This window comes from Anabrus simplex, chromosome 9 (genome assembly GCF_040414725.1).
Source record: "Anabrus simplex isolate iqAnaSimp1 chromosome 9, ASM4041472v1, whole genome shotgun sequence".
Classification (NCBI taxonomy): domain Eukaryota; kingdom Metazoa; phylum Arthropoda; class Insecta; order Orthoptera; family Tettigoniidae; genus Anabrus; species Anabrus simplex.
Window position 1 is genome coordinate 55,274,029 of NC_090273.1, and position 72,089 is coordinate 55,346,117.

Here is a 72,089-nt window from a genome sequence, read left to right on the forward strand (position 1 = left end):
TCACTCAGGAGATATAAATAGGCGTTCTTTTATTTATTTCTACAATCTGCTTTACGTCATACCGATACACGGCGATGGGATAGGAAACGGCTAGGGGTGGGAAGCAAGTGACCGTGACCGTAATTAAGGTACAACCCCAGAATTCGCTTGGTTTTAAATTCAGGAGGAATTTGAATATTAGTCAGAAGTAAGGAGCTACGAAAAAGTTGGTATGTCTTATTTGGGAAATAACATGAAAGCGTTTTACTTTAAATTATCAATTTTATTCTCAGATAAATTAAAGATATGCGTCGTGCATATGCACGACACCATTAATAATAAATACAATACAAAAACAATGAGATCAATAAAGCAATTACACTGTAACAGGAAGCTTACATTAAATACAATTTAATTTTATGACCTTCACAAATGTATCCATATTGGTACAGTGTCTAGGCTTGCTACTTCAGGACTTATTGTAAATGAAAATATTTAAGTAACTTTATCTGTGTCATTCACTTACAAACTTTCAAATCAAAAATATTTGAACAGCGTATTCTTTTTATGCTATGTATGTTCTTTACCAGTGATTACATGAGGAAGTAAATAGAATACAGGCTCTCATCTGAATAAACATTTAGAATGATAAATCAACCACACTGAAAGAGTGTATCACAAACGAAGTGGAATAAGGAAATACCTCTCTAAATTCAACATAACCTCCTCATATGGTATTGTAATCTCATTGTTCGTCGTAAGTGTACTCTTTTGTTTTCTTACACCTGACATGTGTTGAATAAGGTAATAATCAGTCAATAAGTATGTATGTAACCTTGTACTGTACGCCTCAGTGTGTAACATTGATCGTTTGGTGAAAGATTTATTGCATATATTTCAATCAAAATCAAAATCTCAAAATAAAATATTTTCACTGCACTTAAGTTGGTGAACTGTCAAACTTTACCTCGAAATTCACTCAGCTTACCATTTTGTAGAGTTTTTCCAGTTCTTATACCCTCGCCCTACATGCGTTATATCCCACAAACCCTGGTACTTTTCTTGTCTGTACATTATTTTACCCCATCACTTCTAATTACCAATCGCCGCTACGATAAAAATAATACAAAGAGGAAATATATAAATAACAATATATAAAAGAAAACCCATCAACACAACATATACACGATGACTCACACACCTCAGTTATATATGCCTAGGAACGGCGAGCAGATTTAAATGTATGAGAGGAAGTAAAGTTCCGAATATCCGTTGGGAGTGTATTCCAGAGTCTCGATGCAGTAACCTTAAAAGAATGATTGTAGTTAATGTTCGATTTTATAGAATTTCAAATAGTGAAACAGAGTATTGTTTTGTTAGTATTTTAAATATTCAATAAGAATACAAGTCCAAAGTTAATAGTAGTCCAAAATTTATTTCCTTGACTAAAGGAGCAATATAACGTCAATTGAGTCCTGAATTCCTTCGGAAGAGTGGAAGGTAAAGGCTTCCGCAACTTCTAATCTCAATAGCACTATTAAGTACCTAGGTGTTAATATAAGAAAATAGCTTAATTTGAGTAATCACATTAACAAAGGTTAGACATCACTTCATATTGATATGAGGGTGTTTAGTGCTTGTAGTAAAGACGTGAAGGAGACGTGAAGGATGGGTCTGGAAAATCGCTGGTAGGAGTATGATTCCATAACTGGAAAGTATCCAAAAGGAAGGAGCGCGAGTTGTTTTGGGTGATTTCCGACAAAAGAGTAGTGGTATGAAAAGGTTGCAAACTTATGGCTGAGAAGGCTTGGGAGTTAGGAGACGAGCTGCTCGACTAAGCGTTATGTTCCGAGCTGGCAGCGGAGAGATGGCGAGGAATGTCCTTACCAGACGAACACGTCTTAAAAAGTAGGAAATTGAAAATGAAGATAAAGTTGGTATTCAAATAGACAAACTGGGGCAAATATCTTTTAATGCAGAGGATTCAGGGACTAGAGGAATTTGTCAAGGAAGATGTTCGATAAATTTCCAAATTCTTTGAAATCATTTAAAAGTTACTAGGCAAATAACGGATAGGTATTGATTAAGAGATTGATTGATTGTTTGAATGAATGCCTAATTGATTGATTGATTGATAGATAGATAGATGGATAGATAGGTTGATTGATTGATTGATTGATTGATTGATTGATCGATCGATTGATTGATTGACGATTGATTGATTGATTGATTAATTGATTGATTGATTGATTGATTGATTAATTGATTGATTGATCGATTGATTGATTGACTGTTTGAAGTTGCACCCAGAAAATAACCTACAACTCATTTCTGGTGCAGGCTGAGTAAACACCACCTGTCACTCCAGAAGTGAAGACTCATTTCTAATCTGTTCGACTTCCTGACAAGTAATCGAACCCATGACCTTCCGCTGAACAAAGCACTCCTTTATCACCCTGGCCGCCAATCTCCGCACCCCACACTTCCACTCATCTCGTCTAATTAATGGTGGATATCATGAGGAAATTTCAATTCCACGAAAACAATATTGTCGAGGTGGTGATAAGAGGGACATTCTACCTTCTGAGAATCCTTCCTTCTTGATAAGCAATAGTCAATACTTGTTAATTACAATGTGTTTAATAGCACATCCTTTGAGTGTCAGTTTCCTTGACAGCCTTTTCATACTCAACGACCTCATGCGTACGTTAATTCCAAATTTAAATTGAAAAACAATCATTTTGTCACGATAACTGAAAAGTCATAATTACGAGGCTACTGATGGTTGTGTGAATGTATGTAATTGTGTAGGTTCTACTGCTGGCCTCATTTTTGTTTTCTTCTCAGAAAGATATTTCGGCCAAGTCAGGAGGCACAGATGCAAATAATTTACAATAATATTTACATACCATTTGTTCGGAATCAACAGGACCGAGCTCGATAAGTGCAGTCGCTTAAGTGCGGCCAGTATCCAGTATTCGGGAGATAGTGGGTTCGAACCCCACTGTCGGCAGCCCTGAAGATGGTTTTCCGTGTTTCACATTTTCTCACCAGGAAAATGCTGGGGCTGTACCTTAATTAAGACCATGGCTGCTTTCTTCTCATTCCTAACCCTTTCTTGTCCTAACGTCGCCATAAGATCTATCTGTGTCGGAGCGACGTAAAGCAACTTGCAAAAAAGAGAAACACCAGGAACAGGGAATATAAACGTTACGGTGTTGGTCGTACTGATAAATAATATGAAAAATACAATTCGATATCTCGCACGTTTGTCATCATATCAGATGCTGAATTTAACCAATCAACTCTCTTCTTGAGTGAATTCAAATGAACTTTTAGAGGCGGTGTTGCCAAATCTACCATTGGTTTTAAAACCGCATTTAGAGCACGAACTGAAGAACCTCTCTCTAGGGGGGGGGGGGGAATCGGAAGATCGGCCTGCGAGCTGACAATATCGCACCGTAGCAACATAACCGTGACACCAGCTGAAACCCACGTTGCGTTTGACTTTCCTGCTAATTTCTCGGCATCGGCAGCTGAAAGCCAAACGGTCACTTTCGGAAATATTAGTCAAGCAGACGTGCAGTATGCGAACAGTGGACTTCGACTCGAACTGCAGTACCGGTGCCTATTCTGCGACTGGTACCCACAAACCGGTTTTAAGCCACGTGCAGAATAAGCAACTCGCCAGACCCCATGGCACTAGAGCACTGAAGGGCCTTGGTCTACCAAGTGACCGCTGCTCAGCCGGAAGGCCTGCAGATTACGAGGTGTCGTGTGGTCAGCACGACGAAACCTCATGACCCTTATTCTTGGCTTCCTAGACCGGGGCAGATTAAGCAACACCAACTGGCAAATCTCATTTGAATAAATCTTCGAAAGGATGTGATTGACTTACTACAACAGGTAACAATATGTCGGTTTTTTTTCAAATTATTTACCGGTATGACCAATACTCTGCAACTCGAATACCCCGTTGATGTTGTTTACGACACCACCCTGTATGTTATACAATACTTATTAATATTATTGCAAGTATGTAGTTATTAAATAGTAATAGGCATGCGTGCACGCATACTGCATATAAATTCCCCTCGGAAGCTAACGAAGCATTTCAGCTCGCAATTATTGCTTAGAGATCTGTGAAATCACGCCTCGCCACTGAGCTAAATTTTGCACATCTATTTCAATATTTGGACGTATATTTTCGTGAACGGTTGGAAATGGAGTTCATGATTCATTTCAGGGGAAATATGAACATGACGAGTTTTGTAACTGGAAGACTTAGTTCCAAGAAACAGTTATTCATAAATAAAAAGAAATAGTGGTTCCTAGTTCTATTCGTTTATTTCTAGTAATCAATTTCAGTCAACTCGTGTCATTAACACACAAATTTTGTAGGCTTTCTGCAGTAATTGACTCTGAAGCCACAGAATGATATACAGCGTCCTCACGCCGATTAATTCCAAGATATTTTTGGAGAAACAAACAACCAGATATGAAACCCACCACTACACCCACAATGAATCCCAAACTTAGCATCAACATTACGGCAGAAGCAACACTTTGACCACTGGAGTATTGTTTCTCACTTTTAGAATCACCAATGGCGGGCTGCGTGGCTGTGGCGTCCGTTGTTGTGGAAATGTCTTCTGTTCCTTCAGGTGGAGTAACATCCTCCAAAACAATCCATGATCCCTTCTCTGGACCACAAGAGGCAGAGCAGTTTATATTTCTGTCCAGACACAACAACCAAAGCGGACGGAGTTGATAATCACAGGTGAAGGGATTATTGGACATATTCAAAGATTGAAGTGTCTTCATCTTGGAGAACACTTTAACATCGATGAACTGAAGCTTATTATTTGAAATGTCCAAAGTATTTAAGTGAAGGGAGTGAGAAAATACTTTTAGAGGAAGCCGTGTGAATCCACACGCCACTAGAGCTAATGTTTTTAACGAAGGGGCAGACAACAGAGGAACATCACTAGGTATAACTAAGGGGTTTCCAGATAAGTTCAATGTTGTTAATTTTATGTTGTGAAGGAATGAGTCCCTCTCTATCGTGACTATTTCATTATTTTGAAGCAGCAATGTTGTGAGTTCCTGAAGTCCAATGAAGGCATCACGACTGATTAGTTTAATGTTATTATAGCTAAGATCTATATAATTAAGGCTTTTCATTTCTTGAAATGAATCATTTCCAATGTGGGAGATAAAACATGACTTCATTTCCAGTTCCTGTAAGACTGGCGCTTTAAGGAACGGGCCTGAATCCGGAAAGTCTATGGGGTTTCCACTGAGGACCAATTTCCATATATAAGTCTCGTCAAAGGTGTTTATTTCAATAGAGCTAATGGAGTTATTTTTCAGTTGAAGTCGACGTAAATCACGGAAGATATTTATTGTTGCAGTATCGAAGTGTGTAATATTATTGTTGTTAAGTTGAAGCTCTTCTAGGTTAGTTAATCTTTCCAATATCCTCTTTGGAAGTTCAGTTAAATTGCAGCCATTCAAATTTAACATTTCCAAGCTATTACGGTGCGGAAATGATATTTTCTTGAGATCGAAGACTGTTCCGCTGAAGTCTAGCTTCTCTAGTGCTGACGGAAAGCTTCCTTCTATGGATAAAACTTGAGAGTTGTTTCTTATAACAAATACTTTGATAAATTCTTTATCGTCGAGTATAGTTAAATTAAAATCTTGTAAATTGTTTGAGCTCAAGTCTAATGTCAACAGATTTGGAACTCGGGAAAATGTTATCTCTGAAACATGTTGTAAATTACATGCAGCTAGTCGTATAATTAATGGACTGTCACTGATAAGAAAAGCGTTATCTGTGGGGACGCTCAGCATATTATAACTCAAATCTAGGAAAAGTAACTTATCATTGTTTATAAATGTTTCAGGATGCAGGTAAGTAATCTTATTTTTGCTCATATCTAAAGCGGTCAACCATATCAATCTTGCAAAAGCACCAGATTCAACTTCACTTATTTGATTCTGTTCTAAATCGATGGCGACCAAATTGTCCATATTGTAGAAACTAAGATTAGTGATGACTGATATATTATTGGAAACTAACTGCATTACGGATATCCTATCATTTTCCCACATGTCATCTTCTGAAGGAACTTCGCTGAGTCCCAAATTGCTGCAAGTAGCACGTATCCTGTAGCTATATACTAGTGCCGTCTGACTGCAGATACATCCACTTGGACAGCCCTGAACGAGCGTGGTGGAAATAGCAATTGCGGCGACCCACAGCACGAGTCTTCCCACCTCCATGATGCCTGAAACAGATTAAATACGGAATGTATACAACAAGCTGTACTGGAGGATTATGTGACTGTTGGTAGGTCATTACAGACAATCCAAGGCATTTATATTAGTACTCTGTCAGTAGCTACAATGTATGTCAGAATTAGTTCTTGGCTCAGATTAGTTACAGGGGTTGTATAAGGCTCTATTCTTTCACCTTTGTTGTTCATAGTACCATTACCTCGGTGATGTTCACGCCGTACTGTAGCTCTGATGACGTAACGCACAGAGGCTAACAGTTTCCATCCGACGAACACAATGCAAGCATATGATTCATAAGTGCCTTTTAAGAAATATTTACGAATTTTGCCCATGAAATTCCCTGAGCATAAAGAAAGTTTCCATAAACAATCTAAAAATTAACATAGGTCTACTATTTATGTAACTTGGAGAAATCATCACAGAGAAATTAAACTAGAAAGAAACATACACAAATAGAACTAACAAAATGAAAATAATATAAATTTCTAAACTGTTCAATGTACAATAAGATATGCCTGTCAATAGATACTAAGATCCAATACTATAGAACCATAACCCTCCCGTAAGCCACTTACGCGTGTGAAACCCTGTTCCACAATTATAGGGGAAAATGAGTGGGTAGGATATTTTACAGGTTTTTTTGGGTGGGAGGGGAGACTGTCACGGGGATATGGGCAAGACTTATATTGTAAGAGGATTACAAGTAGGAGAACAGTTACTAGATGAAGAGATAACAAGACAGGAAGCAATTACTGTGTTAAGTAAAGCAAAAACTAAAAGAGCGGGTGGGGCGAACGATATTACTAACAGGTTATGGGAGGAAGTAGGGGCAAATGAATCGATGTTGAAGGTGATGGTTAAATTTTTTAACAAGATATGGGAAACGGCGAAATTTCCTAGCGAGCGGAGAAGAGAGTATTATGTCCTATATACAAGAATAAAGGGAGTCGAAGTGATCCAAATAATTATAGAGGAATAACACTCCTTGACTCGTTGTCGAAGATACATACAGGAATTCTAGCCAATATGATTAAAAATTGGGCAGAGAAGTATGGAAGGATATCGGAGTATCTAAATGGGTTTAGAAAAGAGAGAAGTACGATGGATAATGTATGGATTATGCATACTTTAATTACGAAGCATGTGAAGATAGCAGGGATGAGATTATATGTAGCAGCAATAGATTTAGAGAAAGCCTTCGTTGCAATGAATAGGGAGGCGCTATTTACTAGATTAAGGGATATTGGGTTATCGAAGAAAATGAGGATGACAATAGAAGGAATATATGAGAAAGTAATGGTGATGATTAAATTATAGAGGGGTGGGCTGAGTAAGTGTATTGAATGTACGAGGGGTGTGAGACAAGGTTGTAAGCTGTCACCGATATTATTTTTATTGTTTATAAATAATATGTTAGACAGACATGGAGGTGAGGGATGGCTATGTCCTTGGATACGGAAACGGGAGATATCGGGACTGGTATTTGCTCCACCCACATCCCCCACTCGAACGACCATGGAGTACCTACCGGGAGAAATACTTGTCCGGCCTCCGCATTGTCCAGCAGAAAAGCAGACACTGTGCGTAATTTATATTGTTGTGTTCGATGATTTCATATAATATTTCTGTGCGTTCACTGTAAATAAGTAATTTAGATCATTGTATATTTAAATACAGTAAGTTTTTTGGTGACATAGTGAATTTATGCCCTTCAAATGGAAATTTAAGTACCAAGCAAGTTGGCCGTGCGGCTGCGAGCTTGCATTCGGGAGATAATGTGTTCGAAACTCATCGTCAGCAATCCTGAAGATGGTTTTCCATGTTTTCTCATTTTCACACCAGGCAAATGCTGGGGCTGTACCTTAATTACGGCCGCTACCTTCTCAATCCTAACCCTTTCACAACTTTCTGTCGCCCGAAACCTTTGATGTGTTAGTGAAAATTTAAAACAGTAGCAAAAAAAGAAGTAGAGTTTATAAGTGCCAAAAAGTACCAAATGCATCCGTTTTCTTGAACATTTCTTAGCCTATAAACATTTTAACAGAAATACTTTGCATTTACTCTATCGAATCATAGAATTAATATTAATTTGAAATTTACATTCTGAGTGTTTTTTTCCAGGTCCTGTAAAATTTTTATTTTATATTTGGTACCCTTTGGAAAATAAGCTTCTCATATGGACTTGAACTACTTTCACGGCCGGATGTCCTTCATGACACCAACTCTATGTGGAGGGATGTATTCACGATGCAACCTTCCCCGTACAGACTGGCATTCGGATAAACTTACGTATTCATTTATTTACTTTTCTGGCCAAGTCTGTGGGCCCCAAAAACTCCGGGTCCACCTGCATTGCAGGCCCTATTGTTACGCCATTACCTCGAAGAGAGTCATTTAACCAAATGCACTATAGAGAATACGTGCCACTTTGCGAGATATCGCAAGACTTGGATTGCCAGCGCACCTAGCGGGACGGCCTTGAAAGCGAGTGTAGTAGTACACAATACATTATAGATCATGCCTAAAGTGTCAGGTTCCAAGTCGTCTTTAATTAAAAAGTGGTTACAGGACATTTTCCGTTTCAAATCGGATAGTAAAATTATATTCTGTGATGTTTGCCGAGAAGAGGTGAGTAAAACTTCTTTTAGATTTCCCCATAAGGAGTTATTATCACTTTAGTAAAATAAATTGGTATTTTAATTAATGTATATTAAACTACGTAAAATTGAATTGAAGCTGCATAAAAATATTTTATAATCTATTCGAGAGTCTATTTTAGGCAGCTAAAATAACATTTAAGTATCTGAAAATCCGAGGTCTAGTAATCAGTATCGCATGTTTCTGTGGTGGATGGATGTGTAGTGCGTCGTATGAATATGAAGAGAAACGTGTTGGAACAAACACCCAGTCCCTGAGCCTAATTAGACTAATTTTACGCGATTAAAATCCCCGATCCGGCCGGGAATCGAATTCCGAATCTTCTGAACTGAAGGCCTCAACGGTGACTATTAAGCCAAGGATTCGGACAAAATGAAAACATGATTAAATTTCATTATTTCTATCAGTATTAACAACGAACTTTCGTAGTAGAACAAAGCAATAATCATTATTTAGTTTCAATATTTGTGTACCGGAGGTACACCTCCGTTCATTTGAACTGTGCGCCTTCCAGAAGGCCATCTGTGTTGGGAAACGTAAACTGCGTATATGAAGAAGTTTTGGCCCTTTAATCCTTAGATGTCTCTATTATCAACCTATGTGCCCCCTCTGGCGGGAGGATGGACAATTATTTTTAAGGGAATGTTCTATTTTCAAGATTTGTGGACCTGAAGTGTTTGTAGATTGCTTTATGTGAGCGAAGGTTACTAGCACTTCAATCACTTTCTTCGTCATTAAGTTATTAACCAATCAGAAATTTCTGTAAATATTTTTGCAGCCAATTAAAATTAGGGGTGTATACAGGTATTCAGCCTAGAAGTGCGGGAACTTTACCATCTGCTATAAGGTGGCGCTATTGGGCCATTTTGTCATCTTCGTCGCTCCAGTCTCAGAGTGCATACGGTGTAAGTGGAGGCACGGGAAGCCTTGTCCGTCGTTGGAAGGCCCACCAGCTCAAGGTATTGGCAAACATGTGATACCTCCAGGAAGTTAACTTGAGGGGAAAGTTTCAAACTTCTTTCGTAATGTATCTCCTTTTAAATATAAATTTTCAGGCAAGTCTAATGGCTCTATTCAAATTTCTGCTGGGAAATACCTAACTTAGGGAATAAAAAGCGTTCACCCTCTATTAATTCCCATTCAACTTGGTATGGGGGTGACTACGATTTTCTAAAACTCTTAATTCTTCAAACCATTTTGGAACTTAGTATTTCGCCATCTAGTCACCCTCTGTAGTATGGGCTTAGCCTCTGTAACTTCGAGCCATAAGCCCACATAGGGTTTTAAGTGTACTTCAAAAGGAGAGCAAGTGTTTTGCCTCCTAGCATTTTGTTCATGACCGATTATATTAAACATTTTTTTGTACATTTAGGCCATTTAGAATGGACAATTATTGCCCCTGTTTAAATTCTAGTTATTTATACACAAGTGTGGATCAGACTGTCATGCAGAAAGGCAGTAAACACTGTTTTCGAAGTTAGCTGGTGTAAATTTGGATAAGAAATTGGTGCCTCGGAGAGGCTGTATTGTATTAATGTTTGAAACTCAAATTACTACACAATGTGAGTGAGTGGAGCGAAAGTGCTCTTTGAAATAGTATAACTTTGGAGCTACAAGCTCGTTCTTTGCGAATTATTGTGTACCTGAATTTTGACTTTAAGTCATTCTTGTTATATAAGCTAACAAGATCAGCATTATTCTATTTAACTGTTATTTGTTGTTGTTCATTCATATTATTTATCAATATTAAATTCAGAATAAAAGAAAGAAAAGAAATAAAATTTCAACTTTTTTTAAATATTATGTTTTCATCTTTTCTCTGTCCACCCATTCAAGCTTGCACCTTCTTACACCATTGGAAACCACGATATTTGCGTAACAATTTCTATCAATTTTAAATTTCAATTTTTATAGTTTAAGGTCGGACCGCCAGGTCTGCTACTGTCAACAGGTTTCTAAGTTTAGTACGGGAGAATACGGAAGTATCCAATATTATCTATAGTATATTTAATTTAACACAAGTATGCCAATTTATTACCGCTATATTGTGAACGATCAACATGAAGATGCGTGTCGGTGATGTCATTTATAAACAATCGCTGATCAGACCCGTGCGAAGTTCTCGATCGAAATGCAGAGTCCATAGGCTCGTATCCAGTTCGAACCAGCTTAGTTACAGTAAGATATATATCACTAACTTAGAACTAGGTCTTGGCGGAAGCCAACAAGAGTCGTATACCGCAGACATTATCTCCACGACTATTAAAGCCCACCTCTTCACTTCACCTCCGATTTCACCGGCCTAACAACAGTTCAGAAAATCATTCATTTTCTACCATGTGCAAATTTAATAGAAACTCTACTGGAATTTAAAAACAAAATTCATCTGTTTACCCTTCAGGGTTGGTCTTTCCTTCTGACTCAGCGAGGGATCCCACCTCTACCGCCTCAATGGCAGTGTCCCGCGGGATGAGACATTTGGTGGGGTACAACTAGGTAGGAGGACCAGAACTTCGCCCAGGCGGCTTCACCTGCTTTGCTGAAGAGGATCCTTGTGGGGGATGAGAAGATTGGAAGGGATAGAGAAGGAAAAGGGAAGAAAGCAGCCACGGCTTTCAGTTAGGAGAAGAAGTGGGATACTACGGAAATCCTCCCCTGCGAACCATGTGATCTTGCCGCGCTGGGGAGGCTTGCGTGTCCCAATGAGGCAGACAGCCGAGCCGCAGGTACAACCTTATCCGAAGGGTATCTGTCGAGAAACCAGACTAACGAATGGTTCATCGAAAGGGGCGGGGAGTGGCAACTTTTTGGAAGATGCAAGAGTGACAGTCTGGATGAATGACTGATATGGCCTTGTAATAATACTCAACATAGCTTAGTTGTATTGATACTGCTACACGGCTGAAAGCAGCGGAAAACTACAGCCGTAAATAACTCCCGAGGACATGCAGTCTTTTTTGTGAATGATGTACTGATGATGGTTTCCTCAAGGATAAAATATTCCGGTGGGAAAATAGTCCCCATTTCGGACCTCCGGGTGGGGACTACACGAGAGGGGGCAATCATCAGGAAGATGGATACTGATATTCTGCGAGTCGGAGCGTGGAATGTTAGAAGTTTGAGTCGTTGTGGTAGGTTAGAGAATCTGAAAAGGGAGATGGATAGATAAAGTTAGATGTAGTTGGTATAAGTGAATTACGCTGGCAGGAAGAGCAGGATTTTTGGTCAGGTGACTACAGAATTGAAAATCCACAGCCTGTTTCCAGTCATTCGACAGTGTCAGGAATGGAATGAATGAAGCCCTCATCTAGTGGCGAGGATAGGAATTGTGCCGGATGCCGAAGTCTGTCGCACTCCCCTGGGGCAATGATAAATGACTGACAGATGAAACGAAATGTTAATGGAGAGTGTTGCTGGAATGAAAGATGACAGGGAAAACCGGAGTACCCGGAGAAAGACCTGTCCCGCCTTCGTTTTGTCCAGCACAAATCTCACATGGAGTGACCGGGATTTGAACCAGGTATCCAGCGGTGAGAGGCCGGTGCGCTGCCGCCTAATCCAGGGATGCGACTACCGAATTATCAACACAAAATCAAACATGGGAAATGCAGTAGTTGGTCTAATAATTAATAAAAAAATAGGGCAGCGGGTAAGCTACTATGACTAGCATAGTGAAAGGATTATTGTTGTCAAAATAGACACCAAACCAATGCCCATCACAATAGTGCAGTTCTACTGTATATGCCTACTAGTTCAGCAGATGATGAGGAAATTGAAAGAATGTATGAGGATATAGAAGTTATAATACAATATGTAAAAGAATCTTATTGTGATGGGAGCCTGGAATGGAATGGTAGGGCAAGGAGGAGAAGGTAATACAGTAGGAAAATTCGGATTGGGACAAAGGAATGAAAGAGGAAGCCGGCTGGTTGAATTATGCACTGGTCATAATTTAGTCCTAGCGGGTGAGTTGGCCGTGCGGTCAGGGGTGCGTAGCTGTGAGCTTGCATCCGGCAGATAGTGGGTTCGAGCCCCACTGTCGGCGGTCCTGAAGATGGCTTTCCGTGGTTTCCCATTTTCACACTAGGCTAATGCTGGGACTGTAGCTTAATATAGGCCACGGTGGCTTCCTTCCCACTTCTAGGCCTTTCCTATCCCATCGTCGTCATAACACCTATCTGTGCCAGTGCGACGTAAACAAATTGAAAAAAATACAATATATTCCTTGCTAATACTTGGTTCAAACACTACAAACGACGGCTGTTTACGTGGACGAGACCTGGAGACGCTGGAAGGTATCAAATAGACTGCATAATGATTAGGCAGAGAATTAGAAATCAGGTGTTGCACCGAAAAACTTTCTCAGAAGCAGACGTGGACTCTGACCACAACTTGTTGGTCATGATATGCCATCTGAAGTTGAACAAATTGAAGAAAGGCAGGAATACAAGGATATGGGATTTAGGCAAGTTGAAAGAACAGTGTGTGAGGGACTCTTTAAAGGAACATAAGCACAAGGACTAAATGAAAAGGCTGAACACAATAGAGAAAGATTGGACAGTCGTGAAGAATGAGGTTTCTAGGGTTGCTGAAGAAATGTTAGGATGAAAGGAAATATCAACTAAAATTCAATGAATAACTCAGGAGATACTAGACATGATCGATGAACGATAAAAGTACAAGAATTAAGAAGGCAGAAAGGAATACAGGCGATTAAAGAATGAAGTGGATAGAAAGAGAAAGACAGCTAAGGAATAATGGTTGAAGGAGAAGTGCAAGTATGTGAAAGTAGTATGGTCCCAGGAAAGGCAGATGCTGCATACAAAAAATCAAGGAAACCTTTGGGGGAAAGAAAACTAGGTGTATGAATATTACGAGCTCAGATGGAAGATTACTTAGAGGGAAAGAAGTCAAGGCATAAAGATGACAGTAACGTATCCAACAGGTGTATCAAGGTAAAGGCGTAGATGATATGGTTATAGAATCAGAAGAGGCTGCTGATGCTGATGAAATGGGAGACCCAATTTCGAGGTCAGAATCTGAAGAGCTTTGAGAGTCCTAAACAGAAATAAGGTACCTAGAATTGATGACATTTCCTCTGAATTACTGACTGCCTTAGGAGAAACTAGCATGGCGAGGTTATTCCACTTAGTGTGGATGAGACAGGAGAAGTGCAATCCGATTTTCGGCAGAATGTTGTTATACCTATTACCAAGAAAGCCCCGCACCATTAGTTTAGTATCTCTGGCCTGCAAAATTTTAACACGTATTATTTACAGAAGAATAGAGAGACAAGTTGAAAATGAGTTGGGAGAAGATCAATTAGGCTTCGGAAGAACTGTAGGAACACGTGAAACAATCATGACTTTACGTCTGATCTTAAAGGATCGAATTAAGAAGGCCATGCCCACATACATGGTTTTCTTAGACCTTGAAAAGGCATTTTATGTTGTTTGAGATTCTGAAGGCGATCGGGATCACATACCGAGAACGAAGAATTATCTACAATCTGTATAAAATCAGTCTGCAGTGATAAGAATCTAGGGTTTTGAAAAAGAAGCAGCAATCTGGAAAGGAGGGAGGCAAAGTTGAAGTTGTTTCTCCTCCTTTCAATGATTATATGTAACAGGCATTAAGGAAAATCAAAGAGGAATTTGGGAGGGGAATCTCAATCCAATGAGAGGACATCAAAACCCTGAGATTTGCTGATGATATTGTTATTTTATCTGAGACTGCAAGAAGATCTGGAGAAAATGTTGAATGGCATGGACAAAGTCTTGGGTAAGGAGTACAACATGAAACGAAATAAGTCCAAAACAAAAGTAATGGTGTGCAGTCGAACAAAGTAAGGCGATGGAGGAAATATTATATTAGGAAATTAAGCATTGAAGGAAGTAGACGAATATTGTTACTTGTGAATGAAAATAACAAACGATGGCAGAAGTAAGAAGGATGTAAAGTTCAGATTAGCACAAGGAAGTAAGAGCTTTCTTAAGAAGAGAAATTTGCTCACTTCGAACATTGATAGGAATTAGAAAGATGTTTTTGAAGACTTTTGTCTGGAACGTGGCGTTGTATGGAAGTGAAACATGAACGATAACTCGCTTAGAAACAAGGAGAGTAGAAGCTTTTGAAATGTGGTGTTAGAGAAGAATGCTGAAAATAAGATGGATAGATCAATACACGAATTAAGTCATCCTGAATCGAATCGGTGAGAGGAGATCGATTTGGCTAAATTTGACCAGAAGCAGAGATAGAATGAGGGGACACATCTTAAGACACCCAGAAATTGTTCAGTTGGTTTTTGAGGGAAATATGGGCGGTAAAAGCGGTAGGGGTAGACCAAGGTAAGAATATGACAAGCAGATTAGAGCAGATGTAGGGTGCAGCTGTCACGTAGAAATGATAATGTTAGCACAGGATAGGGTGGCGTGGAGGGCTGCATCAAATCAGTTTATGGACAACACCGCGTAAATCTACTTAGAGCATCACTGCGGCGTGAATCGAATCCCCTGTACTCAGCTGACTTCTTGAAGCTGAATGACACCGCTCCAGTCCTCGTGTCTCTTTCTAAACTTCGTGGCAGAGCCAAAAATCGAACTCGGGCCTCCAGGGGTGGCAACTAATCACACTAACCACCTCATCACAGAGGTGGACTACTATATTTTGGAAACATCTGAACCAACATCATGTTTATATTCCCCCTTTTATTTTGCAGGTGAGCCTTTTGCACAATCACTTTCACTATGTCTGCTCTTCTTGGTGGTTTTGAAATCGACATTCCAGGAGATATTTAACTTCAAAACAGCATACATTACCTACGAACAGCATTGAATAACAGAACGAGTCCACTGTTGAGAGCTCTTTAAAGCTAAGCAAAGTGCTATTTTGTGGATATTTGATGTAATCTAATATCAGAAGCAAGGTTCCATCTGTATTCGTCTTTATCATAAGCGACCTCTTTTCCCTGTGTTTAATCTACACTTTCCGCTTTAAGACTGAAGATCAGTCCAGGTGATTCTATGAGTATTGATGCCCGCCATTTTGATGGAGCCGGGAAACAGGGCCGATCTCTTCGAGGGATCTTATTTATTTATTTATTTATTTATTTATTTATTTATTTATTTATTTATTTATTTATTTATTTATTTATTTAATTACTTATTTAGCGTATGGCTTTTAGTGCCGGGAGTGTTCAGTTTACTAAAGGACAGGATTTCGGACCTCGTAATATCTATAATACACGGCACAGCGGGGATAGTGCTATCTCACAACTACAACCTGTGAATGTCATTTATAATCCAAATTTTTGTGTGTTTTAGCCTGCCTTCAATCATCCTACTCATAACTTAATGCATGAGAGTTCTCATCTTTGTCGCTACACATTTTTCATTTGCCTTTTGCTAACATTGTCTGTTGTTCGCAGCCCATACATATGGGAAGTTTATGGTTTAATAAATCATAAATCATATTTCTCATTCCTTCAGATCGAGTTGTCGTCAGTAAGAGTATCCGACCGAAAAACAAGATCAACTTCACCTGTAGATCTTCTGCATGTCAAAAGACACCAGACTGCTCACTTTCATGTTCCTTTTGCAGCCTGTTTTGGTCAACTCTTATTCTTCTTCCGACCCCGGTGGTATTTGTTTAGTGAGACCTGGCGAGTCCTTCGTGGACCTTAAATTTCTTTTGCGTATATATTGTATTTATTCTTCGAAGCGACAGAGATCTTTCATTTTCTCCTATCAATAATGGAAAGATAGGATGATTGCCTAGTTCTTTTTCGCCGTGAGCAGTAATCATAATTTCATTTAGGTGATGCTATTATTATTATTATTATTATTATTATTATTATTATTATTATTATTATTATTATTATTATTATTAGGGGCTACCTGACCGAGGCCGTAAAGGCGTGCTCGGTTCACCCGGAAGGACGTGGGTTTGATTCCCCGTTAAGAAGCCATGCAATTTAAGAAACGAGATTTCCACTTCCGGAGGTGCACATGGCACTGAGGTTCACTCAGCTTACACCAAAAATGAGTACCAGGTTAATTCCTGGGGGCAAACGCGGCCTGGCGTAGAGCTAACCACTCTACCCCACCAAGTGCCAAGGTTACGGATAGTGGAAGCCTTTACCTTCCACCTCTCCAGGGTCCTTCATTGCCTGTTCGGAGATGACATTATTATTATTATTATTATTATTATTATTATTATTATTATTATTATTATTATTTTCTTAATCCGTTTACACTCCAGGGTGGGTTTCTCCCTTGGACTCAGTGAAGGATCGTACCTCTACCATCTCAAGGGCAGTGTCCTGGAGCGAGAGACATTTGTTCGGTGATACAACTGAAGAGGAAGACCAGTTCCTCGTCCAGGGGACCTCATCTGCTATGCTGAACAGGAGCCTTGTTGGGGGATGGGAAGATCAGAAGGGATAGACAAGGAGGAAGGAACTGGCCGTGACCTTGAATTAGGTATAATCCCGGCATTTGCCTGGAGAAGTGGGAAAACACGGAAAACGACTTCGAGAATGGCCGAAGTGGATATCGAAGCCCCTGTACTCAGTTGACTTCCCGAGGTTGAGTGGACCGCGTTCCAATCCTTGTGGCAGAGCTGGGAGTCGAAGCCGGCCTCCGGGTGTGGCAGCTAATCGTGTTAACCGCTATACCACAGAAGCGGACTTCTTTTATTATTGCCGTGCTGAATGGCTCAGACGGTTGAGGCGCTGGCCTTCTCCCGCCAGCTTGGCAGGTTCTACCCTGGCTCAGTACGGCGATATTTGAAGGTGCTCAAATACAGTACGTCAGCCTGACATATAAAAGAACTCCTGCGGGACGAAATTCCGGCACCTCGGCGTCTCCGAATGACGTAAAAATATTATTATTATTATTATTATTATTATTATTATTATTATTATTATTATTATTATTATTATTATTATACTCTTCATGGGTGATCCTAAAACACATTTACAACAAAAGTATCACGTTAATATGGATATGGATAACACTGGGGAGTTATTTAGTTATAAAATGAAGGACGGAGATACTGTCTCTACTGTTTCGAAGGCCATTACGCCAATCAATAAACCAAAGAGCCACACATAAATTACAAAAAGCCCTTGTTGGAGAATATTGTATGCCGTAGAAGTGCAAAAATATTGCAAAAATAGACTGAAAAACTGTGAATAAAATAGCGTTAACACTCAACTCTGATATCAAGGTGTACAATGTTATATTTTCTTTATATGTTTTCAGTCACGTTACAGCTAAACTAAAATAAATCCCATAAAATTTGGACCATTTTATTTTTACAAAAATATAGGAAAAACACGTCCTCGATCATTTCTCTGCTATGCCAACTTTGCGTATAAAGAATTTAAAATCAGTAAACGAAGAAAATGTACATCAAAACTTAAAACATAAATTTCCATTTTGATGTACAAAATCCATGTTGGTTAGAGACATTTTTGCTTATCACAGGGTAAGCCACAATTTTTTCTAATTAAATAACTAAACATTTAGTAAGGCCACGTAAGGAGATGACGATGGAGGTGGTGATTATTCTTTTAAGAGGAAGTACAACTACTACACCATCCTCTATTAACATTAATCAGAGAGAAAAAAGGGAAGGGGTCCGACACTTCGAAACACGAAGGTACTGGCCAAAGAAAGACGAGGGCCACAAAGGGCGTGGAAATTAAGACCCCCCTCCCCACACCGTAGGCCTCGCAACCAAACAACATAGGGGTCGGAAATGAAGAAGAGTTGACCAGGGGAGGACGGATAGGACAGATGAAAGTAAGGAGCCTGGTACAAGTATGTGAAAGCAATGCCAGGACTCAGGGGAGGTTTGGCAGTCGTCTTACAGACGTATGATACCAGTTAAGGATAAATTGGGAAGTGATGAGATATTTATAGGGCGACTTTGAACTGGAGACCCATTTCTTTATGAATACATTTCTTGACAGTATTAGCGAATAATGTTTTTACGTGTGCGTAAATGGATTACATATTTTCATGAATATTTTTTAAAACACTTTCGTATAAACATATAAAATCGAATTGACACTGGGTTATTCAGTCATAACTTAACTGCTGTAAATAAGTTCACAGCAATACATTTTAACATGAAAATGAGGAATTATTTACACCTAGTTCAGATTCCTTTTTCCGCATTTCCTGCTAATTTGTGATTAGGTCTATTATTTTTTGTAAAAAAATCAGATTTTTTTTTTACTAATTTCGAGTTCAGTACAAACCTGAGCTTATCGATACTAAAACCTGTAGCCTACTGAGTTCCCAATATAGGTAATTTTAACGGAGGAATTGGATTATAAGGTAGGTATTAAGTGGTAGATGCATCAGCTGGGTGACTACAATATACCGATTATGAGGCGCCTGGAAATAGATTCCTTTGATGGGAATGCCACGTCTAATTAACAATATTTGTGTTATAGTTGATAGATATGTAAAGTACCTGCCGGGCTCAGTGGATCAAACGGTTGAGGCGCTGGCCTTCTGACCCCAACTTGGCGGGTTCAATCCTGGATCAGCCCGATGGTATTTGAAGGTGCTCAAATACGTTAGCCTCGTGTCGGTAGATTTACTGGCACGTAAAATAACTCCTGCGGCACGAAATTCTGGCACCTCGGCGTCTCCGAAAACCGTAAATGTAGGTAGTGGGTGTAAAGCCAATAATAATAATAATAATAATAATAATAATAATAATAATAATAATAATAATAATAATAATAATAATAATAATAATAATAATATATAATATATTATATATATTATATATATATTATATAATTCATTATTATTATTATTATTATTATTATTATTATTATTATTATTATTATTATTATTATTATTATTAAAGGTCGCTGAGTCAGACGTTGGACAAAATAATTTGTTTTATATGTTTTAATTTCATAAGTTCAGGTTTATATTAATATGACATAGCCATAGGGATTATAAACGGTGTTACCATCTCTAGCAACAAGTCGCTAGATTTGGAGTCTTATAAAATTTATTTAGCTACAGAATTTCAAAGATAGAGACTAGCGACTTTTATAGTGATTTCAGGAGCCATTTAGAGACAATTCTGCTGAATTTTAATTTATGACTTAAAAAATTTGGTGAGTCAAGTAGGCTAGTAAAACTAGCAATACGTTTCACATAATATCAGGGGCACATGATCCAATATATTAATCTATGCATTGCTAACTAATGGCGGCTGAATGCATGACTTTTTGCACTGTGAAGCATGAGTTCATAATATTTTTGTAAAGATTTTCAGAGACCGATCGTTCCAATCACACTTTTTGTAAGGGAATGGAGATAGATAATTATTTTTAATTTCCTTGTGAGGAGCTTGATGGCAACATTTGGATGTTCTGACCAGATGAGATTCAGCACTAAGCACGCATTCAATATTATTAGCCTTGCGGGAGATTATTTCAGTACATGGAATTACACATAGAATCGAATATATCGTAAACTAACTGGTAGAATGTGAATACCGCCCAGTTGACTGCTCTACTTGAAGATGGATTATGTATAGCGTTATCCGTTAGTCACATCAACAGCCAATCTCTCACATCAAATCTCAACACGGTAAGTCGAGGAACTCGGGTGAAGTTAGTACTTAGTAGCCTTCTAGCCTCGTAAAGTAACAGTCGGGATTTGAGACAATAAGTGCTATAATTCCCTTTCTATGTCCTAGAAATATCTTCTTTCTTTAAAAGGATAAGTCTGATATTCATAACAACTCCCCAATTAACAAACAAATGAGACTTTACAATAATTTTGCGTTGATATTTTTAATATGACAGGAATTACATTCACTTCTTCATGTAACACTGTGCTACGGAACGTAATTTAATAGATATGAAGAAATTTATAAAAGGAAAATGAGTATAAACATTGTAAACCATATTACTAAATGTATTAGATCCAAAGTGAAATATCCTGTTCCAATAATTGTTTCAAGTATTATATTCAATTATAAAAATTATTTAAATATATTTAATCAATATAATTGCTCACAAAGACAACAATGTAGGACATATAATCGATCCAACGGTCCACTTCGAATGCTTCGCGAGTCAACCTGACGTTGTTGATCGTGAGAAGAAGAACATATACGAGCCCACAGTTCCTTTATAAAGGAAAACACAAGCTAAAAACATCGAATTTATGGGCTTGCTAATCGGGAGTTGAGGAACGATACCTAGAAAATTCGTTGAGATTTTCAAGGCATTCCAGCTGCCAAAATCCTCGAGTATTGATATTAGAATTTCTGCCTTGAAATCATCAATAAGTATTTTTAGAAACCACCATCGCTTATTTGTTTTAACATTCAATAGACTTCTCTGTGTTTTTTCTCTGTTACACAGTATCAGTTGGTATTAAGTATATTTTATCTTTTAGGTAACCTCTAAATTGAGGAAGTGTTGCTATATAATAAATATATAATAGCTAATGTTTCTTTTCTTTTAACGTCTAAATGGCAATTGTAGTGAACATTGTAAGTGGGACTCAAGATCTGTTCTGTTCACAATAAATAAATAAATAAATAAATAAATAAATAAATAAATAAATAAATAAATAAATGAATAAATAAATAAATAAATAAATAAATAAAAATAAATAAATAAATAAATAAATAAATAAATAAATAAAATACCGCAGTACCCCTGTATTGTTTGTAGTTCTACGAATAAATTGTAACTGAATTATATTGGTTAGTACGATTTAGCGACTTTTAATTTCGAATTTGATGACTTTTGGCTAACACTAGTTGGCAACACTAATCATAAACATACTCTTCAGTGAAACCCATGGACGTTTTTAGTGCCGGGCTCGAAACATCGGAGATGGATTGTTTCTTCATGCTTATCATGAAGGGTTCTACAACTTCGGTCCCGGGAATTTTAGTCGTATCATGATCCCTTATGCCTTGGATAGAACTCCATTTTTCAGATTTAACGTCAATTTTTTACATTTTCCGTAATTAATTTACTGTTTTACACACTTATAAGACCGATAGAATCATGAAATTAGGCAGGCTCATTGGAACGTTTGTGGGCCACAAGTGACCAAATGCATGATTCTAGCACCCTGTAAACATGGAAAAACGAAAGTAATACGTAAACCCTGTCCTCCTAATCCAAGGTTCTAAACCAATCTACGGTCAACTCGAACAGATACGACAAAACATCAAATAACGGAAATATAGTGCCTTTCAACCACAATAAACCTGCCAAGTTTCAAGTATATAGCTCCCCATTACGTTAGGAAAATAATTTCTTATCTTGTGAGAATTCTCGTACCGTACATTCACGATTAATAGACGAGGTAGCGTTAAACGTTTCGACGTGGTGAAAATTACGTACGATTCTCACAAGATAAGAAATTATTTTCCTAACGTAATGGGGAGCTATATACTTGAAACTTGGCAGGTTTATTGTGGTTGAAAGGCACTATATTTCCGTTATTTGATGTTTTGTCGTATCTGTTCGAGTTGACCGTAGATTGGTTTAGAACCTTGGATTAGGAGGACGGGGTTTACGTATTACTTTCGTTTTTCCATGTTTACAGGGTGCTAGAATCATGCATTTGGTCACTTGTGGCCCACAAACGTTCCAATGAGCCTGCCTAACTTTATGATTCTATCGGTCTTATAAGTGTGTAAAACAGTAAATTAATTACGGAAAATGTAAAAAATTGACGTTAAATCTGAAAAATGGAGTTCTATCCAAGGCATAAGGGATCATGATACGACTAAAATTCCCGGGACCGAAGTTGTAGAACCCTTCATGATAGGATCCGAACGTCTTGTCCATTTGGCGGTACGACTTACAGTTTAGCCACCAAAATTCTCGAAACGTTACTTAGCACCATAATGAAATTTGCTTCCAGATTTTGTTAACTTCTGGAGATGAAAACGTTAAACAATTCAACTCCTTCGTATTTCTCCGTCGGTTGCAGGCCAAAGATGTAACTGCGGCAAATTTTAATTCTTTGGCGCACTGCAACATATCGTCCAAAATTTAGTTTAAGGCAAGGGAAGTAAAAATAACACAAAATCAACATATGGAACTTTTCCACAATACAGCCTATTTGCTATCATATTGTCAAATTTTAAGTTTCTAGCTCATGCCGAAGTGGGTAAACATTTATGCCAGCCAGTGAGCCAAACAGTTTTATATATATAGTATAGAGCCAGGCAATGTGCACGCTAAATAGTGCAGACTTTGGTTAGGAAATTTATTGTGGAAAATCGGTACGTCGTATCAAAGTATGGATTGCGCCATCAGACGACCCCTTTAGTCTTCTACATTACTGTCTTAGGCCTTTTCTAGTATCTTGCGTATTTATACCAAGGAAGGAGGTGAACATATCGATCCATGTCAAATTTCGACCGCTTTAAACAAGTTGAAAAAAGATTTTGCCAACTTAGCAGACACCTACACTCTTGAAACTTGGCACGCTGGACGACAATATAACGACCTACAATTTTGTATATATCATAAAATTTTACAATGTTTTTAGAAGAATGGAAGGGGCTTAATCCGTCTGAGCCTGCATCTGCCTACACCACTGACATTGATGAAAGAAGTTCGTGGAATTGTAAAGCGTCCATGTTTGGTATTACTAGAAGTATCAGCGACGTGCTTTATTCACACCCATCACCACGTAACATATGGGTGAATGGGAAGAATACTGTGTAAATATTTTGTGTAAAATTCGATAGGAATAACATGGAACTTCAAGATGAATCGAAAAGAACACTTCAATGACTTCACGAGAATTAACTTAAGAATAATCCAGAAAATTACCTTGCCAACGAAGACACACAGGCACGCACGCACACACTTTCCACAAACGAATGTTCTCTCTTCATTGACTCTTGTTGCACTGAGTGTTATCTCAAATAGAAACCTTAACACTGGTACTCGTATCCTACTGATAACAGCTGACGCCAAGAAGCCTGTTACAGATACAGTGCCAGTTAATTCCACAAATTATTATCTCAACAGCATTCTTCACTTTAGTCGGAAGCACATTGAGAAGCAGTTGGCCACAGAGCCCTGGAGAGTGTAGCGCTGACGAAACTGCGAGGTCCATGCGATCGCACGTTGACACTCAGAGTTTCGTCGGATTTAGGAAAGAATTAATGTTTTTTTCCTCCTTTTCCAAGCCTTCGTTCCTTCAGACGGTTCAGGCGCTAACCTTCTGACTCCAACTAGACAGGCTCGATCCCGGCTCAACCCGGTAGTATTTGAAGGTGCTCAAATATGTCAGCATCGTGTCAGTAGATTTTCTGGCACGTAAACGTACTTCTGTGGGACTAAATTCCTGCACCTCGGCGTCTCCGAAAACCGTAAACGTAGTTAGTGGGACGTAAAGTTAATAACATTATTATTATAATCACAGGCTGATGATCGCGTGGTTTTTCACCTTAAGTCAGTCAAGACAAAAACCATCACTATGGCCGGTTAACATGACTGAACATTACTTCCAATGCTGATAAATACCATGCGGGCCCGTATTTTTGTTTTATTCATTATGCCCACCTAAGGAGCACATTTGAACTTATTAGCACATTTTTTTTGCTTTTTCCTTCATCTCTTCCCTTTATCTCTTACCCCTCTCGCTGTGTTCCTTTTTACGCTGTTCAGCAGATCCTTTATTTAGTCCAGTGGGTTTTATAGAAAATTTGTGTTTATGAATTAAGGTTATGATTTTTAATATCTTGAATGGTGTCTTCATTAATGCCAATTTCATTTAGGTCTTCACTGATTTTTGTGATTTTTCATTGATAAGGCTAAATTTAACATTTTCTTTGTGAGCCTGTTACTATCCTTTCTATATAAGTGACCATAAAATTGTAATCGCCGTTTCCTGATGGTGTCTGCTATTTTTTATGTAACTTGATAGATTTCATCTGATTTCTTTTTCATCCAAATTCCAGTTTTTTCATTTTGGTCCTAAGATTTTTCCGAGGATTTCCCTTTCTTGTTTTTCGATCATCTTTATTCCAGATTTTCCACCAAATAGAATAGTTTTAGATACATGTTAATCCGTATTGATTTTGAACAGAAAAAATGCAGACAAATTCTAAATATGTATTTATACCTTTTTAAGTATTGAATGGTGGAAAATACAATATTCCGTTTAAAGGAATAATTATTTCCAAGTTAGCGATATTCGTCGTTGATTAGAAATAATCAACAAAAGTTTAAGCAAGACGTTTTAAATTGAAAGCTGAATAAATTCTGTAGTTAAATAGTTCTTTAGAAGGGTTAGATTTTACCACAAATGTTCTTATGGACAACACTGGTAAGTTCTTTCATCCTCTAGCAATTGTACAGCGATTTTTTAAATAATCGAACTGCTACAGTGGAACTCGTAAGCGTGATCTAGCCACTTAGAAGTCAAAGCGAAAAATTATCACTTTAACTACTAGGCTACGTCTTACCAGAATCAGATTGAGAAAGTCCAGATAAGTTCTCTACGTTATGTGCATTACAAACAACATCAGAGGTATGTCCCCCGTAGAACCGCCCATTACAATGAATTTCTGAGTGAGTTCAACTGAATGAAATGAGATGTATGGCTTTTAGTGCCGGGATATCCCAGGACGGGTTCGGCTCGCCAGGTGCAGGTCTTTCCATTTGACGCCTGTAGGCGACCTGCGCGTCGTGATGAGGATGAAATGACGATGAAGACGACACATACACCCAGCACCCGAGCCATTGGAATCAACCAATTAAGGTTGAAATCCCCGACCCGTCAGGGAATCGAACCCGGGACCCTCTGAACCGAAGGCCAGTACGCTGACCGTTCAGCCAACGAGTCGGACAGTGAGTTCAACTACACATCATTATTGAAAAAGACGAGAGAGTTCTTCATAAACTTGTTAATCATTCAATAGACAGCTCCTGGTTTCTTAAGAAGTAGCTTCCAATGCCAGGAAAGGAAATTTAAGATCCAGGCAGCTCTTTATAATACCAAATTTCTAAAACACTATTTTCAAACTTTCACCACTAATCAGGATATGCGCAACGTATAATCACTTTCTACGTAACTTTGATTTTAAATTCGTTCATGGTATGTCAAATATTACTAAAGGAAGTTTACTGTAGAAGTAATTACTACAGATTAATAGGACAGCCTTGCAATGCAATGTAAATCATTATATGTGATTTTTTGTTTACTTTTTAATTAGTTAGTAACCTAGTTAGTTTCCTTTTGTAGATAGTTTATTCTATTATTTGCCAGCCCCGTGGTGTATGGGTAGCCTGCCTGCCTCTTAGCCGGAGGCCCCGGGTTCGAATCCCGCACAGATCAGGGATTTTTACCTGGACCTGAGGGCTGGTTCGAGGTCTACTCAGCCTACGTGATTAGAATTGAGGAGATATCTGACGGTGAGATAGCTGCCCCGGTCTACAAAGCCAAGAATAACAGCCGAGAGGATTCGTCGTACTGACCACACGACACCTCGTAATCTGCAGGCCTTCGGGCTGGTAGGCCAAGGCCCTTCAAGGGCTGTAGTGACATGGGGAAGGAGCCTTTACTCTATTGCCAACAGAATAATTTAAAGGTATTATTGGTAACTTACCACACCTCATTAGGTTTCTGCGTACTATTTAAATTTATTTAATAAACAGTTTTGTAAACAGTAGTCTATTTTGTTTAATCACCTGTAATTTAATGTTAGGTGGCGTATTTTGTTGTTTTATACAACATGGAGCTTAGAATAGCAAGCCATATCTATGCTACAATATAACGTTATATTCTCTGGAAAATTAACCTCCTTTCATTAATGAGTATCAAATGATCGCTTACAGGTTTTGTATTTTGCTCTAGGATACAACATAGCAATTTATAGTCTGGAATTAGTATTGAGTGATTGTTTTCAGAAGTATTTTCTTTGACTCTGTTTTTTTCCAATTATTTATTATTCAATCTTACCGCAACAGTTGCAGGTTCCCCAAGGGCAAAGAGTACCCGAACAACAATAATAGAATGAGATGAATGGATTAGCTCCACACGAGGTAGTATGAAGTTACGTAGTCATAAATTGGATTAATGTACTTGATTCAAACTTATGTACCATATGTACCATATCTACGTTTCGTAATCTCAATTCAGTACATGAGTATCAAATGATTGTTTTTAGGAGGCAGATTTTCGTCTATGATACAACATAGCAATTTCTTGTCTGAAATGAGTATTAGGTGATTATTACCAGACGTCATGAAATGACAATGTGAAAACATTCATTCTCTTCATCTTTCCTGGCCGTACATGGCATTCCCGAACTCACTCGGAGTCGGCTCGTCAAGACTCGGAGAGAGTACATTCAACGTTCTTGTACCAGATATAATGGCACTTCACTTTTCCTGGCAGCCTCAGCAGCTCGGTTCCATGTTGCCTTAGAACGCCCTCTTCCTATCTTCGGATCTTCGATGGCAAGTGAAGCTTTCTGTAATAAATAACATTTATTCCCTCATTCTAGAAGAATTACCAGGTCAGGCTACTACATGTAAATCCATCGAAAGCACTTTAGATACAGAACAAGCAGTCAATTATCCTATAGAATTAATGAACTCATTACATCCACCGGGAACGTCTCCTCGTCTTCTTAACCCTAAAACTACTGTAGATCATCCATGATTTTACTCCGAATTTTGGACCCACCTAGACTTTGCAACCGAACGAGGCTAATGGTTAAAAAGTTATTTTGCAGTGTCATCGGGGCTAGGATATTGACTGGTGCTGCGAAAGGAGAAGACATACTCATCCCACGGACACCAAGGATCCCCTTTGACCTGACTTTTGAATTCAAATGACTGCAGTTTCCAATACGTCTGGCTTTCGCGATGATTATAAACAAGGAAGTAGCAGGAATTAATTTATAAACCACTATTAGACTCATGGTCACTTGTACGGCTTGCCATCCCCGGAGGCCCGGGTTCGATTACCAGCTCTGCTACGAAATTTGAAAAGTGGTATGAGAGTTAGAACGGGGTTCACTCGGTATCGGAAGGTCAACTAAGTAGAGGGGGTTCGATTCCCGCCTCAGCCATCCTGGAAGTGGTTTTCCGTGGTTTCCCACTTCTCCTCCAGGTGAATGTCGGGATGGTTCCTAACTAAAGGCCACGGCCGCTTCCTTTCCTCTTCCCCGTCTATCCCTTCCCATCTTCCCACCCCCTCACAAGGCCCCTGTTCAGCATAGCAGCTGAGGCCGCCTGGGAGAGGTTCTGGTCCTCCTCCCCCGTAGTATACCCAGACTCAAAGTCTCACACTTCAGGACACTACCCTTGAGGTGGTTGAGGTGAAATCCCCCGCTGATCCCGAGGGAAATACCAACCCTGGAGATAATAATAATAATAATAATAATAATAATAAGAAGAAGAAGAAGAAGAAGAAGAAGAAGAATAGAAAAGGTAAAGAAATTCAAATATTTGGGTGAGACAATTCAAGAAAATGGTTTAGAAAAATCTGCTATAGAGGAGAGGATACAAAAGATGGAAAGAGCATACGGTATAACTAAGAATACTTACAACAAAAAGTGCTTATCAAGGAAACTTAAAATAAAGCACTACAACACAGTAGTGAAACCAGAATGCCTTTATGCCAGCGAATGTCTAGCACTGAACTACAAGCTTGATAAATTAGAAATATTAGAAAGAAGAATTATAAGGAAAATATTAGGTCCTCCAAGAATTGCAGAGTTTTGGAAATTAAGAAGTAACAATGAAATTTACCAGAACGTAGAAAACATATCAGAAACAATAAGAAAAAGGAGATTGCTATTTCTTGGACACATTTACAGAATGGATGACAATAGACTAACTAAACGAATCTTCAAGTACCTTTGGGAAAATAAATCAACTACCACCTGGATTCAAGAAGTCAAGAAAGACCTGGAAAGGAACAACATACGAGAAGAAGAATTATTGGAAAGAAAGATTTTTAGGAAGAAAGTCTTACAAATGGAAGGATTCCAAGGGAGGAAGGAAAAGAAAACAGGCACAAAGTGGACTGAAGACAGGAAAAAGAAACACAGTGAAACAATGAAAGAATACTGGAAGAAAAGGAAAGAACCAAGGAGGAACAATTGAAATTGTAACGTGGTCCTTAGAAGGCCGGAACGCAAGAAGAAGAAGAAGAAGAAATAAGAATAATATGATGATGATGATGATGATGATGGTATTGTAAGTATTGAACTAAGAGTAGACTAGCTAAGGAAGCACGGAACTGTCCACTATCGAGTATGCTGAAATATGATAATAATAATTATTATGTAGTATAATGGGTGTGATTGTGCATCTCCTTGGCTGAGTGGCCAGTGTACCGGCCTTCGATTCCCGATCGGGTCGAAGATTTTTACTTTTTATTTTTAATTCATTTAACTCGGAGACTGGGTGATAGCGTTCATTTCAATACACTTCTCTTCATTGTACACAACACACCAAACTATAAACTACTGTCACGTAATTGTAAATTCTTCTTCTTCTTTATCTATTTACCCTACAGGGGCGGGCTTTCCCTCGGACTCAGCGAGGGATCCCACCTCTACCGCCTCAAGGGCAGTGTCATGGAGCTTCAAACTCTTGGTCGGGGGATACAACTGGGGAGGATGCGCAATACCTCGCCCAGGCGGCCTTAGCTGCTATGCTGAACAGGGGCCTTGCGGGGGGTTGGGAAGATTGGAAGGGACAGAAAAAGAAGAGGGAAGTAAGCGGCCGTGGCCTTAAGTTAAGTACCAACCCGACATTCAGCTGGAGGAGAAGTGGGAAACCACGGGAAAACACTTCTAGGATGGCTGAGGTGGGAATCGCACCCATCTCTACTCAGTTGATCTCCCGAGGCTGAGTGGACCCCGTTCCAGGCCTGGTACCACTTTTCAAATTTCGTGGCAGAGCCGGTAATCGAACCCGGTCCTCTGGAGATGGCAGCTAATCACGCTAACCACTACACCACAGAGGCAGACAATTGTGAATACATCCCTTCACATTGGGTTGCCGTCTGGAAAGGCGTCCGACCGTAAAACTAAGCTTAATCCACACATAATTTCCACCCGAATTAGTTCGGAATAGGCCAGAAAGATGGAGAAGGAGGATGGAGCAATTTCATTTATCGTATGGTGTTTAGTGCCCGGATTGTCAGAGGACATTCTCGGAACGCCTGGTGCAAGTCTTTCTATTCGACGTCCACGGGCGCCCTGAACGTTTTGCTGTAGGATGATTGATGGTCATGAGGTATGTGTCAGCACATAGCTACACAAAGTGGTCTCATCAAGGCTTAACGTTTCCATCCGACGGACGAATCATTATCAACAGCGTCATATACCCTCACTCCATATAAGCACTGCGGAGAGGTTTGGAATTAAATCCAGGCTTTTGGCACTCAATCTGGTGCTGATGAGAAATAGTATAACACCATATAACACCATCTCTCCTACCAGCCAGTATTAAAAATCCGCAGCCTGTTTCCAGTCATTCTACATGGTCAGAAATGGAAAGAATGAAGCTCCATCTAGCGGCGAGAATAGGAATTTTGTCGGCTGCCAAAGTCTGTCGTACTTCTCTGGGGAAATGATTAATGATTAACAGATGAAATGATATTGGAGAGTGTTACTGGAATGAAAGATGACAGGGAAAACCGGAGTACCCGGAGAAAACCTGTCCTGCCTTCGCTTTGTCCAGCACAAATCTCACATGGAATGACCGGAATTTGAACCACGGAACCCAGCGGTGTGAGGCCGGCACGCTGCCACCTGAACCACGGCGGCTCATCGTCCAATATTCTGATGGGGAAATTATTTTTCACGGACGGAACTCGAACCTGCTAATCACGGTGACAGACCATATACTAAAGATCGTGGCCACCAGGTGGGATAATAGTGTAATGAATGTATTTATAAAATTTTGTGCTGTAAAATTTAACTTTGTAAAGTATTTTACAAACGATCTTTGTTACATTTCCGTTCTACTAGCAGCCTTAGACGCAAATTGCTTTTGCAGGCATAGTCTGCTAAACCACTGTCCACTCTGCTACCCTTCAAACTCAACTGGCTTGTGGGTTGCATATCCGAAATTAAATCGTGGTCGGAGGATATTGGAGCCCGTCTTCTGTCTTATTTCATCATCTAGGAGTCACGCACATTTGCACACCCCTGATATTTATTGCCGGTTCCGTGACACTGATCGTCTCTCTTTGTGATAGTTTTACGACCGTAATCTACAGGAAGTTTGCATAGGGCGCGCTGTGCATGATGCCATTCAGTCTCTTCCGCAGTCTGATTCATCATCGCTTCATTTGTACGTTGCTACGGCACTCAGGCGTTTTCCTAGACTACGAAGAAGCACATGTCACTATAAATCTTGTTGTTTCTCTCAGATTTACTTTCTCTGAAGGATAATGGCGACATGCAATAGCTGTGGTTTCTGATGAACTCGTGATCGGCAATGCCTAATAACTTCCTCCCAGCAATTTTCCTACACTCTAAGAGTCATATGTGTTTAATCTTGCGAATTGTGACAGTTGGGTCGAAGTCTAGCGTAGACACCCCAGAAGACGAGTTCCCCAGTGCTTTGCTTTTTCACACTGCGGAAATATCTAAGTTGAGGTGAGTCTGTTCAAAATGCACTATTTCTATGGACGAAATACTAATTTTCAATTTGAAGTGGAAATAGTACCGTTTGAACAGACACTCCTCAGTTGTACCTTAATAAATCGCCGGTTTCCATTCCTTTATGGATGCAATCCGTGGTTTGTTATCCCTCTGGCATCTAGCGGTAGGAGATTCCATTCACTGCTAGCCGCAACTGTGAAGGAGATGTTGTCGGTTGAGGATTTGTACTTAAGAGTAGGGACCAGTATCATATTCGGCGCTCTGGTAGTGCTATCATGGTGTTCAGAAAAGCTGTTGTATGGTAGTCTGGCTTTGCGAGGCAAGGGTTCGGTACTATGTTATAGAGGTATGTAGCGTGCGTCCGTCTTAAACTTCTGGTGTATCGAATGTTTTTCCTACCGGTCTTCAAATGTGCTGAAATATTTTCCATCCTTGAATCCATGATCTTTTCCCTACTTCGTGTTCTCGTATCAAGGATGCCGAATAAATGAAAATACATAGCCTGTTTCCAGTCATTCGACCGAGTCAGGAATTGCGGCGAGGATAGGAATTGTGCCGGCTGCCGAAGCCTTTCGCACTCTTCTGGGGCAATGATTAATGCATGGCAGATGAAATGAAATGATATTGGAGAGTGTTGCTGGAATGAAATATGACAGGGGAAACCGGAGTATCCGGAGAAAAACCTGTCCCGTTTCCGTTTTGTCCAGCACAAATCTCACATGTAGTGACCGGAATTTGAACCATGGAACCCAGCGGTGAGAGGCCAGCGCACTTCCCCCTGAGCCACTGAGGCTAATCAAAGATGCCGTATAGCGGATGTCGAAACCACTGTAGGAGGATTCGTTCTCAGGTAACATCTCAACCCATGCCTTCTATGATCAGTTGTATCAGGTTGAAATTCCCATTTCTGAAGATATGGCCTAATCGGCTGCTTTATTTTGTGAGGGTCCTGACTTCATACGATTTCCCATACGACAGAGTACTTCCTTCTTGGTGACTGTAGTCTATCTAAGGAATCTTCAACATTCTGCGATCCATCTACATTTCAAAGTCTTGGAGTCCATTCAGTGACGAAGCCTTCAGTTTCCAAACTTCGACACCGTAAAGGAGCACCGGCAGCACCGAACTATGGTTGTAATATTGGAAAATGCATTATTATAGTTCTTAGAGGAGGTCCGCTTACTGACTGCCTGGCTGGGGAGAAGGGGGTAGAGGTTATGATTGCCCTGGAAACGTGGGAGGGCCACTTCCGTTGCCATGGAGATAAACCTGATGCCCGGCTCATGTTGCTTGGAGTTGTCAAACCTCTCATTTAGGAGTTCCGTATAACAGAACATAACGGTCAGACGAATGAGGAAGTGAGATGGAAGCGAAGGGAAATGCTTCTTCTTCTTCTTCTTCTTCTTCTTCTTCTTCTTCTTCTTCTTCTTCTTCTTCTTCGAATAACCCTTTATAGGTTACGAAAAATCGTCTTTGATTATTTTTCTTTGCATTTGACTTTCTTCGTTTCCAAACTTCCTATATTTCCTGAGAATGTCGTTCCTTTTCTTCTTGAGTCCATTTTATTCCAGTTATTATTTTCTTTCTTCCCTGAAGTCCTGCCCTTCGTGTTACTTCTCTGAAACGTGTTCTGTTTTCTATCGTATCTATTTTAATTCCAGCCTCTTTCATATCCTTTTCAATTCCAATGAACTAGGTTGGCTTGGATTTGTAACTGTTCAATAAGTTGAAGTTTTGTTTAGTTAGACTATTATTGTTCATTCTTTAATTATGTCGAAAAAACTGGAGTCTTATTTTCCTCATTACAATTGTCAGTTTTCAACTTTTAAATATAGCTCTCTGTTTGATCGTATTTTCAATTCGGCATTGTTGTTTCTTATAGGTCCAAGTATTTTTCTCAAAATTCTTCTTTCAACTTTATCTAATTTTTCAAGATCCCCAATTTTTGTAAGTTTGAGAGAGTTTCTGCTGCATATATAATTTCTGGCCGGGCCACTGTTTGATAATGTCTCAATTTCAAATTCCAGGATAGAGAATTCTTATTGTATATAATTTTTATCTTATGAAACATCCTGTCCATTTTTTTTACTCTTGTATCTATAGCTACCTTTTCTTTTGTGTTGTTTGTTATCCATTCTTTTATTATTACGGGTATAGAGCACAGATGCATAAGGATTAATAGGTCAGAATGCAAATTTACTGAAGCGAATAACAAGTATATGCTAGCCTGTACAACGATTGTGCTATGAGTATTGCATAGACATTAGGGGTACTGTCCATCAGAACCCCTAGAATTTATGTTACTCTCGCTGCATTACGAATTAAGGGGCTGGTTCACATTAACCCATTACTGACTAAATAACCGGGATCTACACATAACACTTTACAACGTGAAAAAGCTTCTAATCGAAGGTCACGTTTGCGGACAACAGAAACACACTTTTAGCGATACCATTCTGGTTTTAATTTCTACAGTGGGATCCCATTTTTGTGTTAAAGTACATCCTAGGTACTAGAAATCGGACACCTTTTCACGTTCATCCAAGATAACAAGAGCGTTGATGATTTTCTGCTTGGTGATTAACATATTGCTGACCGAATTCTCCTCACACTGCACATGCTCGGCCATTTCTTGAACAACTTAGTGCGAAAGCGCACGCATAGAATCAAATGAGCCTGGCTTCACTAACCATGTACTGATTGTGATACCATTTACTGGGAACCTTGTAAAGGAGTCCTAATAATGTTTTCTGGAGTGATAAGTTGTGTAGCCTAGCAATTACCTCGGTGAAGCAGAGTATGGCAACTTATATAAATTCGACGTTGTCTTGAAGGATGTAAATCTTTACTATCATCACTGACACTTTCATCAGAAGAGCTCTCAATATCGAAATCGCGTTTGTCAACGTTACATGGGCTTTCTGAATAATTATCCACATTCAATTCCTTAAATATTTCGTCCTGATCTAAACATGCGGTCAATCTCCGAAGTGTCATCATACCTACCACATGGCTCTTTGAATGACTTAAACATTAGGTCGTAACGGGTCGGAAAACTTAAGAAATTGAAGAATAAAACAGAAGAAGAACGAAAATTAAAGGTAGTATGGAATTTAAAAAACCTGCAACAACAAGATTATATAAACCAAAATCGCTAACTAGTTTCACAAGTTCTAACAGATGTCACCGAATGAACAAGTTTCGCGAACACGAGTTAACTCAGGACCTATTGGAAATGTGTTAACAGAAGTTTTGCTTTTTGAATGTTCATTTCAAGCGAAAACTCTTTGCTTACTTCGTTGATGTCGTTCGAAACGAAATGAAGGTCTTATAAACTGTCAGCAAGTACTGAGAAGGGACTAGCATAAGGGCGAGTTGGCCGTGCGGTTAGAGCTTCGCTGCTGTGAGCTTGCATTTGAATATAGTGGGTTCGAACTCCACTGGGCAGCCCTGAAGATGGTTTTCCGTGATTTCCCATTTTCACACCAGGCACCTTAATTAAGGCCACAGCCTCTTCCTTCCCACTCCTAGGCCTTTCCTGTCCCATTGTCACCAAAAGACCTATCTACGTCGGTGCGACGTAAAGCCAATTGTAAAAAAAGCAGAACTGGAAAAAATAGCGGAGGTGGAATCGAAAGTATGGTACAATCATAAGGCAGTTTATTTACATAAACTTAGCAAGAGAGAGTTACAAGGAGGAAGCGTAGTTACAGAACAATTTCAACTGCTGAACCAAATGTTAGCAATAACACTAATGTAACTCCATTGAGTTCGGAAGGCTAGTATGTCTCACAAATGTAAACATGTTTTGTGATGTTCCATGAGAAAATTCTCCAACTTTCAACATAATGTTCTTCCCACTTTCCTAACACCATACTGAAGATTAACAGAGCAAAAAGGGCATACTACTGATTCAACCGAGAAAATAATTAAAATATTAAAACAATACTTTCGATCTGTACGAAGGAGCATGCTGGGGTTCGAGTCCGGTACACACACACACACAGTTCACACAGATATCACAATCACCTACCCATTCACACGCCCATTCGCTGCCACAATCATCAATCTTTCACTCAACATACACTCAAGACTTACACTCCGATACTCGCAGCCCAGTAGCCTGGGGTTCGAAAAGAACCCCTAACGAGACAAGTTGATTCTCTGGCAAATAAAGCGAAAATGAGAACTAGCCATTGGACGCAGCCAGTCACTAAGACTACGTTTGAGAAGGAAAGGGGAAGGAACAGAACGGGGAACAACCAACACGGAAACAGAAATATAACAAACCAATAATATTACAGTACACAATCTCAAGTGACAAACTGACTTATCTGGTTGAAGGGACTTTTATTAACAATATTCAGAGTATTAACAAGATAACTCCAGTTATCGGGTTCTTACCGTTGACTGTGCTGTATTGTTGAATTATGGGTTCAATATTTCGGAGGTTTGAATAAAATACTTACTGATGAAATATCCTGAAATGATTTTTGAATTTAACCCTTATAGGACTACGTAACGATATATCACCAATGGTCTCACTAGTTAGAAATACCAGTTTAAAAAAAATGACTCGCCGACTCGGATAAATGTTATTGCGACGATGGGATAGGAAAGGTCTACGAGTGGGAAGAAAGTGACCGTGGTCTTAATTATGGTACAGCCCCAGCATTTGCCTGGTGTGAAGATGGGAAACCACGGAAAACCTTCTTCATGGCTGCCGACATGGCGCACGGTCAACTCGCCCGGTAAAAATACTAGCTGGCGATAATTCACTCATCCCAGGGAATAACAAAGTAAGTCAGAATAGTTGAAATTCCCAGGGGAAGCATTCTTTGTTTTTAATCAATACGATATCACTGACTCACCAAATCTTTTTCAGACCACTCTGCGTTAAATGAAATTGTTTTTTAAATAATTGTTTTGGTTTGATTTTGTTTAAAACAAAACATTAATTAATTATCTCCTTCGGATCTTAAATGAAAGTGACTTGTTCTATAATGACCAGGCATTATTTTTTGACCAATCAAGATCAAAGTGGACCTGGCGAGTTGGCCGTGCGCGTAGAGGCGCGCGGCTGTGAGCTTGCATCCGGGAGATAGTAGGTTCGAATCCCACTATCGGCAGCCCTGAAGATGGTTTTCCGTGGTTTCCCATTTTCACACCAGGCAAATGCTGGGGCTGTACCTTAATTAAGGCCACGGCCGCTTCCTTCCAACTCCTAGGCCTTTCCTATCCCATCGTCGCCATAAGACCTATCTGTGTCGGTGCGACGTAAAGCCCCTAGCAAAAAAAAAAAAAAAAAAAAAAAAAAAAAGATCAAAGTGGTGTAAGTTACATGTGTCTATTGATAGCACGTAACAAAGGCAGGTGTGTAAATTTACTACCAATAATTCATTTACGATCATATAATATCCACGTCCGCAATACCAGCAGAAAATTTACTACACACAAGACAAACTGACTTATCTGGTTGAAGGGACTTTTATTAACAATATTCAGAGTATTAACAAGATAACTCAAGTTATCGGGTTCTTACCGTTGACTGTGCTGTATTCTTGAAGAATATGCAAGTAAAATTTGCTTATTTTTTCAGTATTAGAAAAGCCTCCGTGGCTCAGGTGTCAGCGCGCGGGCCTCTCGCCGCCGGGTCCCATGGTTCAAATCCCGGTCACTCCATGTGAGATTTATTCTGGACAAGACGCGGGCGGGACAGGTTTTTCTCCGGGTACTCCGGTTTTTCCAGTCATACTTCATTCCAGCAACACTTTCCAATATAATTTCATTTCATCATTCATTCATTAATCATTGCCTCAGAGGAGTCCGACAGGCTTCGGCAGCCGGCACAGTTCCTATCCTCTCCGCTAGATGGGGCTTCATTCATTCCAGTCCTGACCCGTTCGCATGACCGGAGAAAGGCTGTATATTTTCATTTTTCATTCAGTATTATGACGAAATGACTTATGTTGTTAGTGTAGAAAGATAGAGAGCATTGACGTAAGTATAGATATAGACATGATTTATTTAATATTGAGTAAATGAAAAAAGAGACTGGATCAAATTACTTTGCTACTATGCTATCCCACTGTACATAAAATATATATTATCATACACAATATAAATTAATATTTTGCTTCCAAAGTACAGTAATATAGTACCTACGAAGAAATTAAAAGACAACGAATTACAATAATAATGAAGATAAACCTACTAATATTTACAATTAATATGTCCAATTCCAGAAATTTCTCACATTGGCGAATGTTACAGTTTTCATGTTCTTACTCTCGGCGACAAACATTACAAAACGGGGATCGGTATAAAGATAACCATACAGAAAAACACAGCTGAGTACTCTCTAACACTAGTAATGAATGGTGTAATAATAATAATAATAATAATATTAATAATAATAATAATAATAATAATAATAATAATAATAATAATGAGAAGACCAGGAGAAGAGGAAGAAGAAGAAGACCGTCGCACTACGGGCTCATCTCATGAAGATACACTGACTGACAGAGCAAATGCAACACCAAGAAGGAGTGGTCAGAACTTTATGCCAATTGCAGGGTAGACTGACGTCACTGAGGTATGCTCATGATGTGAAATGCGCTGCTGTGCTGCGCACGTAGCGAACGATAAATGGGACACGGCGTTGGCGAATGGCCCACTTCGTACCGTGATTTCTCAGCCGACAGTCATTATAGAACGTGTTGTCGTGTGCCACAGGACACGTGTATAGCTAAGAATGCCAGGCCGCCGTCAACGGAGGCATTTCCAGCAGACAGACGACTTTACGAGGGGTATGGTGATCGGGCTGAGAAGGGCAGGTTGGTCGCTTCGTCAAATCGCAGCCGATACCCATAGCGATGTGTCCACGGTGCAGCGCCTGTGGCGAAGATGGTTGGCGCAGGGACATGTGGCACGTGCGAGGGGTCCAGGCGCAGCCCGAGTGACGTCAGCACGCGAGGATCGGCGCATCCGCCGCCAAGCGGTGGCAGCCCCGCACGCCACGTCAACCGCCATTTTTCAGCATGTGCAAGACACCCTGGCTGTTCCAATATCGACCAGAACAATTTCCCGTCGATTGGTTGAAGGAGGCCTGCACTCTCGGCGTCCGCTCAGAAGACTACCATTGACTCCACAGCATAGACGTGCACGCCTGGTATGGTGCCGGGCTAGAGCGACTTGGATGAGGGAATGGCGGAACGTCGTGTTCTCCGATGAGTCACGCTTCTGTTCTGTCAGTGATAGTCACCGCAGACTAGTGTGGCGTCGGCGTGGAGAAAGGTCAAATCCGGCAGTAACTGTGGAGCGCCCTACCGCTAGACAACGCGGCATCATGGTTTGGGGCGCTATTGCGTATGATTCCACGTCACCTCTAGTGCGTATTCAAGGCACGTTAAATGCCCACCGCTACGTGCAGCATGTGCTGCGGCCGGTGGCACTCCCGTACCTTCAGGGGCTGCCCAATGCTCTGTTTCAGCAGTATAATGCCCGCCCACACACTGCTCGCATCTCCCAACAGGTTCTACGAGGTGTACAGATGCTTCCGTGGCCAGCGTACTCTCCGGATCTCTCACCAATCGAACACGTGTGGGATCTCATTGGACGCCGTTTGCAAACTCTGCCCCAGCCTCGTACGGACGACCAACTGTGGCAAATGGTTGACAGAGAATGGAGAACCATCCCTCAGGACACCATCCGCACTCTTATTGACTCTGTACCTCGACGTGTTTCTGCGTGCATCGCCGCTCGCGGTGGTCCTACATCCTACTGAGTCGATGCCGTGCGCATTGTGTAATCTGCATATCGGTTTGAAATAAACATCAATTATTCGTCCGTGCCGTCTCTGTTTTTTTCCCAACTTTCATCACTTTCGAACCACTCCTTCTTGGTGTTGCATTTGCTCTGTCAGTCAGTGTATTTTGAGCACCTAATTTTAAATCTTCCGTGGTTTGATATCCCTCTGACCTCCTGCGGAAGGAATTGAAGGAAATGATGTAGGCTGAAAATTTATGTTTAGGAATAGCGAGCAATGTCGAATTCAGCGCTGTGGTGTTTTTTTATCATGCTGTTCAGAAAGGCCATGAAATCGTCCATACAGGTACGTTGGGGATTGTAAGATAAGGGTTCGGTGCAATGAAGTCAGAATATGCAACTTGCGTCTGTCTTCAAGGCGTATCCATCCGAGGTCGGCGTAAGACTAGGCGATATGATCTGAAACTTTCAAATTACATATAAATCTTAGACAGTAGTTTACTTCAAAAATGTGTTTAAAAAAGACTTATCTGTTTCTTCTCCTCGATGCGGTGGAATAAAGTTGAAAGGTATTTTAAATACTGTAGATCAATTATTCAAAATAACTTTTATTTCTGCTTTTCCTGTAAAAAAGGAGAGTTTTGAAAAAAAATCATATCGACATCTTCATTACAGTGTATGTTTTGTATATTTATGAAGGGAGAAACTAACCCTTGGTCTTTTTTCACCTGACTATTTGGCAAAGCAGCTCGTCTTTACAGAGTCAATACCCTATCCCAAAAGGGTTAACTGAATGATTCAGAACGATTGACACTCTGAAGAGTATCGATACTTCGTGACATGAACATTTCACGCTATGTAAAAGGTCGAATGGCATCCTGATATTTTACACCCCAATTGCTTCCTAAGAGTTTCATTAAGGAAGAAAGCCTTTGATAATTTAAGAGGAGCTTTGCTGTAAAACATCCCTATTTCTTCTTCTAGGGGAGTTTATGTCCTGTTATAAGTCATAAAAAGGCTCATAGTCAGTCTTAAAACTTGTAAAGAAAGCTACGATTTAATCACATCTTTATTACAGCCATCCAAAGGAAGGTTTGGATTGATAACATAATTTGTCTCGCGGGAAGAGTAAAGAAAAAAATTCTAAAATTCTCATGGTGTTCAGAGTGAACGAAATACCTAGAATTCCTTCTCAGTTGTGAAGTATCCACTTGTCAGTAAGAAGATGTAAATACATGTGTTTGATTTTCACGTTCATGTTCAACTATCATTCCTAGACTCTATTTTCTTAACACTATTAGCAGATAAAAGGAAACCTTGGCACAACAACTAATTAGGGTCTCAGCCTCTCAGGACGACTGCTATCCAGCTACGTGGCCTGGAGCTGCTCGAGTGCCAAGTGGTCAGCACCATGACTTTTCCTGACTTTCTTGACCAAATCCACTGAATTTCGAATCAGACAGATCCTCACTTGTCTGGTGAGGTTGAATGAATCTCGCTCGTGATCTGAGTTCGGAATTTAAGTACCTGAACTGGCCGGGAATCCAACACAGGACCTCCAGGTAAGGGACGGGTACGCTACCCCTGCACCAATTTTTCCTTCAAAAAGATGAATATAATTATATTTTGAGTGGTTCCAAAAATATGGGAAGTAACGGGAATGTGAAAAATACACTCCAAAACAACACAAAAGATTCCCATGAGCATACTACAGACATTCCAAAGTCATATTGGAGTTGATGGTAACAGCCTTACCAGGCATATCCGGTTCCGAGAGTTGTAGCCTTACTTTTACAAAAATTGTTCAAAATGTGTCGTTAAGTTTGATAGCTTTTCGGCTACTGAACACCGTACTTGCAGCTTTGTTGTGAATCCATCAGTCATTCACTAATTTATGCATGGAATAAGGACATATATCTTCCAATTCTAAAAATTAGATAGTTTTATGAAAATAATCTGATATTTAAAACCAAGTATTTGGAAGTGGTACGGAAAGGGGAGGGCAGGTTTGTGGTTCAAAAGCGAGGAATAGGCATGGACTGTCAAAACGACGGCTGTCGGTTATTTGGGTATAGAATACGTCACGAGGATATTGGAAACCAGAATACACACAATTTAGGTTGTACAAGTGAAATCTCATTTTGAAACTGTTATCAAATCACTCTATTTTCGATCTTCATCGCTTTGATTACATCTTACTGAGTTTCTTTTGACGTTTCTACCTCCATAGGCTAGACGGCAACAGTAGACGTACTCGGTGTCGGGTTGTCATTTCGTTGAATTGCCATTCAAGTTGGATGTGCCTCGTTCAAGACTCACTGGTCTTACGGTCTGTTGTACGATAAGCTACAAAACTCATTCTTTTTTGGTGCTCAGGGGTACGTAGACCAGAGCTTGGTTCGTGCAGAATATTTTTAACCCGTTATTCTGCCTTTCTTGCAACAGAAAGGTTATCTGTTCCAAAAGAATAATACTCACCCACATATTGACCGTGCAACTCAAGGTGCTGATTTTCAAGAAGAACAGCAACTTTCTTGGCCAGCACGATCACCGGACTTATTTCCAACTCAGCACATGTGTGAGATGATGAGACAACTGACTCTTACGACTCGTCCACCTATGTCACTTTCAGTGTTATGCGAACAGGTCAAGCGGGCGAGGATTAATGTACCCTAAGACATTATTTGCCACCTGTATGATCAACTGAATGCAAGAGTCAGTGATTGTATTGCCTCTTGTGCAGGCTAAACCGCGTTATGCGATACCTTTGTTTTGATAGTCTGCACTTCATGTTCTCCTTTCTTCTGCCATGGTTAATTATCCTAGTACCAAACCAAATCAAACACAAAGGCGCAACAGGCCCGAAGGGCCTTGGCCTACCAAGTGACCGCTGCTCAGTCCGAAGGCCTACAAATTACGAGGTGTCGTGTGGTTGGCACGACGATTCCTCTCTGCCTGTAATTTTGGCTTTTTAGACCGGGAATTGTTCTACTACACAAGTACCAATATTCATCTACTTCTTTCAAGACTTCATTTCCTGATCTAATATTTCCTTTTTCACCTGATTTCATTCGACTGCACTCCGTTACTTTACATTTGGATGTATTTTCATCCTGTACTCCTTTACCAAGGTTGTATCCGTACTCTTCGCCAAACCCGCGTTTTAATTTTCCGTCGTAGGTGATGATATGTATTCGACAAGTGCTACCTGTAGTGAAGATGCTTGAACTTCTTCACAAACATGTCGTAATCTTTGAAGGGTAGAAATAATGTTGTGACGTCCGATATTTCTGTCATGTGTTATTTGTGGTGTGTGAGATGCAGGGATGTTTTTTTCTTTTTTTTTTTGCTAGGGGCTTTACGTCGCACCGACACAGATAGGTCTTGTGGCGACGAGCAGGGATGTTGGGGACAACACAAACACCCAGCCTCCGGGCAATTGGAATTAACCAATTAAGGTTGAAATCCCCGACCCGACCAGGAATCGAACCCGGGCCCTCTGAACAGAAGGCCAGTACGATGACCATTCAGGCAAAGAGTCGGACATAATAATAATAATAATAATAATAATAATAATAATAATAATAATAATAATAATAATAATTGTACCGGGCGGTACACCTCCACTCCGCTAATTTAAAATGTGCGCCTTTTGAAACTCCTCTGCTGGAGGAGGGCTGAACTTTATCTACGCTATTAATTCTCTACCTTCTCAGAAGATGTCACCACGTGGAAAATTTTGAGTTTTTGAACTGTGTCATTTTTGATGTGGTTTTGTTTCACTTGAAGTAAGAAGTGTGAACTTTCTCTTCTAGAGGACACTACTGAAGATCAACAATAGTGCAACCTAGTGAGGAGTCAAAGAACTATTTTTTTGGAGAAAATTTAATTTCAAGAGTTTGTTCTTTGTTAAATTTCTTTCTGTCATTGTTTAAGTTGGCAATATTTACCCCTTTCTTCCCCTTGTTATGAATGTAACCTATCCCGAATTTCTTTAATTAATTTCTGACCAATCAGGGGTATCTTCCCCCAACTTGAATCTGTTGCGGGGTCCTATCCAATAAAAACGTTGAGGGAGGGTGTTTTCATTCCCCTAACGCCTAGAACCTTCCGCGAGAGGATATAAACTGCTGATTTTAGGGTCTCCGGGCCACTTCTGTTCGATCTTTCAGTGTATTAAGTACATAGCAGGAGGCGGGAAGCGCCTCTTTCTTCGGCAGCGGTCAACAATAAGGTAATGGCCGATTAATAAATTCATTCTTTTCTTGCTCAGCAGTTTAACTTTCGGGGCGGGTGCGAAGCGTTCTACCATGTAACCTTTTCCTAAAATGTAACTACTCTTTTCCTCTATTCTCTTGTAAAGCTACATACTGGGATAGAGAGTGCTAACCCTCTCGAGCTCCCACTCATATTGTTTTGAGGTGAACTTATTTTTCTCAACCTATTCTTCGATAACGTAAAACAAATTGTTCTTTTCTAAGTCACCTCTGTAGTATGGGATTAGCCCTTGCATCAGTGGCCTAAGAGCCAAAGTAGGTCTTAAAATCAAAGTGTATTAGGAGTGCAAGTTCGCCTCCTCTCAAATTGTTTTAGAGGTCATTTAATTAAACCGCTTTTCATTTAATAGACCTCAGTAGATTGGGTATTTTACCCCTGTGTTTATGTCCGTTGAGGACAACTTGAAGGTGGAGTTTGGTGTGGCCTGGGAGAGGCTTAAATTAAAGAGCGAGTGGCTCTTTTGGAAACGGAGTGTTGTGTGCCTCGAGGAGGCTTTACTGTGTAATTTGGAGCAAGTGCTCCAGGGTTTGATTGGGGTCTTCTGCCCCTTTGTTAAAATTTGTATATCGGAAAGTTGGGCTAGTTGCTCAAGAATTGTCAACTCAGGGCTCGAAGCCCAAACTCTGTAACCCCTGTAATTGTACATTTCAAATTGTGTTTCGGCTACTAAGTACCTGTTCTTTGTTATTACCTAATCTTGAAAAGAAAATATAACCTTGTTAAATTTTACATTAACTTTGATTCCGTAGTTTGAGACCCATTCAAGCCCGCACCTTCTTACACCTCTACCTACCACCAAAACCCGGTAACAAGTGGTAGCAGAGCGTGGTTGAATGGGTCTCAATTTAGCCCCTTTTGACGGCTACACATTGTTTTGATCCGAACTCTAACCATTTTCTCAGTTGCTGGAATTTTTTTTGACTTGTTCAAAATTGTTCTGTTATCATGCCAGGCCCTCGCGATGTTCTCCATCTTAATTATTTGCGCAAAGAGGAGTTGATCTATGAATTAACTATCAGAAATGTGCAATCTGGAGGCACGGTTGCAGTAGACACTAACAAGCTTAGAGAGTCCCTTGATTTGCCCATTTCCATTCCCAATTTGGGAGAGAAAGAAATTGATGACTCTCTTTCCACGATCGTCGAGAATATTACTGGGCTAGCTTCTGTAGTTAGTTTTTTTGATGAAAATGATCCGTCTCCTAATCAAATTAAGCGTGTGCAAGGCAGGCTATATCATTTTTCGAATAGGGTTAACGATCTGTTGTCTCTAAAACTGAATGACGTTCAGAGGAAGGAAGCTAGTACGCTCCTGGAAAATATTTCCGAATTATCTAGTAAGGTCACTCTATTGTTAACTGGGGAAGTTCCTCCCAAATCTGATCAACCCACCATAGTGAATGCAGGTAGTGAGGAAGCGCCTCACAAGGGAGAAGTAAATAGGAAAACCATCGCTGCTCAAACTATCTCTGCCCCATTGGACAACGAGTCTGAACGCCGTGCATCGTTGAGTAACATCCGTTCTGAGTTAACTTCCTTGCCATTGAAACCTTTACCTACTATGTCACCCGGATTCAGCAGCTTGCCTCATCCATTGGCAATGTTGCTCAGAGGTATATCCAAGTTTTCTGTTAATACCACCAGTGACGTAATTTCATTTTTAAGATTTCTAGTGGAATTTCAGGATCATGCCCTCGTGTTTTCTCTTTCTCCATGTCAAATTTTGCAAATCATCTATCCCTATGCAATTGGCATTCTCTCCGACAAAATAGTAAGAGCCATAGCTGAACAGTCATCCATCGAAGATTTTCATGCACATCTACTTGCAAATTTTATTCCTGCCCGCGCTAGGTCATCTCTGATTCAGAAATACTATTATCGAGTACAGAGGTTGGATGAAAACTTGGCTGATTTCATACAGGACATTAAGTTTTATACTAGGGTGTTTGCCCTTCATTTTCCTGAAGATCAAATTGTACAGGCTATTGTAGAGGGAATTTCACCTCCCTATAGGTCATATTTGTGTTTCGCGGCGTGCCCGCAAACTTTCTCTGAACTTGAAGCATTGGCCGTTTCAGCGGAAGGAGTTAGATACGCCGATTCTTTGCGTGTCGCGAAAGAACCCCCGCCTTCCTTTAGTAACACTCGGCCTCCACCTCGCCGACCAGTCAATCCCCGTAAATGTTATGCTTGCGGGTCGCCTGATCATCTGCGCAACAAGTGTCCACCGATCAAGTCAAGTGGGACGAGGAATGGAGCCGGGTCATCACCAGGCTGTTTTAAGTGTGGGGTCTTCTCACATATCGCCAAGAATTGCCCAAACTCAAATAGCACCCCCTCCTGCTCAACTTCTGGTGCAAATTCCACCTACGCCAATAACAAAAAGTGACTAGTGGCTTCGGCTGAGTCGACTAATCCATCTTCCCGAGACTCAGCCCCTGGTAAACAGGTTGTAAATTCAGAGGACGATCAGCCTTCAAATTCATCTTTTGAATGCCCTAAAGAATGTCTTAGGATTGCGGCGGATACCCCCGCACCTGTTCCTTTTCTTAAGATTGAGTTAAATAACGAGCCTATAACAGCTCTCTTAGATTCAGGCAGTGTTTGTTCGATTATTTCGGCTGAATGGTATTCTAAATTGTAAACGGTTTGTAAACTTCCTGACTATGTCTCTTCTCCTGTTCAATACGTTTCGGCTAATTCATCTCCATTAGAAATTCTAGGTTCCTTACTGGTCAAAATTCGTGTTTTTAAGTTTACATGGAAAGTTAAATTGTTTGTGGCCAAGCAATTGTCTTGCCCCATTATATTGGGAGCGGACTTTATTTCTCACACTGGTCTTGTGCTCGATCTCCAGTCTAGGTCGTGCACATTCAAATTTGCTTCTAATTGTAAAATCCCACTATTAAAGTGTAAGTCTGTGTCATGTTCTTCTATTTCGCCTACCCAGGATGAGATGTTGTTAGACCTTAGACATCTACCTGAGGAGCAGGCTGATAGTATTCGCAAACTGTGTCAGTCGTTTCCCGAGGTGTTCTCTGATACTCTTGGTGTTACTGACCTTATTGAATACAAAATTGAGGTCACGGATTCGATTCCTGTCCGTTTTCCACCTTATAGGCTATCTCCTCCTAAAATGAAGGCTCTGAAAGAAATTATCGATCAGATGTTGAAGGATGGTATTATTAGGCCCTCTAAGTCGGCGTATTCATCGCCTATTTTTCTAGTCCCGAAACCCCAAGGAGGCTTCAGGCCTGTCATTGATTACAGGGCTCTCAATCGGAAGGTGGTGTTACAATCTGTGCCCCTTCCTGACCTTCATTCTTGTTTTTCATGGTTTCGTAAGGCCAAGTTCTTCACCATCTTGGACTTGAATCAGGCCTATAATCAAATTCCCCTTGCCGAAGAGTCTAAACATCTTACAGCGTTTGCTACGGACTGGAATTTATACGAATACAACCGCGTGCCTTTCGGGCTCCCCACCGGAGCAGCTGTACTCACTAGGCTACTAGATAGGGTCTTCTCCGACATCAAATTTGAGTACTTATATCACTACTTGGATGATGTCGTCGTATTTTTAGAGACTTTTGAAGAACATCTAGATCATCTGCGAGAAGTTCTCGATCGCCTTCGTAAGGCTGGGTTAACGGTTAAGTTGTCCAAGGTTGCCTTTGCTAAGCCCTCTATGTCTTTCCTAGGGCATATTGTGTCACCTGATGGCGTAGCAGTCGATCATTCTAGAACACAGGCCATTCGTGATTTTAAACCTCCCAAGGACATTAAAGGTATCGCCAGGTTCATTGGTATGGTGAATTTCTTCAGGAAGTTTATTCCTAACTTCGCTAATAGAGCGGCGCCCTTAAACCTGCTTCGTAGGAAAGGCATCAAATTCGAGTGGGGACCCTCTCAACAAGCCGCTTTTGAAGACCTTAAATTAGCACTTTGTAATGCCCCTGTACTTGCTATGCCTGATTTCTCGAAGAAATTCATCGTCCAAACCGACGCATCGTCGTCAGCAGTAGCTGCAGTCCTTCTTCAAGAGACTGAACTAGGGAGGCGACCCATCGCCTATGCATCTAGGACTTTGTCGGCTCAAGAAGCCAAGTATTCCATCTATGAGCTCGAAGGTTTGGCAGTCTTATTCGCCTTAGAGAAGTTCCGTCTCTATCTGGAACATGTTAAATTCGACCTGGAGACCGATAATCAAGCCTTAAGCTGGGTCTTAGGTAGGCCGCGTCGTACTGGTCGTATAGCCCGTTGGGCCATCCGTATTTCTGCCTTCCAATTCGATGTCAGGCATATCAGAGGTACTGAAAATGTTGTTGCTGATGGACTCAGCCGTATGTTTTCAGACGACGTTGATAACCATGAACCGGTCGACAGTTCATCACCTCCCGAGTCCATGCTATCTGAGGTTAATGCCATCCTAACGGATGCTCCCATGCTTTTTAGGGATATCGAGAAATACCAACGTGAAGATCCGACGCTGGCTCCGATAATGGAAACCCTTTCTTCTGGGGAACATGTTGTCCCTTATGTTCTGAGGAATGGTGTTTTATGTTGCCCTTCGAGGCATGACAAGATGATGAAAGTTGTCGTTCCAGCTGTTCTGGTGCCTATGATCTTCAAATACTATCATGAGACCCCATTGGGGGGGCATCTTGGAATCTTTAAAACCCGTGAAAAGATTCGTGAAAGGTTCATCTGGAAAGGTATGGACGGTGAAATTCGGGAACTTGTAAAAGCTTGTAAATCGTGTTTGCTCAGTAAACCCACCATGTCCACTAAAGTAGGCCTTTTGTCTTCTCATCAAGCGTCGCGCCCCATGGAACGCCTGTATATTGATTATGTAGGACCCTTCCCCCAGTCGAAGGGAAATGCCAACAAATTCATCCTTGTATGTGTAGATGGTTTTACCAGATTTTCTTGGTTATTTCCGACTAAGCTGGCTACCGCTCAGTCCACCATTACCTGTCTAAATTCTATTTTTGCTTCTTTTGGTCCGTGCCAATATATTGTATCTGATAATGCTAAGGCGTTCACATCAAATCTTTTTCGTAAATTCTGTTTTGACTTGTCCATCTCTCATGTAACCACTTCTGCTTATTACCCTCAACCATCTCTGGCTGAACGGGTTAATCGTAATCTCAGGTCCGCACTTATCGCCTATCATCATGAAGATCCTTCCAGGTGGGACACGTCCCTGCATTGGTTAGCTTTTGCTTTGAATTCGGCGGTTCATGAATCTCATAAGTTCACTCCAGCTTCCTTGATGTTCAAGTTTGTTCCCAACACGCCGCTCTCTAACCTCTGGTCTCTGAGTGACATTCTACCCGAGACAATAGATCCGGATAATATCAAAGATCTTTGGAAGAAGGCTAAAGCCAATCTTATGGTATCTCATGAAAAGGTTAGGGAAAAGTATGATCGTGGACGGAGACCCTCCCCTTTGAAGGTAGGTGACCAGGTGATGGTCAAGAATTTTGTTCCCGCGGGCAAGCTTGCCCCCAGATTTCATGGGCCTTGTATCATTCTCGATTTTCTTACGCCAGTTACGTTGTTAGTAAGCAATCCAGCCACCGAGAGGATATTTAGGGTTCACCTGTCACAGGTGAAACCAGTGTAAATTTTGTGTCAACTTGCTTCATATAATTTGAAAGGAATATGAGGGTTATATAATTTTTTTTTTTGAGTTCCACTCTTAAGGCATTCTGCTCCTTCTATTTTATTTTATATGTAAGCATTTCTTGTAAACCTCCCCCGATTGTTAAACTGCCATCCTGTCCTTGTCACGGCCATTACCACGCTCCCGTCTCCTGCTCCACTACACACAGTGGCTGGCTTAGATGAAACGCCATGGATATCTCCACGCCGCTGGCCCCTCAATCTCTCTACATGCCTGTGCCCTCAAAAGATACATGATGGTCCAACACAATTCTGCCGCCTAGTTTTAATGTTTCAGTGCCCCCGCAGCCGCGCGGCGCCGTGCGGCAACTGGGCCCGAGGACGGGCCCCCTCGGCCCCAGCGAGGACGACATGTGCACGGCGAGCCGGAGCTCTCCTCCCGGCCAAGGCTGATGTGCGGCGCACGACCTGCTACTTGCCCGCAGCCTGTATATGTTCACCGCGGGCGCGGCGTGTTTCAACACCTCTGCTCCCCTCATAGTGCGGGCGAGCGGTATCTCAGGGTACTTGAGGGGTCCGAGCGGCTTCCTTTGGACGCAAGCTGTAACGGCCGGTCTGGCCATCCAACTTAGCCTACATCAACTACATAGACATTCCTGTTCAACCTTAATACCGTTTCATGGGAATTCAACAGCAATATTTGGTGGACATTGCAAAATTTTTCATCACTTTTAAGTATTAAAAGTTTATCCTCTGAATTCTACTTCTACAAACTTAAAAACTATTCTTCATCTGCAACAACAAAATTTTGAAACTAGAACAAACCAAATTAAGAAAATATCATAAATGCTTCTGCAATCTATCTTCATATTCACATCATAACTTGGAACTTGTTTCAAACTGACTTCATGTGTCATCCCTGGAGGAACTTTTGGGGGGGGAGGTCTGTACCGGGCGGTACACCTCCACTCCGCTAATTTAAAATGTGCGCCTTTTGAAACTCCTCTGCTGGAGGAGGGCTGAACTTTATCTACGCTATTAATTCTCTACCTTCTCAGAAGATGTCACCACGTGGAAAATTTTGAGTTTTTGAACTGTGTCCTCTTCTAGAGGACACTACTGAAGATCAACAATAGTGCAACCTAGTGAGGAGTCAAAGAACTATTTTTTTGGAGAAAATTTAATTTCAAGAGTTTGTTCTTTGTTAAATTTCTTTCTGTCATTGTTTAAGTTGGCAATATTTACCCCTTTCTTCCCCTTGTTATGAATGTAACCTATCCCGAATTTCTTTAATTAATTTCTGACCAATCAGGGGTATCTTCCCCCAACTTGAATCTGTTGCGGGGTCCTATCCAATAAAAACGTTGAGGGAGGGTGTTTTCATTCCCCTAACGCCTAGAACCTTCCGCGAGAGGATATAAACTGCTGATTTTAGGGTCTCCGGGCCACTTCTGTTCGATCTTTCAGTGTATTAAGTACATAGCAGGAGGCGGGAAGCGCCTCTTTCTTCGGCAGCGGTCAACAATAAGGTAATGGCCGATTAATAAATTCATTCTTTTCTTGCTCAGCAGTTTAACTTTCGGGGCGGGTGCGAAGCGTTCTACCATGTAACCTTTTCCTAAAATGTAACTACTCTTTTCCTCTATTCTCTTGTAAAGCTACATACTGGGATAGAGAGTGCTAACCCTCTCGAGCTCCCACTCATATTGTTTTGAGGTGAACTTATTTTTCTCAACCTATTCTTCGATAACGTAAAACAAATTGTTCTTTTCTAAGTCACCTCTGTAGTATGGGATTAGCCCTTGCATCAGTGGCCTAAGAGCCAAAGTAGGTCTTAAAATCAAAGTGTACTAGGAGTGCAAGTTCGCCTCCTCTCAAATTGTTTTAGAGGTCATTTAATTAAACCGCTTTTCATTTAATAGACCTCAGTAGATTGGGTATTTTACCCCTGTGTTTATGTCCGTTGAGGACAACTTGAAGGTGGAGTTTGGTGTGGCCTGGGAGAGGCTTAAATTAAAGAGCGAGTGGCTCTTTTGGAAACGGAGTGTTGTGTGCCTCGAGGAGGCTTTACTGTGTAATTTGGAGCAAGTGCTCCAGGGTTTGATTGGGGTCTTCTGCCCCTTTGTTAAAATTTGTATATCGGAAAGTTGGGCTAGTTGCTCAAGAATTGTCAACTCAGGGCTCGAAGCCCAAACTCTGTAACCCCTGTAATTGTACATTTCAAATTGTGTTTCGGCTACTAAGTACCTGTTCTTTGTTATTACTTAATCTTGAAAAGAAAATATAACCTTGTTAAATTTTACATTAACTTTGATTCCGTAGTTTGAGACCCATTCACGCCCGCACCTTCTTACACCTCTACCTACCACCAAAACCCGGTAACAATAATAATAATAATAATAATAATAATAATAATAACAAGAAGAAGAAGAAGAAGAAGAAGAAGGAAATTTCAAGCAAACCAGCGATTCCAAGAAAACCCGAAGTTGAAAACAGTCAGGAAATGGACTGTTGAAAGAAAGGAAGGTCATATAAAGCTAATGCGGGAATATTGGGAAAGAATTAAAGCAGAATGATGCAAATGGTTGGAATAACGTGGTCCGCAGCTGTCCGAAACGGAGCAGAACATAATAATAATAATAATAATAATAATAATAATAATAATAATAATAATAATAATATGTTGAAGGTTACAATTTGTCATTTTTTTTTCTTTTGGTACATCACTTCTTTTTTACAAGTCCATAGCAAGTGTGCTAATGCGTTGTGTTTGTGTAGTACAGTTCATCAGGTTGTACGTAAGATAGGTCATTGCGCAGAGACGGCAGATACATTCTTCGTCTGGGGCGTGGAATCTGGTGGTTAGGCATATTTTCCCGTGGAATCCGTGGACACCGAGATGTATGTATACATGGCGTAGTTTATATTTAGGCTGTTCCATTCATTTGTTCTTCATTACTTCTGTTTCGTAGTGTCTGGTGGGCTTTCTGACTCCCTTCTTCAAGGACGGCAGTCGATGCGGCGGTGTCTGGTAGTCCGAATGTTTATTTGATGCCTCCCAGCAAGAATGCTTCGTCTGCTATAATAATAATAATAATAATAATAATAATAATAATAATAATAATAATAATAATAATAATAATAATAATAATAATACAGGAAAGGGCAAGAAAGATGGAAGCAGCATACCAGTTATGTCGAAATGTCTACAATAAAAAATCAGTTTCATTCACTGCAAAAATCAGACATTACAACACTGTCATCAAACCAGAAAGTCTATATGCGATCGAATGTATTCCACTGAACAGGAAGGGCTTACTAGAAAACATTGAAAAGACAGAAAGGAAGATCTTGAGGAAGATACTAGGGCCCAGGAAAGTGGGTCAAGAATGTAGACTGCGACCAAATGAGGAACTATACAAAAGGACCGAAAAAATCACAACATCCTTCAAGAAGAGAAGACTCTGCTTCTACGGACACATTAAAAGAATGCCACCAGAGAGAACAGCCAAGCGAATTCTGGAATACATGGAGAACAGGAAGACACAAACTAGCTGGCTTAAAGGGGTCAAGGAGGATATGGAGGAAAATAATATATCACAGCAGGCAGTATACAACAGACAGGAATACAGAAAAATCATCAACAAAATTAAGGGATTCAAAGATCAAAGTAGCAAAAAACGGACCGGCAACAACTGGTCACGAGAACGTAAAGAAGCCCACTCCGAAAGGATGAAGAAGTACTGGGCCGATCGAAAGAGGAAGAACCGTAAATGAATGATGCTTAACGTGGTCCATAGTAGACCTATTCGAAAACAATAATAATAATAATAATAATAATAATAATAATAATAATAATAATAATAAGATAGTCAAACAAGAAACACTGTAGTTACCTTTGTGGACCTAAAAAAAACCGTACGACTCTATAGACAGACAGACAGACGCTCTTTGACGTCCTGGAAGAATATGGCATTGACAGAAAAACCAGAGCACTTATACAACAGACGCTTACAGACATCACCTCCATGGGAGAAGTTTCGGAACCCTTCCAGATACACACAGGTGTCCGACAAGGAGACGGGCTCTTACCAATCTTGTTCAACATGATGTTAGACAAAATCTCAAGCAGTGGGAGGAACAAGTTAAAGGAATACAGTTGGGAAGAACACGTGAAACAAAAACCATCATAAAATGTCTGGCATTTGCAGATGACATAGCCATACTCAGCAATAATGCACAGGAGGCAAAAGAAGCACTGGAACGCTCGCATGAAATAGCTGCCAGAACAGGTCTACAGATATCTTACGAGAAGAGCCAGTACATGGAACGACAGAACAACAACCAATCGTCGTCGTCATCTAACCTGTTACTTCTTAGAAAACGAAGTCCTTGTCATTAAATTGTGCTGCATGACTAACAACTCTATATTGTCATTAGATCCTTGAAACTTTTATTTCCCCGCCTTTAAGGAAAGTGATTATATTACTAGATTCCACATAGAGGATAATCATCTACGCTTGCAAACCCATTTGACACTATTGATAAAATTTTCTGAACTTACTGCACGTGAGCCGATAGAACTAAACCATACCCTCACGGAAAACATACTAAGATGAATACAAAATGATCTCGTTTACTACAGAGTGCTTAGCACGCTAAAGTGTAATCAAAACCCGGGAATAGAGATCGTGAGGGGAGTATTACAATCAGCAATAAAAGTCTACAAGATTTTAAGCCCTCTATCTTTATAAAATTGAAATCAGTTCTCTTGCAGAGGATGATAGCGTGTGGAGGCGAGATGGATTGCAGGCGAACGAATTAGAACTCTTGGCAGACGTTGACTTCAACATCATGGAAGATCCATTAGTTCCCAGGGTAGGTGGTGGTGGTAGTGATTATTGTTTGAAGGAGACATGTAACAAGTTAACCATCTCCATTTAGTTCTAATTAGGAGAGGAGAAGGAAGAGGTCAGAATATTTTAAAAAATATAGGAAGATATCGATCGCCAAGGTAAAGTCCCACGAAGGGGATAAAATGAATGACTGCTCTAAGCCTAATGCCGTCAGGATCCGAAGAGGACAAGAGATGTTAAAGATAATACTTTTGATGTTTACATAGATGCCTAGGTGCCGGAATTTTGTCTCGCAGATGTTAAAGAAGCTTTACAGCGGATTGACTTTCTAACTGGTCTCTCTTCAGGACAGCCATGGTTCAAATCGCGTCTAATGCATGTGGAATTTTGGAAAATAAAATTTCACGTTTGGATTCCCGTGGTGTAGGCGTAGTATGTCTGCCTATTACTGGGAGGCTGTAGAACTCGTTGGCTGAATGGTCAGAGTACTGGCCTTCGGCTCAGAGGGTCCCGGGTTCGATTTCCGGCCTCATCGGGGATTTTAACCTTCATTGGTTAATTCCAGTGGCTCGAGGGCTGGGTGTTTGTGCTGTTCCCAACATCCCTCACACACCACACATAACACTATCTTCCACCACAATAACACGCAGGTACCTACACATGGAAGATGCCGCCCACCCTCATCGGAGGGCCTACCTTACGTGGGCTGCACTCGGCTACAAATAGTCACACGAACTTAATTAACTGGGAGGATCCATGTTCGATCCCCGGCTAGTGCAGAATATTTTACTTATTTATTGTTTGCAGGTGGTTTAACATCGCACTAACTCATTGAATGTCTTCGGCGACGCAAGCATAGGAGAGGGCTAGAAGTGAAAAACAGGTGGCCGTTGCTTTAATTAAGGTACATCCCAAGTACTTGACTTTGAAGCGCTCACTGGTGGCTGACCTACTAACCATGTAAATGAGAAGGCGTATAAGTCTCTGGTAAGACCACAGATTCAGCATGGCTCCATAATATGGGACTCTCACCAGGACTAACTGATGCGAAAAATTTAAAAGAAATCTAAGAAACGCAGGACGATTTGTTCTGGGTGATTTTGGACAAAGGAGTAGTGTTATAAAAGTGTTGTACATTTTGGGCTGGGAAGACTTGGGAGTAAGGAGACGATATTGTCGACTAAGTGGTATGTTTCGAGCTGTCAGTGGTGAGTTGGCGTGGAATGACATTAGAAGAATAAGCTTGAGTGGAACGTTTAAAAGTAGGAAAGTTCTGAGAGGAAGAGTGACAGTCTACCTCTCTTTCCACTAAGCTGAATGTTTTTGCACTGGGCTTCTATGAAGATAAATTTGGAATTCAAGAGGATAGATTGGGGCAAATATTCATTTATAGGACGAGGAGTAAAAGTAAAGCAAAGTCATCTCAGTACAGGCCATGAAGGCCCTTGGAGGAGTGGAAGGTAAAAGTCCTCCACTATTCGTAACCTCGACACGCGATGGGGTACAGTGGTTTGCTATACGCCCGGGCGCCTTCGCCCCCAGGAATTAACCTGGTACTCATTTTGGGGTAGGCTGAGTGAACCTCAGAGCCATATGCACCTCCGGAAGTGGAAATCTCATTTCTTAAATTTTACGACTTCCTGACGGGGATTCGAACCCACGTCCTTCCGAGCGAACCGAGGGCGACGAGTAAGAGATTTGAATAAATTATCAAGGGAAATGTTAGATAAATTCCCAAGTTTCTTGAAACAACTGCTAGGGAATCTGCCACCTGGGCGACAGCAGATCGTGGATGAGGAAGGGAGTGATGACACTGATGACACTGGAAGTTTATTTTCCTGGCGCGTAAAAGTTTCGCACGGTCACATTTAATACAGCCTTAAGACGGAGGAGAGTATGCAAAGCTCTACGTGGAATTACATTTACCTTGATGTTTGAATAGACGTTTACTATAGCCAGGCAACACCTTGGTTATTTGGATGAAATCACAAGCTACCATGCAGGAAATCCAGGAACCCCTCCGCTCTCTGACACGCACAGAATTGAATTTAAATAAAATTAACCATGTAGGTAGTCCCTTTGAGATGGGGTGATGTCTCTTCTGCGAAGGCAATAAGCAAGTGTTCACCTTGGTATTCATGAGCTACACGCAATTTCACCTGAGGAGCGCTGTGTAAGGAATACTAGAGGCTTATTCCCTTATGGAGATGTGGCCTGACACATGACGTTCGAACACAGCAGCAAGGTGGTTGAAAACAGTCATTAGGGAACGACAGGTGGCGAGGAGAGCTCTGAGCGCTTAGAGAATTTTAATACTGGTTGAACTAACACGTACTCTCCTAGAGTGACACGAAAGGTATCTTCATGGCGTCTTCTTATCAGGGTCTGCTGGATTCTATCAAATTACGCTCCCAAATATTTATAAATTCATAAACGCCTCTTCAGTGATGCCTAGGCCATCTATTGTGCCCTACTGCACTTTAAGGTTCCGTCCAGGCGAAGGCCGGTCTCGAACCCAGAGTACAGTAGTGAACGGACTCTCACAGACGTGAGCTGGTGCACATAGTCTTACCTGAACACTGTCCTCTTCAATCAGCCGGGAGAGCGCTCTTCTCAGGGATAACATGTGTATAACGGGGCAACATAAAGATAAAACACTAGGACATGTGCCTACTCAGGTAAGAATTCGACTAAATTAAAAAAATTAAAATAAAATATCTAACAGAAAACACCGCTGCATTCAAAGTTTAACAAATAGGGATTTATTACATAAAATTGAATTATTTACAAATAAAAGATCATATCAATATGAGATGGAAAAATGACGCTGAGCCGATGACTACCAGTTCACTGCCTTCACGAAAACACGTGAGCTGCAACAAGCATGTAACCATAGTGTAAGTAACGAAGTTTAGAAAGATGGATATCTGCTTAATGACACAAAAACAATGATTCCCATAAAAAAATTACAATGCCTCGCGCCGTCGAACCCCGGTGCAAACAAAATCACCACAAATTTTACCATGACCTGACTCGGTCACGAACCCTAGTCCCATGACAAGTAAGGCGTCCAAGATACCTATGCAAACAATATAAAAGGATCCAATCAACACATACAAGGGTGTCAGTATAAAACGGGCCAGTGTTAAAATATTACGTAAAACAAATAGGACATAAACAAATCTCTCTTTCTGCTTTCAAAACAAGAAGGTCGTTTCTTGCCCTCCTGGCATACTTGAAATACTGCAGACGACCAACACACCAGCCTGTGACGTCAAGCTCAATGACCTCCATCCTCACCCCTCCACTTGCGGCAGCCCCCTAATTTATGAGCTCAAACGGGGAGACAGGCTAAAGTCTTGCCTTTCAAAAGAACACTTCACGTAGTCAGCTGCTAAAGCCTTCATTTAAATATACCTGGGCTATCTGCCCTCGTCTCAATACCTCCAGCAATCTCGCTCATCTTACTTATGCCTCTCATGGGCTAAATCCTGGTGCTACAAAACACTAATCATTAAGCGATCGTCACATTGCCATACTAGGCATTTCCAAAATATATTCAATAAACTCTCAATGGTTGGGCTCTCTCATGCCAACTGCAAATTTTACTTCTGCCTCTTATGGGCTCAAAACTCTTAAATATTTGGACTCGTTCGCTCTATCAGTGAATCTGGGTGAATTACTGGTCACGACTTGGTCACGACTTGGTCATAACTATACACTTCTACGTCTGCAGAAACAAATGCCTAAATGCGATATAATAAACGTACCTATCTGTGGACTAACCTCATATGACCAAATGAGTTCAATCAGACCCTTACAAAAACACGTACGTTAAAATAACGCAATCAAAATGAACTATAACATCGCTAACAAGGACTCTACAAATAACATCTACCTTAAAGTACGGGGTTCGAGTTTGAGGCCTAGCTCTAAATTACAAGGGAAATTCTCCTATTACCACAAATCTGCTGACTGACGGCCCCCATATTCCTATCTAAATTTAAATGACATGCTTGAAACAGAATTGGAAAGCTCTGACCTTAATTTAGCGGACATAGCGGAGCGGCCATCCCTGTGGACCACTGGATCTACCACATTCTGATAGACTGCAGAGCTGGCATCAGATACTGTTGACCACTTGGAGACATTCTTGCTTGTGTGGCGTCTTCGTACAGCTCCCTCTGTAGTCGGAAGGTGTCCCCTTCGATGTTGTGCTGGTCAGGTGCTCCCAACGTTCCTGGATCGATGCCCGTTGTTGTGTTGGCTTCAGCTCCTGGTTGTGGCTTCTTTGCAATGATGCTGTCAAACACTCGTTCTGACTTGATGCTGGGGTAACTGAAAATAAATTCATATATTACAGACTGTCCAAACTCGATGCCTGTCTCCACTACTAGCGTGTCTCACACGTTACACTGACCAAGTCTCGTTCAGAGTTTTAACCTGGTACACAATAGTTTCTTCACTACTCTCAGTCACTGTTCTATCACCCTATCACACGGACAACATATAGTTTTAGAATTCCTAACCTGAGCCAATATTAATTCTAGCCTTTCGTCCGTCATACCTTGAGCTCACAGAAATATGAAGCTACTAGTTCATTAGTCTCTTATAAGCAGTACCTCATCTCCCCATAGCATAATCTCACAGGTAAAATCTTCAATTCATCTGAATATTCAAGTTGATTACTTACATCTTTGCAGAAATAGCAGTACAGGTAGTCGGTGTAGCTTGAAGACAAAGCGTTGTTCTCAGGACCAACACGCAGTATGACGATTCGTTCCCGCAGCCTTTCGGTCCAAGAATGACTCTGATATGCCCTGGCGGCCTTAATTTATAATTCCGGGTAGCGTCATCAAGCCGCTTGACTGCGTGCAATCTTAGCGTGCCCGGGAAAATTTCCCGCATTAATTATATCATGAGCTCAAATTAGCGAGTGCATTAATGAATGCAGCCCTAATGCCTATCAAAATAAAGCAGAAATAATACAGGTTGCAATTCTTGTCTCAAATCCAATGCAACTCTTCCGTAACCAAAGATATTAATTTATTTCATTCTTCCCTCCTAGAATAAGTTTAGCCGGGAACTGGAAAGCGTCCCCAAACTTCATCAAGAGGCTTCGCTTGGGACATAACTCCTTTTAATGAGTTCTGGAGATTTCTCATAATGACGCTCGCGCTCACTTCACATAAGAACGCTTCTTCTGGACCCCTTTATGACATATACTGTAAGACATCGGCTTCGTGGGTGGTCTTGTGTGATTCCAATATCCAATACTCAAATTAATACAATTGTTGCAATGAACAGAATGGTTCATAGCCCCCCGTGAACGACAAAATAAAATTTTGTCAAGAATTTTGTTTTCTCAAATTCCAAGATCATTTTCTCATTGCAATCATATCTGCTGTCAATATTCAAAACTTCAGGGCATGGGACTATCTTCAGCTACAGACATGATAGCGTCCCTATCCTTCCTAACTTGGTAATAGGCATCCAGTAGAGCTAGAAATCTCCGGTGGTTACTCTCGCAGTCTTGACACTCCGTTTCTTTGCGCTGCTCAGATAGCTGTTTCTGGTCGCCTGGAGAAATCATATTCACTTCTTCTTCTTCTTCTTCTTCACCATTGGGTACCTCTGGTTGTTCTTCTTCGCTGTCATTTTCATCTTCTTCCGGAATGATAACCTCCTCTCTGGCAATATTTTCGGTGTCTTCCTCCTCAGGTTCTTCTTCCTCTTCTTCGCCTCCTTCTTCTTCTTCTTCTTCCTGATTGTCTAATTGATATTGGCCGGGTTGGAAAAAGGGCTTAAGGTTTGATGAGTTAAAGACCTTAGTCACTGTAGCGTCCAAGCTTTGTACCTTGTATGAGTTATTTTCATAACTATGAATTATTCTATACGGTCCAGTGTATAGCTCGGCGAACTTATGGTAGTATCTCTCCGTAGGGTTAGAGACAGTTGGTGTCTTAACTAACACTAACTCGCCCACTTGTAGAGGTCTATGAAATCTTTTATTCCTAGTTCTTCGCAGCCGCTTCTCAGCCTGTGCTTTTAAGTGTTCTGCAACGTTATTAACACATATCTCTTGAGCTAGTTGAGGATCCCTAGGGCACGGAATTACATTTTCCCAAGGACGTTTAGGCAGCTCATTATTGTGAATCCATGCTGGAATCATACCGGTCGATTCGTGTCTAGTTGTGTTAATACACTCTGTAATAATGGGCACTACAGTGTTCCACTTATAATGTTCTCTCGGGCAGTATATCTTACAATACTTGGATATCTCCCTCATGATACGTTCACTCGGGTTAGCTTGCGGATGTCTGATGCTGGATAAGACATGCTTGATCCCTAGTCTTTCTAGTTCACGCTTAAACCCTGCCGCAGTGAATTGGCTCCCATGATCACTTAAGATGCTCTCAGGCTTACCCATAATGGGTATTATCTTTCTTTTGATCTGCGATAGCGTTGAACGAGTATTCGCCTTTTGAATAGGGCATAATGTAACAAATTTACTGAAGACGTCCATACAGACAAGGATGTACTTTAAGCCCCTAGTAGCAGAGGGTAAGGGACCGAAGAAGTCTATTGCAAATAATTTACGTGGTCCCGTAGGTATCAGTGGTCGTGGCGGTTGCTTCAGAAGGTACGGATTTGGTTTCACCCTCTGACAAATGTCACAGGTACGCAGGATTTTCTGTACCATCGACCTCATTTTAGGCCACACGAAAGTTTCCTGCAGTGTTGCTACCACTTTATCAATTCCTGAATGTCCTGTAGAGTGATGAGCTATCCATATCAAGTCAATCTGTAATCGCTGAGGTACCACAATTCTAAATTTCGTATGATTCTCATCCACAAATTTATGCAAAATGTTGTTAAAATAGTGGTAATTTACCGCTTTGCGCTCCGCTTCAGCGTACTGTGGAGTCCCTGGTTGGAGTTCTTTCCGAAAGTACTGGATTAGCCGTCCGGTCTCTGGGTAATTTTCCTGTTCCTCATGAATATTCCGAAGTCTCTCCAGTATATTCTGATCCTCTTGGTCTAACAGAGTTAAGTGTATTGTAAGTTCCTCCGGATTAGGATTTCTGCTCAACGCGTCAGCTAGTATGTTCAGTTTCCCTGGACAATGTTCTACCGTGAGGTCGAACTGCTGGACGTACAGTGCCCATCTACTGACCCGTGCATTAGCCATGTCCGTCTTAAGAATGAAGGTAAGTGCTTTGTGATCTGTTCTAATCACTACTGGGAATCCGTACACATACTTTCTCCAGTGAGCTAAGGCAGTAACTATGGCTAACATCTCCAACTCGGTGGTCGTGTATTTCAACTCGTGTCCTCGTAATTTTCTACTCATGAAAGCCAAATATGATATTTTATGCTCCCTCTCGGGTGTTTCCTGGTACAGCACTGCTCCGACTCCAACTGCAGAAGCGTCTGTCTGTATGATGAACTTCTTATCGAAGCTAGGGTACCCCAATTTTACAGAATTTTCTAAAAGTACCTTAGTGTTTACAAAAGCTTTTTCTTGCTCTTCTCCCCATTTCCATCTATTATTGGTCTTCAACATATCTTGAAGAGGCGCCACTGTATCCGTGTAACCGGGACAATGATTGGAGAAAAAGTTCGTTAGGCCCAAGAACTGCCTAACATGTTTAATCTTGATCGGCCTAGGAAAATTTTGTATCGCCGCAATTTTAGCTGGGTTGGGCCGAATGCCTTGACCATCGACAACATGCCCCAGGAACAATACCCTGCGCTGACAGAAGTGTGACTTTTCAAAATTAACCTTGAAATTGCATCTCTCGAGGTCCTGAAAGAGTAAATTCAATTTTTCCATGTGTTCTTCTAGGGTTTTAGTGCAGATTAAAATATCGTCGATATACCGAATCGTAAACTCTTTTACCTCGGGACTGAGGTTCGATTCCAGTGCCCGTATCAAAGCAGCACAACTTGAGACTAGGCCAAATGGAAGACGTAGGAAAATATACGTCTGGTTATCAAATAAAAATCCAGTTAGCATATTTGTACTTGGATCCAAGACAATATGGTGAAAGCTTGAAGTCATGTCTACCGTACTGAAAAATTCCATATCTCCGAACTTCTTGAGAATATCCTTAAGGTTTGGAGGTCTCTCATACTCGGGGACTAGGCGTTGGTTCAAAGATCGCGCGTCAAGGCACACGCGCACCGTTCCATTCGCCTTGGGCACTGCACATAACGGATTTAAAAACGGACTCGGGGACTTGGCGATTATCCCGTTCCTCTCCATGTCTTCGATTACCTCCCTGACCTGGGGTAGCATCTTCTCTGGAATTGGATACGGTCTCTGTTTGAAAGGCTCCCAATTATTTACACATAATTTGTATTGGTAATTCGGGATCTTTCCAGGCCTCGAACCAAAGACCGTATCATGCCTCATCAATAACTCCCGCAGCCGTCCCTTGTCTTCCGGACTAATCTTTGCTTCTTCGATTTTACTCGGCAACAGTTCCAAAAACTTTTCTTTCTCTCGCTGTTCTTCCAATTCGGATACCATAATTTCGAACTCTGGAATAATTTCTTCGTGATCCTGTAGCCACCTTTCTGAATCAAGTTCTTCCGTCTGCATGTCCATTGTCCAAATACGTTCCCCGGGTTGGTAATCCTGGTTCTGGTTTAATTCTACTCGTTCCTGGTTACCATTTAATTTTAACAGGATAGAGTTCGTACCCATGTCAATAACAGCTTCGTATTCTCTTAAGAAATCGGCTCCTAATATAAGATTGTATTCCATTTTAGGCAGCACAATACATGGATGGGACACCAGTAAATCTCCAATCTGGATGTCAAGTAATACCTGCTCCTTACAGGACGTTACTTTGTCAGGTATAATCCCTTTAATTTTGACCTTTGAAATCGGTATGGACGGGATACGAACTCTGCTTTGGATGTCCGAAACTAAGGCCTGTGATACTACACTGACCGTGGCTCCAGTGTCAGCCAGACAGCGTACGTTTAAACCGTGAATTCTCGTATAATTACAGGTAATTCTTTCGGTCTGGACACGTTACTTTTATTAGGATCCTCTAGTAGATCATCAGGAGTGATAACCCAATTATGAATAGCTATAGTCATCCAACCGGCATCCTCGCGAAATAATCTATCTCCTGGCACTAAATTTCTCGTTTTTTTTATCCTCTCTCTCGATCTCGGCAAAGCTGGGTGCATTTGGGTTGAGACCCTTCGGCTTCGTTCCATTATGAAATTCTTGGTATGCCAAGCTCGCAGCTCCAGAAGAGTTAGCAGCACTGTGATTTCGGATCGCTTCCTGCCATGTGTCGCGTGTTGACATCTCCCCCGACTCTCTCCCTCTTGAGTGGTAGGCGCCGTCTTGTCTCTCACCATTTCTCGGGCGCAGTGAACTCTCCCTCGGCCTGTCGTATCTCGCTCGGTTCCCATTCCATCGCTGGCGGTTACTTCTAGAGTTGTAACGTTCACCGTCTCGTCTCCAGTACGGCCGGTCATTCCGCCGTTGTTCGAATGAATCTCTTCGGTGTTCTTGCCCTCTCCATCGGTCCGGTTCCTCCTGCCATGTGCTCCATCTTCGAGGTCGCCAGTTCGCATCTCCTCTGGGTTTCGGATTTTCTTCATCTCGCTCCCTCCGGGTCGGTGTTTGAGTGCCGGAATTTTGACATTCCTTGTGGCTTCTTTCTCCCATCTGCTCTTCTGCCTGTATGTTCACATTATGGACAGTCTCTATGGCCCGTATCCGTGGTTGATGCAGTGCAGACGTTTGGTCCCAGAGCCTAAGCATTTCTTCCGCTGCTACCGCCGTCGTAACATTAGCCGCGATAAGAGCCCTCTGCACCTCTACAGGCAGCTGTCTGATAATGGTTGTGACGATTTCCAGCTCTTCGGGCTGATGATCTAGCTCTTGCAAACGTAAATATTGGGAAATGAAGAACTCGCTTAGTCTAGTGGGAGTACTATTCGCATATCTTCGTGCGTAGAGCTCCATTCTCAGCGCCAACTGATGTCCCTGATTCCAGAATTTATTCAGGAATGCCTGTTTAAACTCATCATAATTCTTAAATGATTGCCCAAACGCCTTAAACCAGGCTCCAGCAATCCCTCCAAGATACTTTTCTGCCGTGCGTAGTCTGCGCTCAGGTGGTATCTGTCCTTCGTCCATGTAGGTCTCTAACTCTTTCAGGAATGAACGGGGTGTGACCTCTCCATTCCCCTCAAATTTCTTCGGTTTCTCCTCTGGTGCCCTAATCCAATGGTAACCCGGGAATACACTGTCTTGACTGAATAGGGTTGAATTTCCTATCCTTGGCTTAGCCCTAAATGATTCTCCTAGTATCTCATGTCCCTCTTCCTGACTTTCATTCAGGCTGTCATCTCCATACTGGCGTTCCATCGGGCTATGAGTCCTACTCAGTTTCCGCTTCTTTACTCCGTTGTCTTCCTCCATTTTTAATTGGTCCAACTTATCCCGTATATTCTCCATTTCATGTTCTAACCCTAGTATACGTTTCTCAGTTGTCCGTTGTTCCTGCTCACGGCACTTCTTCAAACCCTGGACCTCCGCGCTGATTTCCTTCCTAGTTCGTTGTAAATCCAATTCTAGTCCAGCAACTTTAGCCTTATTTTTCTCGGTCGTCCTTTCATATTTGTCTACCACTTCTTGAGTCCTAGCCTCTAGTTTTTCTTCTATTCTGACTAGTTCTTCTTGAGTATGATCCATACGGACTACTACGGCCACCAGGTTTTCTCTAAATGTACCTAGTTCGGACTGAGTCTCCTTATCTTTTTCTTCCATGCGCTGTTCTATTCCCTCGATACTATTCTTTACTTCCTGAATTTGCTTCTCTACCGTTCTGTGCGATTCTTCCATCTGTTGACTCAACTTCTCGGTCGTGGTAACACAGCACAGCCGTACATTTTCTATTTTGGTATCTAATTCTGCTATGGTTTCCCTAGTCGCTTCATTTTCAGAGGCCAATTGAAGACATGGATGGAAGAAGGGCTTAAGTCAGGTTGTGGCATTATTCGGTAAATTGCGTATATACGTTCCTTGGAGGATCTTCTAGATACTACCTAAATGGCTTATCGGTAGTGTCAATAGATGGCGTGTGATGTGCTATATTGAGTTGCGCCGTTCTTCCAAATATTACTCATGTCCGAATTAAAATACACTCCAATGCTGACTTAGGGCGATCCAGCAATTATCACTCATCAGACTCGAAACAGCTCACGCAGGAGTAATGTCAGGAGGAGAAACATCTGATATTTCAGCAGATGACAGTGAATATTTACCAAATGAAACCTCAGATGATTCGGATACTAAATCCTTACTATCAGAATGATCTGCCGTTCTCAGCCCACTGTCATTTGCAACACCACAAACAAAAGGACTTCAGTTTTCCATTCCAAAGTATGTCATATTATGTCACTCTCCTGAAGTAACTGTATCAGGAAGCCAGAATTATAATATTACGTTTCATGACAAGTTTCAGTTATTGAAGGATATATGGTCTGTAAGATAATTTGGATAGCTTTCCAGTCCCTCGTGTAGGTATTGAACCCAGAAAATTAAAAGTAGTTAAAGATTTAGTAAGCTTTGTACGCGCAGGTGCACGTGCATGGTTTGAAAATATTTTCCAGAGAGCTGAATCTGTGGGAGTAGGAAATTCTCGATTTAGTGACTCCCCTAATAATATGTTGTGCCCTGTCAAATGTTCTAACCTGTAAAACTTGTCTACATGCTTCCAACAATGTAAAAAAACATTAATTCAATGAAAATATTTCTTGAAAATGGAATAAGGGCGTAACTCCAAAATACAAAATTGACAACAAACCAAAAAATGTATAAATATTTTTGATGTACATATTATGAAATAATCAAGAATGTAGTTAAGTATAATATACCACAATTTTGTATTTCTGAGAAAAGTGTTTGATGTTGTAATTCTTTAAACTCATTTATCTCAAAAGAGTGTTTTTTGAGTTACGCCCTTCTTCCATCCATGTCTTCAATTGCTCCAAACGAATGCTAGTGTGTTCCTTTAGCTCAGTTATTTGGTTAGCTACCCGTGTTTCGGTGCGTACTACTTGTTCGGTCACCTTTTCTTTTATCTGATCCGAGTTCCTAATTTCTTGTTCTTTAAATTGAGCACTGACTTGGTCGTTCAAACGCTCACCAAGCGCCACAAACTGTACCTCGCTTTTGGCACACTGTTCCGTGAACAGCTCACTATTCCTATCCGTTTGTCCTTTAATAGCTCCTACCTCCTCTTTAAGCGCCACAAACTGTTCCTCGCTTTTTGCACATTGTTCTTTTATCTGCTCGCTGAGTTGCCTCAGCATCTCTCCTATGTCTACCGACATTCAACTCACTTGTCAGAAAGTCCGGCGGGAAAAACCGCTCCGTATGTCCTCGATTAAATTTCAAATACTATAAATTTCCTACACTTTCTAATTTATCAAAATGTTCCTACTGCTAAACTCTCGAACTTTCAAAGCCTAAATTGGCTACCTCAATCTAATATCATGTCATTCAAACATAGGGTAACCGTCAGTACAACACTATGATACAAAATATATACACAACACAAACATAAAATTCTCCCACAAAATGTCATAAACCAGCAAAACTACCATATGCACAAATCCAAGCTATCCGATTAGACACCTGTAAAACACAACACCTTGCAGGTCAAATCCCCGCACGAATCTCATCCATCACTACAAGGAAACCACAAAATCAGCACATCCTCGCTAAACACCACCAACAGCAATATCCATAAACTAATGGTAAGATCAAAGACAGAACATCACAAAATACCTCTCTGAACTGGCAGTCATTCAACCTCACAAGTTTAACAACATACTCCAAATATATCCTCAAGCTAACAGTACAGATCACCGACCAAACTTGGTATACCTGCACAACACGTAATTGAATGCAGCTGTCATAACATATGCCTGAAATCAAGCCTTGCACGACCTTTATTTACCAAAATATCAGGTCCTACCTTTATAGACACACATTATGACCTATAGCCCAATTTTATGGGGAAAATCAGCAAAATACCACTTGGTTGTGTGAGCTCGTTTACACAAATATCAAGCATCACCTGACGGCATAATAAAATAAGCTGTATGACCCTCCTTGCTGCAATATCGGGTCCTCAGTTAGCCACACCAAGTTCACAATGTAGACAATGGCGCTCTGGTCCCTTTTACAGAAATATCGGGCCATTCGTTACTCGTCGTCCTAAATACCATGGCGCTATGGTTAGCCCTTTTTTTAAAGTTATCGAGCCCCGTCGTTGCTTGGCCATATATACTATGGCGCTATGGCCCCCTTTACGGAATTTCGGCCACCACGTTGCTCGGCGCCATTTATACTATGTGCCCTACTGCACTTTAAGGTTCCGTCCAGGCGAAGGCCGGTCTCGAACCCAGAGTACAGTAGTGAACGGACTCTCACAGACGTGAGCTGGTGCACATAGTCTTACCTGAACACTGTCCTCTTCAATCAGCCGGGAGAGCGCTCTTCTCAGGGATAACATGGGTATAACGGGGCAACATAAAGATAAAACACTAGGACATGTGCCTACTCAGGTAAGAATTCGACTAAATTAAAAAAATTAAAATAAAATATCTAACAGAAAACACCGCTGCATTCAAAGTTTAACAAATAGGGATTTATTACATAAAATTGAATTATTTACAAATAAAAGATCATATCAATATGAGATGGAAAAATGACGCTGAGCCGATGACTACCAGTTCACTGCCTTCACGAAAACACGTGAGCTGCAACAAGCATGTAACCATAGTGTAAGTAACGAAGTTTAGAAAGATGGATATCTGCTTAATGACACAAAAACAATGATTCCCATAAAAAATTACAATGCCTCGCGCCGTCGAACCCCGGTGCAAACAAAATCACCACAAATTTTACCATGACCTGACTCGGTCACGAACCCTAGTCCCATGACAAGTAAGGCGTCCAAGATACCTATGCAAACAATATAAAAGGATCCAATCAACACATACAAGGGTGTCAGTATAAAACGGGCCAGTGTTAAAATATTACGTAAAACAAATAGGACATAAACAAATCTCTCTTTCTGCTTTCAAAACAAGAAGGTCGTTTCTTCCCCTCCTGGCATACTTGAAATACTGCAGACGACCAACACACCAGCCTGTGACGTCAAGCTCAATGACCTCCATCCTCACCCCTCCACTTGCGGCAGCCCCCTAATTTATGAGCTCAAACGGGGAGACAGGCTAAAGTCTTGCCTTTCAAAAGAACACTTCACGTAGTCAGCTGCTAAAGCCTTCATTTAAATATACCTGGGCTATCTGCCCTCGTCTCAATACCTCCAGCAATCTCGCTCATCTTACTTATGCCTCTCATGGGCTAAATCCTGGTGCTACAAAACACTAATCATTAAGCGATCGTCACATTGCCATACTAGGCATTTCCAAAATATATTCAATAAACTCTCAATGGTTGGGCTCTCTCATGCCAACTGCAAATTTTACTTCTGCCTCTTATGGGCTCAAAACTCTTAAATATTTGGACTCGTTCGCTCTATCAGTGAATCTGGGTGAATTACTGGTCACGACTTGGTCACGACTTGGTCATAACTATACACTTCTACGTCTGCAGAAACAAATGCCTAAATGCGATATAATAAACGTACCTATCTGTGGACTAACCTCATATGACCAAATGAGTTCAATCAGACCCTTACAAAAACACGTACGTTAAAATAACGCAATCAAAATGAACTATAACATCGCTAACAAGGACTCTACAAATAACATCTACCTTAAAGTACGGGGTTCGAGTTTGAGGCCTAGCTCTAAATTACAAGGGAAATTCTCCTATTACCACAAATCTGCTGACTGACGGCCCCCATATTCCTATCTAAATTTAAATGACATGCTTGAAACAGAATTGGAAAGCTCTGACCTTAATTTAGCGGACATAGCGGAGCGGCCATCCCTGTGGACCACTGGATCTACCACATTCTGATAGACTGCAGAGCTGGCATCAGATACTGTTGACCACTTGGAGACATTCTTGCTTGTGTGGCGTCTTCGTACAGCTCCCTCTGTAGTCGGAAGGTGTCCCCTTCGATGTTGTGCTGGTCAGGTGCTCCCAACGTTCCTGGATCGATGCCCGTTGTTGTGTTGGCTTCAGCTCCTGGTTGTGGCTTCTTTGCAATGATGCTGTCAAACACTCGTTCTGACTTGATGCTGGGGTAACTGAAAATAAATTCATATATTACAGACTGTCCAAACTCGATGCCTGTCTCCACTACTAGCGTGTCTCACACGTTACACTGACCAAGTCTCGTTCAGAGTTTTAACCTGGTACACAATAGTTTCTTCACTACTCTCAGTCACTGTTCTATCACCCTATCACACGGACAACATATAGTTTTAGAATTCCTAACCTGAGCCAATATTAATTCTAGCCTTTCGTCCGTCATACCTTGACCTCACAGAAATATGAAGCTACTAGTTCATTAGTCTCTTATAAGCAGTACCTCATCTCCCCATAGCATAATCTCACAGGTAAAATCTTCAATTCATCTGAATATTCAAGTTGATTACTTACATCTTTGCAGAAATAGCAGTACAGGTAGTCGGTGTAGCTTGAAGACAAAGCGTTGTTCTCAGGACCAACACGCAGTATGACGATTCGTTCCCGCAGCCTTTCGGTCCAAGAATGACTCTGATATGCCCTGGCGGCCTTAATTTATAATTCCGGGTAGCGTCATCAAGCCGCTTGACTGCGTGCAATCTTAGCGCGCCCGGGAAAATTTCCCGCATTAATTATATCATGAGCTCAAATTAGCGAATGCATTAATGAATGCAGCCCTAATGCCTATCAAAATAAAGCAGAAATAATACAGGTTGCAATTCTTGTCTCAAATCCAATGCAACTCTTCCGTAACCAAAGATATTAATTTATTTCATTCTTCCCTCCTAGAATAAGTTTAGCCGGGAACTGGAAAGCGTCCCCAAACTTCATCAAGAGGCTTCGCTTGGGACATAACTCCTTTTAATGAGTTCTGGAGATTTCTCATAATGACGCTCGCGCTCACTTCACATAAGAACGCTTCTTCTGGACCCCTTTATGACATATACTGTAAGACATCGGCTTCGTGGGTGGTCTTGTGTGATTCCAATATCCAATACTCAAATTAATACAATTGTTGCAATGAACAGAATGGTTCACTATGACAGCTGATGGCGGAGCTGTTGAGGATCCAACTAGCCTTCGGGCTGAGGACTAAACACACACACAACAAACGTTCATGTTTAATTTCTGTTTTCTTCTTCTTCTTAATCTGTTTACCCTCCAAGGTCTGTTTTTCCCTCGGACTCAGAGAGGGATCCCACCTCTACCGCCTCAAGAGCAGTGTCCTGGAGCTTCACACACACTGGGTCGGGGATTCAACTGGAGAGAATGACCACTACTCGCCCAGGCGGGCTCACCTGCTACTGTATACTGAACAAGGGCCTTGTGGAGGGATGGGAAGATTGGAAGAGGGAAGGAGGCGGCCGTGTCCTTAAGTTAGGTACCATCCCGGCATTTGCCTGGAGGAGAAGTGGGAAACCAGGATGGCTGAGGTGGGAATCGAACCCACCTCTGCTCAGTTGACCTCGCAAGGCTGAGTGGACCCCGTTCCAGCCCTCGTGCCATTTTTTAAATTTCGTGGCAGAGCCGGAAATCGAATCCGCGCCTCCGGGTGTGGCAGCTAATCACACTAACCACTACACCACAGAGGCGGACTAATTTCTGTTTTAATTTTTGAATACTTCAAATAATCCGCCTTTGTTTTGTAGTGGTTTGGGTGATTACCTGCCACCCCCTGACGCCTAGGTTCGATTCCCACCTCAGCCATCCTCGAAATGCTTTTCTGTGGTTTCCTACTCTTTCTACAGTTAAATACCTGGATTGTACCTAACTTAAGGCCACGGCCTCTTTTTTCCGTCTTCCTTGTCTATGTATCCGATCTTCCCATCCCTCACAAGGTCCCTGTTCAGCATGGCAGGTGAGGCCGCGTGGGTAAGGTACTAGTCTTCTTTATCAGTTGTATCCTCCCCCCCGACCCAAAGTTTGATGCTCCAGGACACCGCCCTTGAAGCGGCAGAGGCGAGATCCCTCGCTGAGACCGAGGAAAAAAGCAACCCTGGAGGGCAAACGGATTGAAAAGAAGAAAAAGAAAGAAATACTTCAAATTTGCAACTTTTGTCAATGAAGTCCTCAGTTAGCTCCACTGGAGATGGAATCTGATGATGTTCTTCTAAGAACGAAACATGTTATTCTATTTTTAAGTTAGTTGTCTCTGTAGATCAGTGGTAGGGTGTCAGCATCCGGATCGTAAGATAGCGGGTTCAAACCCGGCAGAGGTAGTCGGACTTTTTGAAGCGCGGAAAAAATTCCATTGGAAACTCCATGTCATATGATGTCGGCATATCAACGATCTCTGGTGACACATTTGGTGTTTACCCGACAAAATTCATTAAATCTCATCCACAGCGCCCAAGAGAGTTTCTGTTTACTCTGCCATCTAGTGGGCCTAGAGTAAAACGGAACGTCGAAATTGACGAGCAGACAGTCAGATGGCGTCAAATTGAAATGAAAACATTTCTTAGCACATAAAGTAGGGGTCCCCATGCTATGAAAGGGGCTGCCTGGCCGAGGCGGTAAAGGCGTGCTCGGTTCACCCGGAAGGACGTAGGTTCGAATCCCCGTCAGGAAGTCGTACAATTTAAGAAACGAGTTTTCCACTTCCGGAGGTGCATATGGCCCTGAGGTTCACTCAGCCTACACTAAAAATGAGTACCGGGTTAATTCCTGGGAGCAAAGGTGGCCGGGCGTAGAGCTAACCACTGTACCCCATCACGTGCCGCGGTTAACAATGGTGGAAGCCTTTAC

General features: G+C 41.1%; 1 protein-coding gene across 1 annotated transcript; it reads right to left on the minus strand.

The window, feature by feature from the left end:
- Window positions 1-241: 241 nt before the first annotated feature.
- Window positions 242-23,897, minus strand: LOC136881216 (leucine-rich repeat-containing protein 15). Its single transcript, XM_067153942.2, has 2 exons — window positions 23,795-23,897; window positions 242-6,272 (listed from the first exon to the last, which is right to left on the minus strand). The coding sequence occupies exon 2, from the start codon at window positions 6,265-6,267 to the stop codon at window positions 4,348-4,350; it is 1,920 nt and encodes a 639-aa protein (XP_067010043.2). The 5' UTR covers window positions 6,268-6,272; window positions 23,795-23,897; the 3' UTR covers window positions 242-4,347.
- Window positions 23,898-72,089: the final 48,192 nt, after the last annotated feature.

Excerpts from the sequence above, each read along its gene's own strand:
- LOC136881216 (XM_067153942.2), bottom strand. The coding sequence starts at position 6,267 with ATGGAGGTGGGAAGACTCGTGCTGTGGGTCGCCGCAATTGCTATTTCC.